The sequence below is a fragment of the Sciurus carolinensis genome, chromosome 7 (assembly GCF_902686445.1).
Source record: "Sciurus carolinensis chromosome 7, mSciCar1.2, whole genome shotgun sequence".
NCBI lineage: Eukaryota > Metazoa > Chordata > Mammalia > Rodentia > Sciuridae > Sciurus > Sciurus carolinensis.
Genome location: NC_062219.1, coordinates 126,065,713 through 126,137,801, shown reverse-complemented (window position 1 = coordinate 126,137,801; position 72,089 = coordinate 126,065,713). Strand labels below are relative to the sequence as shown.

Below are 72,089 nucleotides of genomic sequence, written 5' to 3'. Positions count from 1 at the left end.
CTGGAGTGGCATGGAAGTGTAGCTGGTCGAAAATGGGCTCATCTTCTCTGCTCACCAGTGCAAAGGAAATGGATCTGGAACTTTCAATTGGGTTTTCTTTGGACATCTTCAGTCACTTCTCTTCCTGGTTGGAAGTGGCACAGAGATATATTTGGGAAGTTCCAACTGCTGTGGTTGAGCTCTAAATGGAAATTTAAGCCTTTGTTTGGGGCATCTAGTCCTAAGCATTTAAATCCTTGCATACCAAGGGCTAAGGAGGTATTAATTGTGGCTGGGCATTTAGGTTTCTAGCATCACCCCAGAGTTCTATTTATAGGGAGGGGTAAGAGACCACTTAGGGTCCATGGTGTCCAACAGGTTTCCTATAGTGCCTCCCTTTCCCACCACTAAATATGAGGTTTCTGTCCTCGAATAGAATCATGCCCACCTGTACAATTTACCCCTTTTAGAAGATCTTTCACAGAACAGTGCTCAAAAAAAATAGTGGGTTACACTTTACTGTCCCTTATGTAATTACACCCAGCTGGCCAATTTCAGCCTTCTGTTTCAGCTGGCTGTTCACACCACAGAGCTCAAAGGGAGAGTGGGTTGCACTCTGTTCTGTATCTCTGTCTTGAATCCCCCTAGATCCATTTTTCTCTGTAACTATTTGGGATTGCGATTTGCCAGGTGAATGTTAGGCCATACAGTAAGTCCTTGCTGAGGCAGAGTGGAGGTATTTCCCAAGAACCCTTGGGTTCCCATAGGAATAAGATTAAGGATAAACCTCTGGAGCCGGCTCTCCACTTTCACCTCAGTCTTTCTCTTACAAGTTAAGAAAGGGAGCACATTTTAAACGTCAGTTCACTCTGCAGTATTCATATTAACTCAGGACAAACTGCTATCCACAGGAGTTTATGCATCAAATTTGTCCATTGTGTTTGTTTCTCTCTCCCTTTGTGTTGTCCCACCCTTTATGGTGGCAGCACCACTGTTGCTGCTGGTCTCAGGTGTTTTCCTTTGTATCCTCTGTTTACTACACCAGAATCCCTGGGTTTCTCTGAATCTCTGATTTATAGTAATTTTCTTCAGATACCTGCCTCCAAATGAAGCAGTATTCCTCTTGTTTCAATTCCAAACAGTTTGCAGAACAAGTGGGAAGTGCCTCTGTTATTATTGGATCCTAACTGACCCCCAAATCTCCTGTTAATGCAAAAATACTCAAAGGTGAAATGATTTGATCAGGACAGCTGTAAACTAAGCAGACCTATCAAGTCTGACTGGGTGGTAACTGAAGGCAGGTGGACCATGGCTGGAGGAGCTGGGTCACTGAGGGCTTGCTGTGTGGCCCTCCCTATTGTTTCTTTTTATCTTCCTGATCCTGCTGTGAAGAGATCAGCTTTGCTCTGTGCCAGGGTCCAGCCCTAGCAGGGGCCTGGGGTCCTTGGTGGATGGGAGATGTTGGCACGGTGGAGAAACAGCACACAGAGACACCAAGTGTTCTCAGGCTGAATCTGTCTTTATTTTTTCTGCCAGTCTTTTTATAGATATTTTTTCTTACTAATGATTATATCATTTTTGGTTAGTTTAAAACAAGAAAAACCTTCAAAAGTACAATCTATGCTTCTTCTCAAAGTACACTTTTTCTCTGTATGACAGTCCAGACCAAAACAACCTTATTTCCCAACTAGATTAAAGCAACCTTGTCTCCCAGCTAAACCGAGGGCACCATGATCTGCCAGCCTTCAACCTTCAGAACTAACACATCACTAGATTTTCTGAGAAACCACCCCCACCATGAACTCCAGTGTTTAACAGTGAAAAGTTTTTACTATTATTAAAGGGCAAAGAAATCAAATCATAGTTCATATTTAGTCTATTTTAATATCACACAATGACGAACTACAATTTTATTCTGATTCTTAAAGAATTAGATTAAACATAGGAAAAGCACAAATTATATTTATGACTAACCTAAATGTTTTTATTATTAAAGTATCTCTAGAATTCACTGTTGAGACTGAGAAAGCAACAAAGGCCAAACACCGCCTCCAAGTTCAGAGGAATGTCTCTTTATCCATCTATTATTATACTAAAGTAATCACAGGTTCCTTTTAACTTGAACACAGCTACAATTGTTTATTTTCATATATTTTATCTATGTACTACTGCCAAATTTTTATTATGCACTATTTTGTGTCCCAATACAGTAAAACCTTCCCAATGTTTTTCCAAAAAGTTTCTAAATGATATATTGATTACTAATATTAAAAAGCAACTACACAAGGAGACATGCCACACCTATGGCTCCCAAGAGAGAGGACAATCAACAGAACTGTGTCAAGTGTTGAGTCCTCTATTCCAACAGACCGTGTCAAGTGTCAGAGTGGCAGGAAATAGATGTGGCAGCTCTGCTGGGCCCTCCCCCCACATTATGGTACCTGATCTTGGGCTAGAGCAATGGAGTTAGTGGTCTATGGACTGAGTCCTCTGAAACACTGAGCCCCAAATAAACTTTTCCTCTTCTAAGTTCTTCTTGTTGAGTATTTTGGTCACATTAAGATGAGTATTTTGTTAAAAGGGCAATGAGTTTTCTCATGGTTAATTAATAATATTTATGTATTATACAATGATAAAATTTGGTTTTCATACATTTTTTGAAAATAGAGAAATGCCTCTTTACATATGCTTTATTTTTTATTTATATTGTTTAATATTAAATATGTATATATTGTAAAACATATGGACTCAATACCTTTATGAAAAATATTATAATTGTTTGGTTCTATATCCCTTTAAAGGATCAATAATCACAGATACACTGAAAGTCCTCATTTTATCACCCTCAAGTCACTTTTTTAACATTGTTTCCCAAAGCATCTATTATTCTGAAGTTGATATGTTCCTTTCCCAATCATTTTTATACTGTAATTGCACAATATGTGTTCACAGATGAGTATAAAATTTCCTATACATAAAAATGACTAATGGTTGAAGAGATGAAAATTCTTATTACCTGTATTTGATTAATGCTCATTGTATATATGGAATATCTCTAAAGATGCACAAATTAAAATAATTAAAATGATCTCAGAAAAAAATAAAATTCACAAGTATTATTTAGTAATACTTTACAGGTTGTTAAAATTTTATTCAGAGATGGTCACTGGAAATCATGCTGCTCCCCGCCCCCCATCAACATGGACTTGGCTCACCCACGATGCAACTCCCGAGCTTCTTTGGAGGCTGGTGCAGACATTTTAAATTACTCCTGAGGGTGTGGCCACCATTATTGGAGGGTTGGCTCCCTTTCTGAGACAGCTACAGGAGACTGGAGGCCTTTTGATAGGTACCAAAATCACATCAAGATACAGAGGACTGGGAGGTTTGAGTGGTGGATGACTGTGAACCAAAGATTTTTTTTTTAATTTTTAATTTTTTATTTCTTCTTTTTTTTCCTCTCACGCTATTTTCCTTTTATTTACCTATTCCTTTGGAGTCTCTTTCTCCCTTTTCACGTGCTCACTCTTCCCTTGAGGTACCTCTATTTACTCACTTCATTTCCCATTAACATTTACATCTACATCCCTCCCGATCCTCTTTGTCCACCACTAGAAATACTGTAGATAATAATCAAACTCAACCTGTTTATTACAATAATGTTAAAATCTTTATAGGGTCTATCTGGTTTAGGACTGCATGTTGTTTGTATTGGATGCTGCTAATATTGATCTTTCCCTCAAAGGAGAGGTACTGGAAACCTGCAGGGTCACAATAAGCCTACAGGAGAGAAACTGCGGTACCTCAGATCTTCACTGCTAGAGGGGAATATAAAGAAACAATATGGAAAAACAGGGGAAGAAAGTGTCCCTAGCAAACCAAGATGCTATTTTGATAAAACCCAATAATAGCATGGCAGTTGAAATGACAGAAAAAGAGTTTAAAATCTACATAATTAAAATGGTCTGAGAAGCAAAAGATTAGATAAGAGAGCAAATGCATGATCACTCCAATAAACAATTAAAAGATCAAATGCAGGAAGCAAAACAATACTTCTATAGAGATTCTGAAAAAAAAAAAAAACAGAAATACTTGAAATGAAAGAAACAATAAGCCAAATTAAATGGAAGCATCACCAACACAGTAGATCTCATGGAAGACAGAATCTCAGACAATGAAGACAAAATACTGAATCTTGAAAATAAAGCTGACCAAACTGAGAAGATGGTAAGAAATCACAAACAGAACCTCCAAGAATCGTGGGATATCATGAAAAGACCAAATTTAAGAATTATCAGGATTGAGTAAGACACAGAGATACAAACCAAAGGAATGAACAACCTATTCAATGAAATAATATCAGAAAATTTCCCAAACCTGAAAAATGAAATGGAAAATCAAATACGAGAGACTTACAGAACACCAAATGCACAAAATTTTAACAGATTCACACCAAGGCACATTATAATGAAAATATCTCACGTACAAAATAAAGATAGGATTTTAAAGGCTGCAAGAGAAAAGCATCAAAATATTTGTAAGGGAAAACCATTATGTATAACAGCAGATTTCTCAGCTCAGACCCAAAAAGCAAGAAAGGCCTGGAACAATATATTTCAAGCTCTTAAAGAACATGGTTGCCAACCAAGAATCCTATACCCAGCAAAACCAACCTTCAGATTTGATGATGAAATAAAATCTTTCCACAATAAACTAAAGTTAAAAGAATTCACAAATAGAGAGCCTGCAGTACAGGACATTCTCAGCAAAATATTTCATGAGGAGGAAGTGAAAAACAACAATACAAGACAGCAAAGAGAGGAACTACCCTAAAGGAAAAGCCAATCAAAGGAGAAACCAAGTCAAGTTAAAAACCAAAAATAAGCCAAAATGACCAGGAATAAAAATCATATCACAATAATAACCCTGAATGTCAATGGACTAAACACATTAATCAAAGACACAGACTGGCTGATTGGATTAAAAAGAAAGACCCAACAATATGCTGCCTTCATGAGACTCATCTCATAGAAAAAGACATCCACAGACTAAAGGTGAAAGGATGGGGAAAAGCATACCATGCACATGGACCCAGTAAAAAGCCAGGGGTCTCCATCCTCATATCAGATAATGTGGACTTCAGACCTAAGTTAATCAGGAGGGATAAAGAAGGACATTTCGTATTGCTCCAGAGAACCATAAACCAGCAAGACATAATGATTTTAAGTATTTATACCCCAAACAATGGAGCATCTATGTACATCAAACAAAGCCTCAATTTTAAGAATCAAATAAGTCAAAACATAATAATAGTGGGTGACTTTAACACACTGCTCTCACCACTGAATAGATCCTCCAAACAAAAACTAAACAAAGAAACTATAAAACTAAATAATACAATCAATGATATAGACTTAATGGACACACACAGAGTTTTTCATCCATCATTGAGCAAATATACTTTCTTCTCAGCATCTCATGGATCCTTCTCCAAAATAGACCATATGCTATGCCACAAAGAAGCTATTAGTAAATATTTTAAAAATAGAGAAACTACCTTGTATTCTAACAGACCTGTTATGCCCAGAGGCTCAAGACCCCACAAAGACCACCAGAGACCACGATCAATGCAAGCAACAAAGGGTCGTTTATTAGCAAGTTCCAGCCTGGTTCTCCGTGCACTCGGAAACCGGTGATGCTAAGAGGCCCCAAGCCCTCGTTTAGCGGGGTTTATATAATGAAAGGCAAGCAGTTATACAGTGTTCTTTCTAATTGGTTAGCACATTATCTTAAGTTCTGGGTCACCCTGACCTCCAAGAGGAGGGTTGTCGTTAGCAAGGTTTGCTCTTGGGTCAGCCCCCTGGCCTTCACAGATAAGATATGAGACAAAAATTCTTTGCCACTTTTACGAGGGGTTGAGGGCAGTTTGGGAAGAGCCTTGTGTTTACACAGAGCCCTGTGTTTACACAGGTGTGGGCTCCCTCTATCTTTACATTCCCCCTCCCCAAGAGATTTAGAGAACCAATCTTGGGTCTCTAATGTTTTACCCCTTGCTGTTGCTTCACAGGCTGATATTGAACCCTTAGCACCATTAGCTGTACAATATTTATTCTATCTTTAACAAAAGCAATTAACTTATTGATTATACAAGGTCCTATAGTTAAAGCTAATAGCAAGAATATTAGGGGTCCCTCTATAGCGGACACCAGAGTAGTTAACCAAGGGGAAATTTGAACCAGGATTCAAACCAGCTCTGACTAGCTTCCCGTTCTTTCTTTCTGTTTGCTAGTCCTTCTCTGAATTTTGCCATGTTATCCTTGATTATCCCAGAGTGATTTAAATAAAAACAACATTCTTCTCCTAGGGCAACACATAAGCCTACTTGTAAAAATATTAAGTCCAAACCTCTTCTGTTTTGTAAGAACACTTCAGCTAGGGAAGTTAAAGATTGTTCTAAATGAGAGATTGAATCTTCCAAACGCTCTATGTCCGCATCTATCACTGCTCTTAGATTGGAGTAATGTTGTTTCTGAGTGACTAAGGAAGCTACTCCAGTTTCTAACCCTCCGGCAAGTATAAGCACTGTTAAATTTCCTTGTTCTCCCACTAACTGTATCTGAAAGGGCCCGTTTACTTAGGTGTAATTCTTCATTAACACTAATAGTGCCTGTTCCCACAGAAAAAGCCCCATTTGCTAAGGTGCAAAGGTCTACTTGCAGTTCAGGCCACCATGTCCATAAAGGGTGGTATTCAGTCACAGTCAGGCTGGGAACTCTTGCCACTGGGTTGGTTACTTCCCAGGTGATTTCATAAGGCTGATATGGGCTGAGGTTGGTGGCTCCAAAAACTGGAGCTACAGCTGCAGTTGTGGTCAGGACAAAATAACAAAGCAAAAGTAAGAACATAGTCACAGTCTGTGGTGGCAAAGCTTGATCTTTAGCAGGTTGTCTTTGGACCTGTCCACTCTCCACGTAGAGTCATCTATGGCAGGTAAATTTGGTAATCAATGAGCTTAGGAGATCCTTAACATTTTATTCTCCCAGGGGCAGTCTCCAACTTCCAGAAGCAGATGGCCCCCATGGCCTTTATTTTCTCAATTTTACCCGATCCCATATTTCTATACTAACTGCCTGTCCCCAATTCTGACTTCATTTACCCATCTAATACTAGGAACTCCTTCACTGCTGTAAGGAAAATGGGTGACGACCGATCTGGCTTCTTCGAGTTGGAAGTGGGCAGAGTGGGGCAAGCAGTTTGGAGTTCCCTTTTTAGAAATCGGGTCAACTGAGGGGTCCAAGGTAGAAATCTGGTTGGGGAAGAGCAGGCTGTAAAGGCATCTGGGGAGGGGTGCTTCTATGAGAGAAGAACAAAAAGACATGAGTACTGAAATGAGATTGATACAATATAAATGTTGCAGAATCTGGAACATGCCAATGAATATCATAAAGATGACAAAAGTCAATAATCCCTCACCAGGGGTGGAAGAACTGAGAAGTTGTTACCATAACAAGACCTAGCAAAGGCTGGAGGGGACAAGGCCTTTATTTGGGGACTTTAACATTGTCCAGGTTATCAGGAATGTAAACACAATATTTAACTCTTAATGTCATTGATGTCCCCAGAAAATATAGTTAAGCTACTTAATGTCATCTGATTTTTGTACAATATCCCTTTATTGGTATAGCCTGTGTTAAGTAGAGATCTCTATATTTCTGTTACTTATGGCTAGATAATCATACTAGCAAACAAGATTAAGCCTACCTGTGACTACAGGCCTTAAACTGACTAAAATCTTCTGACTCTGGCAGTTTCCCTTGATAGTTATCTGGCACATTTGCCTAAGAATCTTTCTTTTGTAGCTTCCACTCTTAATTTTAGTGGGCTAACACAAGTGTACATCTTGAGTTACTTTTAACTATTATTTCTTTTAAGGCCCAAGAATGGCTATATTTTGGTTTTAACTGTTTTGCTAGGTGTCTAAGATCAATCTGGTCAATGTGACCTGTTCCTGTCTGTTAAAGAGTCAGCTGAGTTGCCACAGGGGTCACTTATAGAGAACTTAAGAGCAGCTTCTTAGCTCCACCAGAGCCACATGTTAGGCAGGGTCTCTTCGATGAGGTGGCTTCCTTTGGAAGCATCAAGGGATGTCTCCCTTTTCCAATGGCCCTCCTCTGCAGCAGATGCACTGAGTGATTTTTTATCCTCTAGTGGCCTCAACAAACTCCTTGGTCAGGAGGTTGTGTGACCCAGAGTTGCAAATCTCCTTAGAGAAGTTCTCTTGTTCCCTGGATTCAGGCTGACTGAGGGCAAGACCCAAATACTGACTTTTCTTGGCCACTGTATTTAATCCCAATCTCTAAGTTTGATCTGAACCATCCAGCAAGACAGTGTAACCAGTCATAAAGTAAGAGTACTGGGCTTTAGCATCAATGTTTATAATATCATTTACCCTTTTATTAAAGTACTACCATATACTATCTGTTTTGTAGCTTATGTCCTATTATCACGAGTTACCTAGGTTGTATGTTCTGGAAGCAGCTACTTCTGCAAAACAGTAACAGGCAACAGTTTTACAAAATGAGATTAGCAAGAATGAAAACATATTTAGCTTGTATAATAGTTATCTTGAATTTTGGCTGATTCCTACATTATATACCCTGTTTGAGATCACAGTAATCTTTACAACAAACATCAAACTTTTGAGCTCAACTTTAAATGAGTTAAAGCCTGGCTTACTTTGGAGCCATTCTAACATGTAGCAGGGTGAGGAAGAGCCTTATCTCAGGTAAGGGAGGGCTCTTCACAAATCTTAAGTAAAATGTTCTAATCCTAAAGCTAATTTTTGCCCCTTTTGCCATGACCAGCATGACCAAATTTTCAAGTTCAGTGAGGGTCAAAGGAGTATTAGAAAATAAAGGTTCATAAACACAGATTTTGAAGATTAAGCTGAGATCAGATGGAGCTTTGTTCTCTGATGGAAATGCAGATCTAAAGAGTTATGTTAGCAATCTTTATACATGTCTTATTATTAGGTTAAAGACTATGTAAGCATTATTCTTTGTTTTCAGGAAAGCTACTGAGACTAGAACACCTACGTAACTTTTTCCCACAACTGTAAAGTGCAATGTTAGGAACTCTGTGTAGCTCTCAAAGAAGTCCACTGTCCAAAGTTACTGTAAGGTGGGCAGGAACTGGAGAAGGGAACTGATGAAACACTGGTTATCTAGCAAAACAATTTCTTTCTGCCCAAGAACTGTGTGCCTGAGATCAATGTAAGAACTGATAGGACTCCTGTACAGAGCCTCCCCAGGGAGGGCACTGCTGCAGTAGTTAGGCATCTTGTGCTCCTACACAGGAACACTCCCAGGCACCAGGCATGCTACAGTCTTGAGGTCAGAGACCCCAATCTCAGTCACATTTGTCCCATTTTTGCTATTGCGCATTACACTCTTTCTTAAATGTCACTTTAAGAAGTTTACATATATTGATTTCTGAGTCCATATGAACATTAGTTAACACAGTCTAACATTATATCCGAAACAGGAATCAATCAAAGAAAGGTTGAGAGAGCTTTTAACTTTTCTTTTGTGTAGCAAAATGCTTTCACCTTCTATGATATGAACCTTTAAACAAATCAGGCTGTCACTAACTCTTAGAAATACATTTACATTTAAATTTTTATCTCAGTGAAATAAGTAACCAATTTTACATATACCTTACTGAAAATAGTCCCATAATAGAACATTAAATGATAGAAATAAACCCCCAATAAAATGTACTCTTTAAGTTTAAAATTACCATTACAGACAAGTTTATTCTGGAGAATAGCAGCTTGACAAATTTCCTGCTTTAAAAACTTGTATACCTGGAAAATATGAATACATTTAATATACAAAGAGTGACCATTTCACAATTAGCTTGACATTTTTATATTACCAAATTTAGTTTTTAAAGAAAAATTTAGACTCTGTAACATAGTACAATACTCTTAACAGTTGTTTAACCATAATTGTATAAACTCCAAATTTCAACACTAATTGTCCTAAAGAATAAAACTTAATAGACACAAAGTTAAGAGTAAATTAGTGTTTCTAAGAAATCCTTGCCATTTTGCCATGTCATTTTACCATATAGATTAAACTTTGGCTTATATCAGAACATTAGTATTTCACCTTAGGAAAAACCTTAAATAGCGTTAACTGTCTCATATACATACAACCAACTTAGTTACACATAAACTTGTTGAAACTTGCCCTTTACTTACACACAGACTTTCTTAGCACTTACTTAGACCCTCATGTATTTCATCACATAAACACTTTCTTACCCAGAAACATTTCCTTTTCCCTTTTACTAAATATATTTTCATACCCAGAACCTTTTATTTTTTTTCTTTCCTATTTGTTGACCCCTTTTTGTTCACATTCTGAAACAACTCTTATGAAATTTCTGAATTTAGATAAATCACTTTATTTTAACAAGATAAAATACTTTGTTGTTTATAGTACTCTAACTGAAACACAGTGAGAGGGGAGATAGTAACTCTAAATCCAAATCTAAGAGTTCCTTGGAGCTTTTCAGAGCTGGAGGGGGAGCAGGGGGAAGTGGTAAGGGAGCAGATGGAATGCTCACCCTCTGGGTTGGGGTTTTACCTGTTAGAACATAAATTTTAATAACCTTGCTTTTAGTAATGACACAAAGCAATTTTAAACACTTTTAATTTACCAACCTATGAAAACAACAATAATGTTTGAGTATGTTACTCCATGGCATTTAAGGACTTAAGAGTACTTAATGTTATTTAACAATTAACAGTTTAACTTTGTAAATTAATCAGATGTCACCAACAAACACATTTAAGTAGTCCCATACATGTTAAATTTAATTTACTTATTTTGAAAAAAAAACCAAGATGTCAGACAAGTGTCCTGAACAGTATTTGCCATCTCTTTCCTGTTGAAGAAAAGTCCTAGAAACAATTGATATTAGACATTGTTTAACATCAACATTTCATTAGTTTGACCACCTAGAGACTTGCGAGTTATTTCTAAAGACATTTTACTTTTATTAGTTTACCCAATTTAAATCGAACCCTTTTAAATCACGTGAATAAAAGTATTTGGATCCATTTTTAAATTTTAATTTTAGGAGTGCTCAGTTTTGATACAGACGAAACATGACATCAGACAGCACGACATACAAATAACACAAAATTAAAGGCCTTATAACTTTATAGGTGAATCTCCATTGCAATGTAACAGATGTTCAAAAATAACTCTAGAGTTGGATAAAAATAGAACTGATCAAACAGAAAAAATCATTAACCTAGGTATGTAGGATCAAAATTATGAGCTCAAAAATACAGCATTAAATAAAAACAAAACAAAACAAGAATCCTAGGAAATGAGTTAGTTCTGTGTAGCAGCCCAGAAGTTTAAAACGGACACCTTTTTTTTTTTTTCTTCAGTTCACTGCCCCCTCCTCCCCACTCCTGCTGAAACCTGCTGCACTCTACATTCCAATGCAGGCTTCAGCAAGGCCAGGTAGGGGGGAGGAGGGGACTACCCAGGACTTCTTAACCTCTTTTTTTTTTCTGGTAGAGAAATCAGGTTAGGTTTGAATGCAGAAAATCACAAAACATTATTTCTCACTACTTTTGAGGAATGGAGCTGCTGAGCTCTCTGCCTAGGGGAATTGGAGTAAACAAATCTCTCAGGAACAAGGAGAAGGACTGTAAAGTACCCTGCAATGAGTATTCCTAAGCCTAAAATTGGATTAACACAATAAAGAATTTAATATGAGACAAGAGTAAAGACCATATGGTACAATACACAAACAGACAGACATACAGCGTGCTAAATCAAAATTGGCTAGTTGGTATTTTGTCGACAAGAACAAACAATTTCTGATGATGACAAAGAGGTGCCCAGATGCAACACAAAGGTTGCCAGATGCGACAAAAAGCCGCCCGACGGGTCGAGGGGACATCTCCCAAGACCCTGCTGGGGTCCTATAGCGGGTCCGCCAGGACTTTGCCAGCCCAGAACCAGAACCTGCAGGCGATCCAGACCACAAAAAATGCGGCAATGCCTTACTCACTGGCCGAAGGTGTCACTTATGACTCTATGATCAGGTGTCTGGGTGGCTTGGGGCATCCCGGGCAAGCCCCCATATGTTGTGCCCAGAGGCTCGAGACCCCACAAAGACCACCAGAGACCACGATCAATTCAAGCAACAAAGAGTGGTTTATTAGCAAGCTCGAGCCTGGTCCTCCGCGCACTCAGAAACCGGTGACATTAAGAGGCCCTGAGCCCTTGTTTAGCAGGGTTTATATAATGAAAGGCAAGCAGTTATACAGTGTTCTTTCTAATTGGTTAGCACATTATCTTAAGTTCTGGGTCACCCTGACCTCTGAGAGGAGAGTTGTCATTAGCAAGGTTTGCTCTTGGGTCAGCCCCCTGGCCTTCACAGATAAGATACGAGACAAAAATTCTTTGCCACTTTTACGAGGGGTTGAGGGCAGTTTGGGAAGTGCCTGTGTTTACACAGAGCCCTGTGTTTACACAGGTGTAGGCTCCCTCTATCTTTACAGACCATAATAGAATTCAATTAGAAATCAATAATAAAATAAAAAACCAAATTACTCCTATACCTGGATACTAAATAATATGCTATTGAATGATGCAATGATAACAGAAGACAGCAGGGAGGAAATAAACAACTTCTTAGAGGTAAATGAGAAAAACAACACAATATATCAAAATCTCTGGGACACTCTGAAAGCAATACTAAGAGAAAAGTTCATTGCATTGAGTGCATATAATAAAAAAAATAAAACGTCAACAACTAAATGACCTAACATTACATCTCAAAGCCCTAGAAGAAGAACAGATCAACACCAAAAATAGTAGGCGACAGTAAATAATTAAAATCAGAGCTGAAATCAAGAAATTGAAATAAGAGCATCAGTTCAAAAAATTGACAAAACAAAAAGTTAGTTCTTTGAAAAAGGAAACAAAATTGATAAACCATTAGCCACACTAATGAAGAAAAGGAGAGAGAAAACTCAAATTACTAGAATTCGTGATGAAAAAGGAAAGATCACAACAGACATCAGTGAAATACATAACATAATGAGACGCTACTTTAAAAATCTACACTCCAACAAAATATAAAATATCAAAGATATTGACAAATATTTAGAGACATATGATCCTCCAAAACTGAATCAGGAAGACATACACAATTTAAACAGATAAATTTCTAGCACCAAAATAGAAGAAGTCATCAAAAGTCTACCAACCAAGAAAAGTCCAGGACCAGATGGATTCTGAGCCTTAACAAAATTCTTGCAAATCACGTACAAAACATATTAAGAAGATAGTGCACCTGATCAAGTGGGGTTTATCCCAGGGATGCAAGTTTGGTTCAACATCTGGAAATCAATAAATGTAATTCATCACATCAATAGACTTAAAGTTAAGAATCATATGATCATTTCAATAGGTGCTAAGAAAGTGTTTGATAAAATACAGCACTAAAACTCTAGAAAAAATAGGGAGTGTAGGAACATTCCTCAACAATGTAAAGGCTATCTATACTAAGCCCATGGCCAACCATCATTCTTAATGGAGAAGAACTGAAAGCATTCCCTCTAAAAACTGGAACACGATAGGGTTGCCCTCTTTCACTGCTTCAATTCAACATCATCCTTGAAATACTAGCCAGAGCAATTAGACAGACCAAAGACATTAAATGGATATGAACAGGAAAAAGAAGAACTCAAACTATCACTATTTGCTGATGACATGATTCTCTACTTAGAGGATCCAAAAAACTCCACCAGAAAACTTCTAGACCTAATAAATGAATTCAGCAAAGTAGCAGGATATAAAATCAATATTCATAAACCTAATGCTATTCTATTCAAAAGTGATGAATACTCTGAAAGAGAAATTAGGAAAACCACTCCATTCACAATAGCCTCAAAAAAATAAAATACTTGGGAATCAATCTAACAAAAGAGGTGAAAGACCTCTACAATGAAAACTACAGAACACTAAAGAAATTGAGGAAAACCTTAGAAGATGGAAAAATCTTCTATGTTCTTGTATAGGCAGAATTAATCTTGTCGAAATGACCATTCTACCAAAGGCGCTATGCAGATTCAATGAAATTCCAATTAAAATTCCAATGACATTCCTCATAGAAATAGAGAAAGCAATCACGAACTTCATCTGGAAGAATAAGAGACCTCGAATAGCCAAAGCAATCCTGAGCAGAAAGTGTCAAGCAGGAGGTATCACAATACCAGACCTTAAACTATACTACAGAGCAATAACAACAAAAATGGCATAGTATTGACACCAAAATAAACAGGAAGACCAATGGTACAGAAGAGACAGATGAACCCACATAAATACAGTTTTCTTATACTAGACAAAGGAGCCAAAACAATACAATGGAGAAAAGATAGCCTGTTGAACAAAAGGTGCTGGGAAAACCTGAAATCCATATTCAGTAAAATGAAATTAAACCTCTACCTCTCACCATGCACGAAACTCAACTCAAAATGAATCAAGAACTTAGGAATTAGACCAGAGACCCTACATCTAATAGAAGACAAAGTAGAACCAAATCTTCATATGTTGGCTTAGGATCAGACTTCCTTAACAAGACTCCAAAAGAACAAGAAATCAAAGCAAGAATCAATAAATGGGATGGACTCAGAATAAAAAGCTTTTTCTCAGCAAAGGATATAATCAATAATGTGAAAAGTGAACTTACAGAGTGGGAGAAAATCTTTTCCACACACACTTCAGATACAGCATTAATCTCCAAAATTTATAAAAGACTTACCGAACTTTATACCAAAAATACAAAGAACCCAATCAATAAATGGGCCAAGGAACTGGACAGACACTTTACAGGCAATTAATAAATATATGAAAAAGTGTTCAACATCTCTAGTAATTAGAGAAATGCAAATTAAAACCACCCTAGGACTTCATCTTACTCTAATTAGAATGGTTGTTACAAACAGTAATAGATGTTGGCGTGGATGTGGGGGAAAAGGCACACTTTTACACTGCTGGTGGAGTTGCAAATTAGTGCAGCCACTCTGGAATACAGTGTGGAGAATCCTCAGAAACCTTGGAGTGGATCCACCTTTTGACCCAGTTTTACCACTCCTCGGTTTATACCCAAAAGACTTAAAATTAGCATACTACAGTAATGCAGTCACATCAATCTTTACAGCAGCTCAATTCACAATATCTAGATTGTGGAACCAACCTAGATGCCCTTCAACAGATGAATGGATAAAGACACTGTGGTATATAAACACAATGGAATATTATTCAGTCATAAAGTAGAACAATATTATGGCATTTACAAATAAATGGATGGAATTGAGGACTATCATGCTAGGTAAAATAAATCAATCCCAAAAAAACCGAAGGCTGAATGTTTTCTCTGATATTTGGATGATGATAAATAATGGAGTTGGAGGGGTAGGGGTGAGAGAAGAATGGAGGAACTTTAGATTTTGTTGAGGGAAATGAGAGGGAGGTGGAGTTGGGGTATGAAAGATGGTGGAATGAAACAGACATCATTAACCTATGTATATGTCTAATTACAGGATGTGCACAGTCATAGAAACAAAAAGTTGTACCCCATTTGTGTACAATTAATCAAAATAAAGTCTGTAAAAATTTTAAAAATTAAAAATGATTGCATTGGGAAGAAATAGAAAACTTGATTAGACCAATAACAAATAAAGAAAATGAAAATGTAATTTTAAAAACTTCCAACCAAAAAAATCAGGACCAGATGCTTTGTGGCTGAATTCTACAAAGTAATCAAAGAATTGTCCCCAAAACTTCTTAAACTCCTCTAAAAAATAGAGATAGGGAGAATAATTCTAAAAACATTGTATGAATCCAGCATCACCTTAATATCACACAAATACAAAAAAGGAAACAATTACAATTTATGTAGTTTTATTTATTTATTTATTTCTGCATAATAGTCATTTATTCCTTTAGTTGAACAACTTTACACACAATCAAAATGTATGGATTTTTTTCTTTTGTTGGGTAGAAAGGAATTTAATTCTCAAGTTTTTATGAGCCTGCTGGATTTTTTCCTGGAAATCAATTAACTGACTATAGAAATTGCTGGAGAAAAAAAAACAGTTCAGGGAGGATATCAATTAAGACTTTAAATTTGAAACACCTGTTAAGTCAGTAAACCCAGAATTTAAAGAGTAAGGGCAATTCCTCCTCCATGTTCAACTTCACTATGCCAAACAGCAGCCTAGTCTACTGGATAATATTAATAGAAATGAAACAATGTGGTAACATACTTAATTGATGACCAACTCCATGGAATGTTAATATTTGGAGGGTTGACCAAGGATGAGAAAAATAGCCACACAACATAAAGTTGATATCAACTCACGTCTTTAGTAGTCTTATGGGAGTTGCCCAAGGTAACTTGACTGAGCAAGTACTTTTAAATGACCAATCATACATTTGCCCATGTGGCTTGAGGATTCATAGTGGTTGCAAACTGGCATTAAGTACTTTAAAATCTTGATCAGGACTCAGAACTTTTTCTAATCTTGTAAATACTTAGCAAAAAGCCACTGGTTCACCAGCTACACACCCTAGCATGTTATTAACTTACACATCTTGAGGTAAAGAATGAACACTCAATCCCATCAGTTTCAAAAATACACTGGCATACCTGCCACAGGTTACTGTTGCAACAAATTCAAAATGCTGGATTCCTTGGAGCCACATGGTTAAAACAGTATTCACACTTGATGTGAACGTATAGGATACTGTGGAGACTTTAGCAATTTTGTTAAGCCTAGACTTTTAATTTGTAAGAGAAACCTCTTCCAACAAGTTTGTTCTTCTGAAAATAGGCAGCATTTGGGGATTTTTTTTCCCCTTTCAGAAGCAGCAATTTTACAAATCAAACACTGGGTTAAATTTTAAAATGTGTGCTTTAAAGTTGAATGCATATGACCATGTGAGTTAGGATTTCCTCCCTGCAACTTAAGCAAAATCCAATCTTTAAAAGTTTATACTGCCACACTCCAACAAACCCCAACCACTTTTACGTAAGCTACTGGAACATTACATTATCCCAATGAAGTTGTAGGTTTTGTCACATGCACCAAAACAAATTTACCAAGCTGTTTCCAGCACTCCTCTTTTAAAGAATTTATTTGACACATTTTATACCACATAACATATTTTAAACACTAATTGGATAAAGCGAGACAGAAAGTTTATCTTATTAGAAATAAGATACACCATCACTTATTATCTTAAAACATTATTGCACTTTAACTTCCATAATTTGACAAAGCATTTATGAAATAATCTGCAGACTAGTTTTAACAGACAAATAACACCCTTAAGCAGGCATGACTGTCCTAAATTGTTCATTAGGTATGAACTTTACAAACATCATACTTGCATTAGTGGTAATGGTGGAGCTAGAGAGTGTTGTGCCTTCTCCAAGCTGCAGGGCGAGAACTACCCACGGTGTGGTGGAACGTGTGGCCCTTTCCAAGGCCACGACTCTCATGCAGATGTTAGGCCACGCATCTCCCTGTGCTTGTGAACTGGTCTGGTGATCCACTGGGTGTAAGGATTTCTTCTGTGAGCTTTATGGAATGGATCAATGAGGATAAACTCAAAGAATTTGTGTGTGGAATCTTCACCAACCCTGTAAGAATTCAGGACTCTCAAAGCCCCACAATGGCGTCCAGCTCGCTCCTCCGCAACAGACTGAAGGCTTCGAGCAAACTTTAGCTGGTTAAAAACCATGATGGACAGGCTTGCCATATGTCGCACCCTGAGGAACTGCGCGTGTGGGGTCACCACAGCGCACACGAATCCTGTTTATGACATAACCTCCCTTGGCCTTGCACTCGTCTGCGGGTGGGAGGCGGAGCCCTGTGGAGTTCAGAGAGCTGGCGGTGCTGCCAGCAGTGGACTCTCAAAAAAAAGCGCATCACATCCCATAGCTTCTTCCTCCACAGCTCCTGGATGTACAGTGTGCACCCTTCCTGGCTCACCTGATGGCTGCCGCCGGATGGAAAGGCTTTATAGTTCTCAAAAAAAGTTTCATGTTAGGTTACTACTTTGTGAGTATATCAAAAAGGAATAAATGTACATGGATATATAAAGCTGGTTCCTCAAATAAGGGTAAATTTCAAAAAATAGATTACTTCTAAAGGCACTTTAAAATAGTGAAAGTGTTCAACAGTAAATGAGTGTTACCACCATTAATGTATTGAGAAGTTCTGAAATATTAATAATTTGCTTTTAATTTCCCTGGGTAATAAAATCTGTTATAAATTGTTTTAAAAACCCACAATAGTATTTAAAATATTCTAGCTTTAAAATGGTTGTGACTTTATGGCATGAACATTTTCTTCCACATCAGTTCCTGTGCTACTCCTCTCCTTGAAATCTTTTCCTGACTGACATTTAATTCCAGAGAAAATTATACAATTATGTGACATTATAGAAAATTTTGTTGGTGTTTTGAAACTTCATATAAAAAACTTTTTCATGCACTCAAATTTTCAATAATTAAGTTGAATAATTACCATAGTCAACCTAAATATTTGTTATATTCATTTCTATGTTTTTATCTTTTAATTGCTATTTTAAATGAAATTCCTTTCTAAACATTTTTATTAGTGCATTATAGTTATACCTAATAGTGAGGTTCATTTTAATCATGTTAATAGATTCCTAATTTTCATTCGGAAGTTTTAAGACCTTGAAGGGAGAAATACAAATCATACTTTAATGTGTGTGACACATAAAAATAATGAATGCAAAGATATTCTCTTACTTTATGTTGTCTTATCATATTTTTATTCTTGATCAACCTCTCATACTCCTTTTTAAAATTTAATTCCCCCATATAACAAAGTGTCAGGATACAAGATCAACATAAAAAAATGATAGCTTTCTTATAACCTCAAAAAGAAAAAAAATTCAAAGAAAGAAATTGAGGAAGCTCTTAGATGATTTTGGAAAGACCACCTATGTTCTTAGATGGGCAAAATTAATATTGTCAAATGGTTGTATGACCACTATCATTACACAGATTCAATGCAATCCCCATCAAAATACCAATGAAATTCTTCCAAGTAGTTTTAAAACAGTAAAGAATACTGAAAAGCGGACTTATATATATGTTAGAAGTCATGTGAAATTAAATCATAATGCTGGGCATGGTGGCAGCCTGTGATCCCAGCATCTGAGGCAGGAGGAGCTTGAGTTCAAAGCCAACCTCAGTAACGTAGAAAGGCCCTAAGCAACTCAGCAAGACCCTGAGTTTAAATAAAATATTTTAAAAGGCTGGGAATGTGACCCAGTGATTAAGGGCCCCTGAGTTTAATCCCAATTACCTTCCCCCAAAAGAATCAAATCATAAAAAGGCAATAGTAACAAAACTAATATAAAATTTGTATGAATAGATGTAATCAATGGATATATCCATGGAAAATATATACTGAAAACTTTCATAAGCTTTGTAATAAAAATACAAATATCTGAAATAACATGCCATACAACTAGCATTTTAAATTAGTGAGGAAATATATTATTTAGTGGATCAAATTATGATCCACCAAAATAATGACAATATTAGGTTTCTTACTTTCCAGTGTAACAAAAATATACATGAGAGAATTAAAGATTTCACTTTGAACAAAAAGTATCAATGAATAGGTATAAAATTAAGACAAATAATACTGCATAAACAATTGCATAAAGTTGGGATTTGCAAAGTTTTCTTAAGGCAGATAACACATGAATTTCCTTATTAAATATACAATGATTTCTTATAATTAAGTATAAGAAATTTCCTTATTAAATATACAATGATTTCTTATAATTAAGTGTAAGAAATATTTTATTTCAACAATTTATAATGTGCAGTAAAAATAAACAAATCTAATGACTATAAATGTGGAATTTAGTCAAATAATTTGGTATACCCTTATAATGGAATGTTATTGAGGCACTGATGTTATGGTTAATATTTTCTGATACTGAATACACTTGTTAATGAAAGTAACTGGCTACAAAGGAGATCAGGCTCATTTACCCAATTATGTAGTTAACTTCCGATAGCAATGACATGGACTTTGCCCACAGCACCCATAGCAATGAACTGAAGAGCTTATACAATTGTGAGGTCTGAATATGGGTAAGAGAATATGATATGGTCTGTCAGGAAAACCAAAAAATGTTCTGTTGAGAAATGCCTTCCTTTATGTGTCTCTCTTGAGAGAGCAAAGTTCTGGACACTAATCAACTCCATGATAATTAGAAATTTGGAAATACAGAACCCCAAGGTCTTGAGAGAATCCATATCCCATGTATTTTTCTTTTATTTTACTCTGAGTTTCTCCAGGGAACATTACTCAAGCCATATTTAGTCTCACCTGGGTATTGGGCAGTGATATTCACTCCAGGACTCCAGGAGAGAAACCCTGTTATTCCAAAGTCATATCACCAGTGATATTCTCTACATGCCGATAAATGTGAAAGGGAGACAGAGAGAGAAGAACTAAAGGACGTAAGTAACCCTCTAATATCTCGTATGGCCTTGTCTTTCTCACTCTGAGCTGCCTCCAGTCACACTAATCAGCACCAAGAATTGAGCCAGTGTTGCTCCTTCTGCATATTCACTAAAAATAATTGTGTTCATTCAATAAGAATAATCAGAAAAGGCTTGCAAAGAATAAAGTTCTTGATCTTTTTGCCAAAGAGATAGGATTTTTCTCTGGACAATTGTTTTCCAAATGGTACTTGATAGTGTTTATTCATATGTAAGATGTGAAAAGATAGGGTTTTACAATTATGTTTTGGTTTGAAAACACACACACACACACACATACATGCACACACACACATACATGCACACACACACACTCACACACACTCTTCTGATCCCTCCTCTTCCTAGGTCCTGTTCAATGACTCCATTAAAGTTTCAAGTCAGACTTGAACTGTGGAGAAAGCAAATTCTTACTTCATTTTCAGAGGTATGAGCAAGTTCTCAAGAGATTGGATAGAATATTTATTCTTCAACCTAATCAGAATAAATATCAGAGTAAGTGATGGGTAGAAGTGGAAAATTCTTCTTGAAATATTACTTAAAATCCAAATGTTTTAACAATATTTTTGAGTATTGTAATAGGAAGGTGTGAGATGAATAAATAGATGATTTTTATTTTACTTAATATTCTTGTAGACGCATAAGCACATAACCTAATATTTCCCTATGTAAAATTAAAATTAAATTGCTGCTTGGTGGTAATTATATCACAATGTATACATGTATCAAACATCATGTACATTTTGAGTATATTCAATTTTTATTTCTCAATAGTACTTCAGTAAAGCTGTAAAAACAAATTTACTGTAAATAATGTGGGATATGAATTACACAAACAAACATGATCTTTAATATTTACATAATGTAGTTGTAAATTCAATGGATGTTAGCATCACTTTTGAATTCCTGTATTAATTTCAACAGATGTTTTACATGCTGGATTCTGCATTTGAATTTTTACAAAAGGAAACAAATCAAAATTTTATTTCTAAAGATGTTTCTAAACCTAACATCCTATCAAATTATGTGATTTTAGAATATTAGAAAATTGGTAATTCCTTGATTTATGATACTAAAGATGATACTAAAGTTTTAAAAGTATGTACATTGTGTTTTCTCAAGGAAATGGGAATAATTTATGCCTGCATTAGATCTATTTGTTTAGACTATTTTAGTTACTTTAGTGACTAAAACTAAAAGCACACCAGTCTGAGAAAAACTACCATTTTATGTTAAGCAGTATTAGCAATATACAGAATGTGGGAATCTCTATAGCATAATATTCAGGCTTTCTGAGTAGAATTCATTATTAGCTATCCATATGCAATCATTTAGCTCCAGAATTTAAACCATTAAGACATTATTTCCCCCTATTCCTGAAACAATTTTACTGTTTGAATATAAACATGTCTGAATAAAACAAAAAAGCAAAGCTTTATTATTGCTGAAAGTAAATGATTCAAGAAGACACTATCACCAGAGCAGAAAATTTGGGAGCACAGGTGATAACATCACAAAAATAGTAAGTGAGGAGGCAGGGGGAATGTACTATGATCCAATCTCCTTTTATTTTCTTAAACAGAGCAATGTAAACTGAGATAAAAAAGATATGATTTGCCTTCTTATGATTTTTTAAATGCTGACATCTTGCCTTTAAACGAATTGGTTACAGTTTTCCCCTTATTTTTATCACAAACATCTCAAGGTTATCTATCTCAACAAATGTGTGCACATCTGAGATTGTGTACCTGTGTATTTTCATTTGTGTGTGTGTGTGTGTGTGTGTGTGTGTGTGTATATATATATATATATATATATCCTATGTTTTTTCCATAACATTAAGAGATAAATGATTTTATGTAAGTACTCCTAAGCATGTTGTTAAAGAAAACACAGCATTACTTGGTTTCCCTCTATATTGGAACTTACCTGGGTCTAACCCCATATCATTCTGATCAGATAATTAAATGTAAGAAACATCATCATAATTTACCTTGTCTGTGAGCCAAAAAAGACACAAAATACATTCCATTTATTTTCCTGACCAAATTCTCTACTGTTAATCCTATTTTTTGCAGTTTAATTTCTATTACTGTGAACAATGATCACTAAAAATCCATTCAATGGTCATTTTAGATTAGTTTCAGCATCCACGTGCTACTTTCCTCCCACATAATAACCACTGTTATGGTTTGGATATGAAGAGTCTCCCAAAATCTCCTATGACAAGGCAGGAATGTTCAAAGGTGATATGATTAGATTGTGAGAACTGTAGCCTGATCCATTTGATGAATTAATCAGTCGAAAGGTCTACTGTACTGTGTGGTAACTGTGGGCAGGTGGAGTGTGGCTGGAGGTGGATCATTGGGGATATACCCTTGAGGATTATGTCTGGTTCCCCTGGCTCCTCTCTGTCTTCCTGCACCATAAGGTAGCAACTCTCCTCTGTCATTGACCTTCTACCATGATGCTCCACCTGCCCTCAAGCCTAGAACCATGGAGTCAGCTGACCATGAACTGAACTTCTGAAACTGTAAGCTCAAAGTAAATTTTTCTTCCTTTAAGTTGTTGTTATCAGGTTTGAGTAGTGTGTTAGTCAGATTTTTGTCACTGTGACCAAATGGAAGCTTTTCCTAAGTAGATCGTCTTTAAATAATAGCTTTTAACAATTAGGGTGAAGGAAGAGACAGTTCATGAAAAAAAGAGGAGTTGTCAAATATTCATTGTGACAAAAAATGATACAAAAATGACTTTGCATTTATGAATGTCTTTGTAATAATCATATGGTTTCTTCTTTGAGTAATTGCACTGGTTAAAAACCTTATCTAAGAGTTTATTTCAAATATAGTAGGTAAATAGTAATAAGGATACTTCCCTAGATTGAATTCCTAATACCCAGTTTTCTCTTTTACCTTAGAAGACGGATGGAAGAAAACAATGAAACCTCTGGAGGAGGTTTTATCTTGCTTGGATTCTCAGACCAGCCCCAGTTGGAAATCATCCTTTTTGTGGTAGTTTTGATATCCTATCTTCTGACCCTAGTGGGCAACACAACCATCATCCTGGTCTCCTGCCTGGACTCCAAACTCCGCACACCTATGTACTTCTTCCTCACTAATCTCTCCTTTCTTGACCTTGCCTTCACCACCAGCATCGTGCCCCAGCTGTTGTGGAACCTGAGGGGACCAGCCAAGACCATCACGTCCACCGGCTGTGCCCTACAACTCTACGTGTCCCTCTCCTTAGGTTCCACTGAGTGTGTCCTCCTTACTGTCATGGCATTTGACCGCTACATAGCTGTCTGCAGGCCTCTCAACTACACTACTGTCATGCCATCATTCTGCAAGGCCTTGGCAGGAATAGCCTGGCTAAGCGGAGTGGGAAACACTCTCATCCAAAGTACCATCACCCTGAGGCTTCCTCGATGTGGGCACCGTCGCCTCCACCACTTCCTGTGTGAGGTGCCTGCCATGATCAAGCTAGCATGCGTTGACATCCATGCAAACCAAGTCCAACTTTTTGTGGCTACATTAGTTCTCCTCCTCCTTCCCATGGCATTGATATCCATCTCCTATGGATTCATCGCACATGCTGTGATAAAAATCAAGTCGGCCCATGCTTGGCGCAAGGCTCTAGGGACCTGTGGCTCTCATCTCCTAGTGGTGTCCCTTTATTTTGGGACCAGCTCAGTCATATACATCCAACCTCAGAGATCCTATGGCCACAGTCAGGGCATGTTCCTCACACTCTTTTATACAGTTGTGACTCCCACCCTCAACCCCCTCATATACACCTTGAGGAACAAGGATGTGAAAGGAGCCCTGAGGAGACTGCTGAGGAGAGAACAAAATTTCTAATGGAAAAAGCTAGGAGCAGTGACTTTCTGTGCTGGAAACTTATTCAAGAGACATACATAATATTAAATAACCACTCCCTAATGTGTAGTGCATGTGTGGCTGACTTCTCTCTCTAGCTGCATTCACATACAGTGTGGCCCACATTGTCTCACACAAGAACATTTAGATTCAACTTCTGTAGCTCATGGAACCTCGTATGTGTGTGTCATAAATATTTTCATAAACTCCCTTATTAAATGTATTTGAAAGGCTAAAGTATATAGTAAGAATTGAAGATTTTGTAGATTTTTCACCACATATATATATATATATATATATATACACATACATATATGTATACACATACATATATGCCTGCAAACATGATCAGGGTATTAAAATAATATTTACTGTTTGAAAAGTTCATAAGTATATATTAGCATGAATAAATTATTGTAGTATTCCCTTTGTAGAAGAATTGTCTTGTAGTATTATTGCAAACATTTTGTAGATATTGTATCAGTTCTTTCAAGAAAAAATACAACAAAACCAAACTTCAAAAAGTGTTGTTTTTTGACATCAGTGACCAGAACTGTGAATCTACTTAAACTACTATGGATGAAAAAGAAACTACTGGCTTTTACCAAATAATAATTAAAATAATTGTTGAATATTTATAAATAATTACTAAGTAATTTAATGAATACTTAACATTCATGTAATGCAGTTTCAGTTTGATCGAGGTCCTTGGCAAAATCTTGCATTCAATTCTAACAGACTCTTGTTTTCCCCAGTGTCCTTGTGGTTGTTGAATCTGTGGACTCTGGAGCAACACTGCCTTGGTTTGAAGGTATGTTTTACTCACTTGCCATTCATGTCCTTCTGCTCTTTACTTTGCCTTTGTGTTTCTCAATCAGTTGTGACATGTTCAGTGAGGATTAAACAAACTTAACTCATGCAAAGTGTCAAAAAGACATGGTACTGGGAAATACTGAGTAAATTTAACAATTATTTAAAATATTTTCAAAAATAGAATGGTACTCAGAATTCTCCAGTCTTCCCACACAATCTCCATCACTCCCAACAAGTGCTTCATTATGTTTGTTTTGTATTTTATATTGAATGATCTTTAAATTTTTAAATTTATTCATTTGTTTTTTACTGGCAACACTAAAATCAATCAAAATCTCTCTTTACACCTCTTTGTATCCACACCAATTTGTAGTCAAGTACCAATTTTGACTATGGAATCTTTGCTCAAAGAATATTGTTGAAAATTATTATTAGTGAAGCTTATTCAGAGCGCTTGGGTTCAAAGTCCAGTCCTATGAAACTAATCAACTATAATAGTGTTTAATTAATATCTATGCTATACCAATTCACTATTTCCTCAATTGTACAGAGTGGTAACAATTGTTCCTAACTTACTTGGCTACTGTGATAAGTAAATCTGATTGGGATAGAGTTTAGCTCAGAGCTATCTTTTATGTATTAGTAACAACCACCCAATAATTATTTACTTCTACATCACTTATACTGTTCCAAACTTCACAACTTCATTGACCTTACCCATTTAATGATCTCTCTATATCTTGAGTCACTTTCGAGTATTATTTCAACAATCTTTGACTATGCTCAACTATTCCCTTTTTGGTAGCTCCTTAACTCAGCATAAAGTTGGAACGCAGATCCTCATTATATTTAAATTTCTCTTATCATCACGGACAGAGGAAACTCTTCTCCAAACTATCCCTAGTGTTGTCTTACTTAACCCATTTCATCCATCACATGCACATTGCCACTGCCCTAGTTCAGATCCTCTATCTTGCTCCAAAAAAAAAAAAAAAAAAACAAAAAAACTGAAAAGCTCTGAGCAGAAATGGGTTTACAAGAAGAAATGGGTTTGGAGGACAGAGTTTAAAGACTATGGATGCTCCCAGACGTGTAATAGATTTTCTGCCTTACAGCCTTCCACACCTGGCTCATGGACTCCATGTGGGTCACCTTCTAGCTTTCAAGGCACTTAAAAGTGTTGGCACCTGTGACCAAATTTTTTAAGTTTCCAAACTGTTCTCTTCATGACATTTTTATTGACAACATTGATTATTCCAGAATAATTACATTCTATTTATGACTATGCTATTGTAATGTTAAGTGCCCCTTAAGTGCTATAGAATTAATTCTAAGGTAGCACAAAATCTCAGGTTCTCCATTATCTTCATTGAATTTATCTATTATCCTCACCATGTGTGATTCATATTTAAGCAGCAGTTTCTGAATATGTTTTTTATTAACCTTAGCATTTTTACTATATCAACATCTCAAAACTAAATTTGAATCTCACTTATTCCACAGATATGCCCTCATTCAATAATAACTTCTTTCTTCTCTGTATTGCCATATCACTTTTCATGTAATATTCATTAATAAATATATGAGAATAAAGGGTTCTTTCTTGGAATTCAAGTACTCTGTTATAGTTAAGGGAATAAGAATATCATCCGAAATCATAGGAGCTAGTCTTAGAGGAGTGAAATAAACCAAATTACTTAGGGATGTGTATATTATATGAAGAAAGCTGGACATTCCTACAATTTCTAGAAAAATATCTTGTTTTGTATAAGGTCTTGGACACCAGAATCATACCAACCTAGTTCCAGTTCCTGGAGTGAGTTCCTTAATCTGCAAATCTAAAGAGTGGAGTAATAGTGCCAATTTCATGATACCAAGGTGAGGAGCAAGTGAGACCCTGCATGTAATGAGCCTGACATCTAGCAAATTTCAACACTCGCCTATTAACAGCAAGATTCCTCACAGAGCTCTATCAAATCAGAAGAAGCATTACTTCATTCTCTCATCTCTCCTGCACACACCAGGGGTGTGGCTCTTTCCACACTCCTGGAGAAGAGCTTTAGAATGCCACCTGATTTTTCTGGTTATTTACAAATGATAAAAGATGTCACTTTTCCCAATAAAATATCAGTAGTTCAAATGTCTGCTTTCAGGTCACAAATAAAAGAATATAAAAAAATAGTAAAGAGTTTACAACTGAGAACATTGAAATGTACTTTTTGGTACATTTTTATAAAAGTTTAGCAAAATTGATAAACTGCTAGCAAGATTATGCAAGAAAGTAAAGAACAAGAAACCATCATCGTTAAACAAAATATTATAGCCAGTATTAAATAAATTCTAAATAGAATGAAGATAATCAATGAGCATTATAAACCACTGCATACTTCAGAACAGGAATATATTTCCCTACACTTTGGGACTGAATTGGAACAGGAAAGCATTTTAGCCTGGCAGGTGTTTTAAGTGTGGGGAGGTTAACAGAAACCCAGGAAGTTGTGCAAACCTGAGAGAGTGAGAGAGAGAGAGAGACAGAGACAGAGACACAGAGACAAAGAGAGAGAGAGATTAGAGAAAGAAGCTAGAGGAAAGGGAAAGGATGTACAACAGTATGGGTACAGATATACATAGTAGGAAGATTTTCTAAAGAAGAAATATACTATGCCAGGAAACAGCAGGGTCTTTCTAGGAACTCAACCCCAGGGCAGTGACAAAGCTTTAAAGTAACTTCAATATAGTCAAATTAATAGAACTTTTCCTTCATGGTTTGATATTTCAATAATTTACTGGTTCATTAAGAAAGAATTCCTGTGAGGATGTCATGAATATATATAGTATTTTCTTTAATCATTGGATGTAAATCATCTGGAAAGAATATTTGTGAATGGTATGATAGCGATCACATCCCCTTTTCCATGAGTGATTAATTATTACAGTAGCTTTTAGTGAAAAAAATTACTCCTTCTAGTGACCTGAAAAGTCAAATTTGTTTAAAAGTTTAGAGTGTCTTATTCTATTTATAGTTTACAAGTTTTTTTTATTACTTTTGTGAACCTTGAATTTTATCAAAACCTGATTTTGGATGTAATGTAATTTTTTCTTCCTTAATTCTAATATTTTGGTGAATTATAATTATTCATGATTTGACTCTGGAATAAATTCAATTTGGACAATGAGTATAATATTTTAAAATAATGGACTTGATCATATTTCAAACCCATTTTAGTTTGTGAGACTGTCTTTTGGTTTTCTGTCTTGTTGTCAAAGTTACACTTGACTTAAAAATGGATTTGAATTTTTCCAAACCTCTGACATATATAAAGATTTTCTAGAAATCAATTTGAAAAACAGCACCTAGAGACTTGGACAGGTATGATACAATGAACTATAAACATAAAGTAATCTGGTAAATTTTATTAGTCATCAGGGAAGTACAAAATTTAAACTGGAATGAGATATCCATCACATATTACCAGATGGTTAAAATTTAAAAAGTCCAAAGTACTGAGTATAGGCACAGATGTGGGGCAATTGGGATTCCCAACCCCTATGAGGTATACACCAATTTACTGAGTTAATAGTGTCTACTAAAGCTAAATATATGTGTACTTATTTTATGGCTAAGCAATTCATCAGATGATCAGAATTTTCACCTAGAGATATATGCAAAACAATTCACAGCAGCATTGCTCATAAAAGATGAACCTGGAAACACTTAAATATCTATCAATACTACAATGGATAAACATGATGTGGCATATTCACACAATGAAATAAATATAATGCAGCAATCAAAATTGTAATTTATAAGCATCACAATGATTAAATCTCACAAAGATGAATGAATGAAAGCGTAGATTATTTTGTTTGTATACCATTCAGAAATCATAATAATGCTTACATGGGATAAGTAAAATATTATATGGAAATGAATTGAGGGTTGTTCTAGAGTGTTCCTCATTTTATTTCTGGGTCAGGATGTGTTCACAATGTATAATTTGGCACCCTGCATCTTTATGAACTTTGGTATATGAAATAAATTTCTTTAAAGAATCAATAAGTTTTCATAAAATTCAGATTCTATTGAAGATTATGAATATTTTTCAGTCCTGGGACTCAATGCACAGAAAATTGATCAGGTGAGCTGAATAGTTGTTTCCCTCAGATTCTTTATGGGCTGTGAAGTTGGTCCAAGTTTCTGCTACTCTTTTAGTACTGAGTATGGGCCTTAGCTAAATGTGGTTGCCATTCATCGTTACATTACTGCACTTGTTTTCTTAGAACTGATTATCTCTGTCATTAATATCATCTGACTATAACCTGAATGCACATGAGTTTTTTCTCAGACTCTAAAATATTGAAGAGGAATCGATAGCCCCAGACAAAATGAAGTTCTCCTCCTCCACTGAGAAGTCTGTGGAGAACAGCATGAAGTATGAGATGAATGTGGGAATTTTATAGGCAGTTGGCAGGAAATTAATGGGATTTCCACTTGGGGCCTCTGTTTCATCTTAGGTGTTATCTTAGGTTTCATCTTAGCTGTGCAGGGATGGGAAGGAGAATTTAATAATTTGTCCCAGTTTTCTATGACAGTAAAAGAGAAGAACAACAGGACACACGTAGAATGATTTCTGGGCAGATCTAGGAGGCCATCTGAAGAGGGACCAGGAATTTTAAGGGTGTGATTCCACAGAGTCATATCTTTATCTCCATCAAAGTCAAGTGCCTGTAAGAAATGAGGGGGAAAGTCCTGTTGAAATGCTCCAGGCCTGCAGTTTTCAGGGTAGTCAAGAAAGGATAGGTGAGAGAAAATTTTAAAGTCACAATGCAGTTATCTGCCAGTAGGATATATATATTGTATTTATTGTGTGTGTAGAAAATACTAGATTATTGATGGAAATTCAATATGAATATATTTGAAATGGACTGACTCAATATTGGGAGGTTATTAAAGTAGAAGTTAAAAGTTTTTGTGGTTTTGTGTAGTTTAAACAGTACTAAAAGGTAAGGAAAGCAAAAGAATCTCTTTCAGAATGACCTCCTGGGATGGTTGACTTTGGATACTACAGAGCCTCAGATTAATTGCCATATTGGGAGAACTGTGTCCCTGGGAACTTTTTGGATTCAGTGGTCTGTGTCCTCTCCCAGCCTCTCTTCATTTGCTAATCTTCAGGGATCTCCAATCTCAAATAACTATCCCCACAACCAACACATGGGCCTCAGAAACTGATTTATCGCTTCAAGGTAAAATTTTTTGAGCTCTATGGCTTAAATCCTTTTCTTTTAAAAGGTGATTATCAGGATGAAAAAAAATAAGAAGAGCTTCCTCTCTTTTAATATATTTGCTATTTATGCCTTGATTTTATATCTTCCTCATTCCCGTGATTTTTGACTTTTAATAATAAATTGAGATTCTGGATTAAAGTGATGTCCATCTCGGGAGATAATACGGGGCACATGTGATTTCAGATTTTGTATCAGAGTTAAATATAATTCTTCTATGAGCCTCAAATGAACACGCTCTTATACGTAAGGAACTTGCTCATGACCAGAATTAATCTCTCATTTCATTCTTTTCAGATTGTGTATGTGTGAGAATGTGTTTTAAAAATACTACCAAAAGTCTCATTGGGTGAAGATGGGTAAAGAGGCTATAAGCAGGATTAGAATGAGTGACACACCTGAATTTATTTTATTGCATTGATAGAAGTAAAGTGAGAATTGAAAATCTTGCGTATATATATTTGTGGCTTTTGCATGGATACATATATGTATAAATGTCATTGAAATATAAAATATATGTATGTGTGTATATATATAGGTCCTCCTTCATATTCTTTTTACTATTGTGCTCCCCTTTCCATATTTTGTGTGATCCCTTAAGGAATTCATGTTGTTACTTGGTATCCCTCCCTTCCATTCCCTTGACTTCATTTTCACTGAATTCTGCTAGATATCATTTTTAAGGTATTGCTTTTGATAATTATTTCATATATCTTATTTCCATGATTAATTTTCACAAGTAATAACCAACCACAGGATGTGCAATTATTAGGGAAGAATTTCAAGGTCTGAAAGATTTTTTTCACACCCATGTAGAAAGTGTTTATTTTTCCTAAACAAGAGGTATGGTTATGGGCTGAGTATATTCACTGAATCAGTGAATATATTTTAAACTTTTGCATTTATAAATATTCAGAGTTTTAGAAAACTGACCTTTAGTCTTCTAGAAGGTAAAAATTCTATGTAGGTTTCATGCACATTGAGGCAGCTCTTTCATCCCTTTGAAGGGCCCTGGTAATGGTGATCCCCACTCATTCCATTGAGGTTTAACCACGTTTTTATTCCACATTCCCTTTCCTAGCACCACACACCAAAAAAAGAGTGTCGTTTTGAATGCACTGCATGAATCTGTATCCTCAGTACACTGGTGGAATAAGTGAATTAACTAATCCCTAAAGGAAACATGCTTCTGAAATTATGTGTCCACATGATTAAACATGTAATATAAACATTAATATTATGACTTTATTAGCCAAATGTTTACCACTTTACAGTAGAAAGAATCTCTATATTCTCCAAAACCTAACAGTCATTCATATAAAGAAAATCTTCAAAAAAGAATGCCCAACTCAAAGTTCATGCTTGAAGACTGGAATTTATATATATAATTTACTTATATTAAACATCTATTTTACTGAATTTTTCCATTTAATTTGAATGATTTGTCATAAGCTATCAGCAAATTTAATGTATTTTTTCTTTGACATTTTCTTTCTTTCTCTGTACTTTTTTCTCCTGTGGAAGATTTTATCTCAGCTTCTAATAGTTCTCTCTCAAAAAAAAAAAAAAAAAGACTTTGTTTCCATAGTAGGCTCCAGCTGTCTCTCTGTAGAAGATCTTTAGCATCATCCTCGGCAACTTTTGAAGGACAATGCACTGAAATTTATTCTGTGAGTCACTGTAATTTGTCTGAGTGAGGAATTCAAAGAGTTATTTATAAAGTTTGATGTTGTCACTAGTGACCAACACATTATACTCTCTTCTTAATTCTTGTAATGTTTTCCTTCTTGTCTGAACAAGGTAATGGGCATGACCAATAGCAGTACCAAAGGAGACTTCATTCTGGTGGGCTTCTCAGACCAGCCCCAGCTGGAAAAGATGCTGTTTGTGGCTGTTTTGATATCCTACCTCCTTACCTTGGTGGGAAATACACTAATTATTTTGGTCTCTTCCATAGACCCTAAACTCAAAACACCCATGTACTTTTTCCTTACTCACCTCTCCCTCGTTGACATCTGTTTTACCACCAGTATTGTTCCCCAGCTGCTGTGGAACCTAAAAGGACCAGCCAAGACCATCACACCCCTGGGTTGTGCCATCCAGCTCTATGTCTCCCTGGCACTGGGTTCCACTGAATGTGTTCTCCTGGCTGTGATGGCTTTTGACCGCTATGCAGCAGTTTGCAAACCTCTCCACTATACATCTGTGATGAACCCACACTTGTGTCAGGTTCTGGCAGGGGTTTCATGGCTGAGCGGAGCAGGAAATGCTCTCATCCAGGGCACTATCACCCTCTGGCTACCTCGCTGTGGACACCGGTGGCTCCATCATTTCTTTTGTGAGGTCCCCTCCATGATTAAGCTTGCATGTGTGGACATCCATGCCAATGAGATCCAGCTCTTCTTTGCTTCACTGGTCCTGCTCCTCTTGCCCTTGGCACTGATATTGATGTCCTATGGACACATAGCCAAGGCAGTTATAAGGATCAAGTCAGTCCAGGCATGGCACAAAGCCCTGGGGACGTGTGGATCCCACTTGACAGTAGTATCCCTCTTCTATGGGAGCATCACAGCCATCTACATCCAGCCCAACAGTTCCTATGCCCACAATTATGGGAAATTCATCTCCCTCTTCTATACAGTCATCACCCCAACCCTCAATCCTCTCATTTACACCTTGAGGAATAAAGAAGTGAAAGGTGCACTTGGAAGGTTATGCCACAGAGAACTGCATGCATAAAAAATGAAGCAAAGTACAGCTTGTCAATTTTTCATGACCAGTCTTCTAAATATCATCTCATATAATCCTTCACCACCTACAAAGCACAGCTGAAACCTCCACGGTCTGCATAATTGTACTTCACATGGCCTCACATCCACCTGTTCTCTCCAAACTCTTCACAGACTTCTTTGGGGGCCCTTTGAAGGGCATTATTTTCCCATACTCTGATGTTCACTTTCCAAATAATTTCCATGTCTTACCCTCTCTTCCTTCATTTCTTCTTATGTCATTCCCTTCCTTCCTTCCTTCCTTCTTGTTTCACCTTTTATTCCTTCTTTATATCCCACTTGGTTTTCAGTTTTTTGTAGTACCCAGGACCTTGTTCATGCCAGGCAAACACTCTTACCACTGAGTTACATCCCCATCCCTTTGTATTTCGTTTTGAGACAGGTCTTTCTAAGTTGCCCAGGCTGGCCTTGAACTTGTGACCCTTCTGAGTCAGCCTCCAAGTAGCTGTGAGTGTAGGTGTGCACCCCTGTGCCCAGCTTTTCTTCCCATTTGTATGATATGCTTTATAGCTGCTTTCCCTGATGCCTTGTGTTATATCTCTTCCCATTAATATTCTAACAATTCCTGAAAGGAACTGCCTCAAAAAAACAAAACTGTTCTCATTTGTTACAGTAAAAGCTATCATATAGCTTGGAGAGAACTGTGGAGAAATTCAAGAATTTGGAGTTTTTGAGCTTATGCAATTCCATTGAACTTTTTTGTATCCAAATTTACATATGAGTTAAAATAGTTTCACTATTATGTTAATTAAAGGATTTTAAATGCAGCATAAATGAAGTAACTGATAATAAACAATCTATATATATACATATATACATATATATACATATATACATATATACATATACACATACATGTATACATATATCAATTAGCATGTTTTCAGTAGTCTACTCTCCTGGGCATAATATTCCCTCTATGAGGAGTCTAATTCAGGCTTCTTTAAAATTTGATCAATAAAAATTGTTATCTAGTCTAAAATTATTTATCCACTTGTGTTTACATCTGCATAGGAAAATAATACCTTCAAAATCTAACAGAAAATAAGTTAATTCTTATTTTCTCTTTATAATATGGAAAAACATGATTCAATTCCTTCACTCACTTATAAAAAGCATGGTATATTTGTTTTCAATGGTGATAGTAAAGTTAAAGGTATCATTTTTAAAAAGACAGTTACTGTAAATATGGTAGGAAAGAACTGTGTTTGAACCAGGAGAGACCAGAGTCTCAGTAATTGTGTTTCTAACATTAGAACAGTCTCAGTTTGTGGCATTTCAGAGGTTAGAAAGCATTTGGTAAGAACTCAGTAAATATCATTTATCATTAATAAACTATTGATATCAGATTGAGTAGCCCTGATGGCAAATATACATGTTTTCCAGGCATAAATTAAAAAACAGTCACTAGTCACTATTAATTCTTTACTAAGTTCACTTGCAATAATCAGGTGAATTCTGCTTTTGACATCTAAAATGTGTTTGTTTGTTAATTATGTAAATGTGCCTTTTTTTAAAAGATCGGCCAAAAATAGTGTACACAGTTGTGAGCTAATGTTTGTGACATGATTATAACATGCTTTTTGCTTTGATTTCTATGATTTTCCATTTCCATAATATGGGGAAAAATTTCTCACATTAACATAAAACTGAAAGATATTCTTAACCAAACATTATGCAGCACATGTCATCTTTAGTTATCTACTTGACATCCCAATCTACAAGATGCATTTACCAATATACCATATCAGGTAAAATTCTCCTGAAAAGCTATACTAGCATGATCCAAGTCTTATCTAGATGATTATCCATATTTTTATTTTTATTATAGTTTTAATACCTATGAGTATCTATATTATACTCAGTTACCCTTCTTATTTTACAAAATACTTAATTCCTCTTATATAAAATCAATCAATAATACATTTATATGAAAGAAGGTGACCTGTGATCTCTGCCCTTTAAGAATTGTCTAAAAACATATGAGCAAAGCACTGATGGGTCAAATCATAGATCATCATATCAACAATAATTTCATTTTTCATTCAATGAGTAAGAACTCATGAATAACATATGTCTCTCACTGTGAGGAAGGTAGAAGATGCTAGCACTGCCAACAAGTAATATACAATATTCCTATAAAAGATACTTCATGATTTCTTTCAGAAGTTTATCCTAACTATGGATCTACAACTGACTACTGAGTATTATTTTATAGGGAGAGAGAGAAAACTACAAATATATGTAGAGGAAAGAAAATTGCATCTCAGATGAGAATGTTGAATGTGCTGAGGATCAGAGGGCAACATCTCTGAAGGATGGAAATCAGTTCATTGGCTTCTAATTATATACATTAGGAATAAAAATTATATGGCATCTTACATTTTTATAATTGTGACTATATAAATCTTTATTGAAATTTTTCATTTAATACTAAAAATTAGCAACCTCAATATTTTAAATCATAATGAATAGTTGTGATTACACACGGTAAGTTAAACAGAAGTGATTGTTCCTATTCCTTTACAAAAAGCATTAAAATTCCACTACGTTAAAAAGACTACAAATGTATAACGACAAATAGGACTGAAGAGAAGATGAGGTCAGAGACAAGATCAATAAGCTTTTGTCAGATGCAAAATTAATGGAAGATAGTAAATGGCTTCCAGAAGGAAATTGCTATGAAACATAACTGCTTTTAGAGGATTCTGACACAGAAAGGGGGAAGCCAGTGAGAATAAAGGAAATTTGTACTACAGAACCCCAGAGTAGCAATGGAGGCTAGGAAAGGTAAAAATTGTATGTCTTAGAATACAGACTGCAGAGTGACCCTAAAATAAGAACAATTTAAGTCTCTGACTAAAAAGACTTCTCCCCTAGCCCACACAACCAGATGAGGGCTGTCCTAAAATCAAAGCAGATAGAGGGGTAGTTAGCCCTCCTTAAAGAACCTCTAGACTTGGCTACACAGACACAACTGAGGTTTGACTGTCACACCAAAAGCAAAGAATTATATTAAATGCTGCATATGGCATCCTTCCTAAGTATTTTCCTCATCCTGCTCTCAGAACACGGGAAGCCAGTCTTATAATTCTATAGGTAGAGAAGTAAAAGTGCTACTTATGGAGAATCAAGACCTTTCAAATATACTAAAAGATTACTGATATTTGTCATACTCTAACTAAATGCTTTTATCATCCTGTTCTGAAAACCCACTCATAAAACTTATGTCAAGGCATTTCCTATCAGTTGTTTTGTGAATATGTCATCTCACTTCTGAGTAAAGCTTCTAACACAGAGATGATTATAACAAAAGCAGAGAAGAAATCAAGAAGAAAAGATTCATGACCCTTGACTTTTCTTGAGGAGAGACTTTTTGTTACTGATTCAATATGGCTACTAGTTGTTGGTTTGTTAAAAAGTTTTCTACTTTTTCATGATTCTGTCTTGGACACATGTATGTGTCCAATAATTTATCCTTTCCTTTTAGGTTACCAGATTTGTTGGCATGTATTTGTCCATGTTATGGTTTGGATGTGAGATGTGCCCTGAAAAGCTCATAAGAAAATATAAAAATGTTCCAAAGTAAAATGATTCACTTTTGAGAGCTGTGACCTAATAAGCATAGTAAGCCATTCGGTGGATTAAAAATCCAAATGGTTTATTGGGTGTTAACTGTAAGCAGGTGGGGCACAGCTGGAGAAAGTAGGTCACGAGGGTGTGCTCTTGAGGATTATATTTTGTTTCTGGCTCCTTGTTTCTTTCCCTCTCTGCTTCCTGGTTGTCATGAGCTGAGCACCTTTTCTCCACCACACTTCTGCCATGATGTTCTGCCTCACCTCAGGCCCACAGGAATGGGACTAATACAATCATAGACTGAACCTCTGAAACCATGAGCGCAAAATAAACCTTTTCTTCACTAAACTGTTGTCAGATACTTTTTTTTTTAACAACAATGAAAAGACTAACAGCACATAACAGTACATAACAGTATCTAATGATCCTTCAAATTTCTGTAGTTATCAATTGGAATGTATCCTTTGGTTTCTGACTTTAAGTCTTCTATTTTCCTTGTTAGTTTAAGGATTTATTAATTTTGTTTATCTTTTGAAAAAAGTTACTCAATTTATTGATCTTTTGGGTTTTTCTTTTTTTATTAGTACCTATTAATTATACAGAAGAATGGGTTTCCTTGTATATTGTTTTTTAGTCTTTTTCATTTATTTTTGCTATGATTTTCAATACTGTTTTTTTTCCTCCTAATTTTTTATTTGACTTAATTATTTTCTGATTCATTGAGATGCAATGATCAGTCTTTTACTTGAGGCCTTTCAGTATTTTTGATGCAGGAGTTTATGCTATAAACTTGCCTCTTATTAATTTTGCTGTATCCCATAGGTTTTGGTATATCATATTTCTTCAGTCACCTGAAGGGTTAAAATTACCTCTTGCAAAAGTTACTTTTTGCTCTCTTCCCCTATTTTGTGTCTTAATGATCAACTGCAAGGCTAGCTATTCCTGGAAAAATAAGAACTTTCTAATCACTAACTTTTCTTTAGAATTACAGAACCCAGAACATCTGGTGGCCTTCAGATAACAATAGTATGTGCATCAGAAAAGCAGGCCACCAGGAAATTTATGGTCATCTCTGCATCCATCCATTTGAGATTAAAGATAAACCTCCCCCAGATCCCCTCATAAGCCTTGTACATGCAACCCCTAAGCAAGATGGCTTTTTTTTTTTTTTTTTGGCTAGGGATAGTGGGGGTCAAAGGTCTCCATCTTCCAGTTTACCAGCTTATTGCCAGGTAAGATCTTTCTTCCACTGTCATTCTTTCTCTTGACTCATTGTCTTCATCAGGGAGTAGTAGTATTAGACCTCTCAAAGTTATATTATCTGTAGCTGTAATTGTTATTATTTGTTTCAAGAAATTCTAAATTTTCTTTCTTGATGTCATCGCTGTTCTGTTGATTGCCACTGAGATTACAGTTGTGTGCCATTGAACCTGGCCCTCCTTGTCTTTTTTTGCCAATTATGATTTAAAGTATATTTTACTGATCTAAATATATTTAGCTACTCCTCTTCTCTTTGATTCTACTGGCATAAACTATCTTTATCCATCCTTTCACTTTCAGTCTATGTATATCCTTACAGTTCCAGGCTTTTATAAGCAGTGTGTAGTTAGGTCTCACTTTTCTATCTGTTTAATCACTCTATGTCTTAATTGGGGAACTTAATTTAGTTAAGTTAAGGTAATTTCAATATGTAAGGTCTTACTACAGCAACTACTGTCTATTGTAGTTTTTTACTTTGAAATTAGAATGAGGCTTATAAAAATGCCTTTTATATTATAGCAAGTTATTTTGAACTGATAGTAACAGGTTACAAAGATAAGGAAATACATAGAAAAAGGAAAGAGTAATAATAAAAGTATTCTACACTTGCATTCCATCTTCTCCTCCATATTTTGAATTTTTGATGCTTCATTATACATCTTCATATATCACCTCTTAACAAATTAATGTAGTTATTAGCAGTTTTAATTGTTCTTTTTAGTGTTTATAATAAACACAAATATTTTATGTACTATGGTTATAATATAGCATATTCTGAATTTGTATAGTTACTCTTCAATGAGTTTTGTGCTTTCTGTTGTTTTCTTATTATTGATTAATTTCTCTTCTTTCTGTTTAAAGAACATCTTTTAGCATTTCTTGTAAGACAGGTCTGGGGGTATAAATTCTCTTAGCTATTGTTTGGGTTGTGTATCTCTTTTTCATATCTGAAGGATAGATTTACTGGGTACGATGTTCTTAGTTGGCAATTTTTTCTCTTTAGCACTTTGAATATGTTATTCCATTCTCTCCTGGCTTATAAGGTTTCTGCTGAGTAGTCTTCCTCAAGTGAATTGAAAACATCTATTTTATTTGTTTCTTATCTCTTGCTGTTTTCAGAACCCTTTCTCTGTCTTTTATCTTTGAGAGATTAATTACTGGTTGATTTGAATATGAGTGGTAAGATCGGACCTTCCTATACCTGGATATTTGTATCCTTCTCTGGCTTGTGAAAATTTTTGTTACTATCTCCTTTAAGCTTTCTGCCCATGAACCTTCTCAAGGGAATTCCAGTAACCCCAATATTTGTTCATTTGATGTTCTCCATAGTTCTTATAGCTTTCTTCATTCCTATTAATTTTTTTTTTTTTTTTTTTTTTACTCCACCTTGTATTTTCAATGAGTCTGATTTAAGATTACTGGTTCTTTCTTTTGTTTGATTCTGCTATTGATGCCTTCTTCTTCATTTTAATTTGATGTATTTTATTTCTCAGCTTCATTGTTCCAGCTTCTTACTTCAAGCTCCTGAAGGGAGATGAGAGTATGACAACCTGTATGTTGAACAAACACTAATCCCAGCATACCTTCTCTAAGAATAGTGGCTTTCAGAGCCTGTGAACTCCCCACTCAATACCAGGGAGGTTTCAGAATTGCCCCAGGCTGTCTGGGTGAGGGTACTTTGGAGTGTCAGGTCATAGAGTAATTCATTGGCAGCAATTGGGAGAAGGCCGTAAAAGAACACAGGTCTTCAAGAATATGTCTAAAAATTGAGCATCTGTATCTCCCTTAAATGACACAGACCAGCAACTTTGCTGTCCTTGCTACCTCGATAATACTTCAAAAATGTGACTGACTCAGATTGCTGGTTCCAATGGCCACTAACCATCTTCATCCCTGCAGTTTGCTTCAGTTTCTTGTGTCTTTTAGCAGTTCTTTGTCCTTCTGTGGCTCAGATTTTGATGTAAACTAGTTGACAACTTTCCTTCTTTTCTAAACTTTTGTAAAAGTTTAATCTTTTTTAAAAAATATTTTCACATTAAAAAAGAAAAATAAACTGATAGTACAGCAATTACAAAAACTTGAAATAATTCTATTTTGTCTTCTCATATGACCATTTAGAGTATTTGCTTTTAAAAATGGTAGAATGAGGCAAATATCATTACCCTACGTACGTGTATGATTGCACAAATGGTATGAAACTACATCGTACACAACCATAGAAATGAAATGGTGTACCCCATTTGTGTACAATGAATCAAAATATAGTCTGTAAAGATAAAAAAAATTTTAAAAATCTAAGTGCAGATTTTAATTTCTACCTAAAATATTTAACTGAATTTGACTACAATGCTTAAAACTGAGATTTGTTCTTTCTTTAGACTGTTGTTTTAGAACTGAAGAACAAATTTTAAAATGCTGTATTAGTGACACGATTGTATGTTTGCAGATCTTTTGGTGCTCATAATATAGTATTTGTTTTATTATTTGTTCTGCATTTTCCTAGTAGCACAATTATATATTCAAAGTTTAATAAAAGACAATTCTCTCTTACTGCACTTATTTTCTGATCATTATTATTATTTAATTTTATGATTACTTTTGAAAATAATATTTTCATATAGAAGGAGTGGTTAAAATTTATTACCTAAAAAAGGTATCAATTAGTGCATAACAAAATGAAAGAAAAGACTCACACAAAGATATAGCTAGTAAAATCATGAGCAATCAAGCAAAAAACTGAAAACTACCAGTGGTGGCAGAAAAGATTGAAAAGTCACATACTAAGGCTGAGTAATTAAAATGTCATTTCAGTTCGTAAGTGGTGTGGGGGGACTGGAAACTAAACTATCATGAAAAAACAATTTTAAAATGTTGTGAGATATTTATTTCTTCCTTAAAAGTCCATGCTTAGGCAAAATATCAATTAAGTAAATACTATGAGAGGATAAAGAAATCTTTTGACATGGATGCTCTCATTTTTCTTTTGCTTGGTCCAGTACTCTCAGGAAGGTCTTGGGCAACATGCTTCACTATAAAGAAATAAAAGTAAGAAAGTAAAAAGCATAGAATATAGGAAACAAGGGACTGAAAACAGGAAAGAAAGGGGAAAAAACCTTGGAAGGGTGTAAAAGTGAGGTTCAGGAAGACATGTAAAGAGAATCCAGAAAAACGAGTTTGGTTTTTGCTTCTAGCAAATACAGTCAAAAAAAAACATACTGATCACTTGATGTCTTTGATCATTCTGAAAGGAGCCTTATAATTTTATGGACTATATTAGGGAAAAGTACAGAGAAAAATCACACACACTCATACATAAACATGCATGCATTCACATTTTCTAATTTAATGAGCAACCAAAAGCTATGTGAGAAAGGAAAATGTATCATAGTGCACTATGCAACTTAGCTACTAAAACTCTATTATCAATATAAAATAAACACTGAATTATTTAAAATTAGTATCAGACACCTCTCTGAATCGCTATCATCTCTCATTTCTACAGCCTGAATATTTGTGGCCCCTTTCCCTTCATATGATGAAATCCTAATCACTAACATATTGGTATTATGAGGTGGGGCATTTGGAATGTGATTAGATGAGAATAGAATTAGTGCCCTAAAAGAAGTGACCCCAAAGAAGGTCAAAGAGCTGCCTTTCTTCATCTACTATATGAGGATACAGTGAGAAGTCTCCTTTTATAAACCAAAGCATGCCCTCTATTTGTAAACTGAAAAGCATAAATGCAAAATCTAAGGGTATCTTGATCTTGGACTTGCCAGCCTCCAGAACTATAAAGAATAAATTTCCATGGTTTATAAGCTTCCCAGTTTGTGAACAGCCTAAATACTCAGAATACTACTGTAGCTTTCTATTTGCTCCAATCACTTCCAGCATTCCAGAGAATTCTACACATCACAGACTAATTCTTCTGAAACTCAAGGTACATAATGTCTCTCCTCAGTCCTCTTTTTAGACTCCTCAGTCTCTAATTTCTTGCAATGGCCTGCAGAGTCCCACATGATGCCCTCCTATTTTGGCAGTGTCTCCTGTATTTCCCTCCCTGTTTCCCTCTGCTCAGTTCTGCTGGCCTCCCAATGGTTACTACAAATGCACTAAGGTATCTCCTGCCATAAAGATCTTTGCTGTTCTCTATCTGGAATTCTGTACATCAGATACATGCTTGGTTAACTTTCTTTACCTTCAGGTTTTTAGATCACATCTTTTCAAGGGCATCTCTCTGGACCACTTCATTTAACAGTTGCCTCACCCACCTGATATTTCTTATCCTAATCTGTGGTTTCTTTCATCTGCAGCACTGATCATCTTCTAACATACCACATAGCAAATCTTAGGCTCATTTCTTATTATCTTCTATCTTCCCTTAGAATTTTAACCTCTGAGAAGGAGGATCATTAGTTTGCTGATGCATCCAAGGAGCACAGGAACGGTACTGGCACTCAAAAGAACTATTTTTGGAAATGTTAAATCAACTTGAAAAATTCAAGAAACTGCCAAATAGAAATCAAAAAGGATCCCCAAATCATACTTTTTGAGAATAGGAAATTGAGGTGGAGAGGGAATGGAATACTGGTTGCGTGTGTGTGTGTGTGTGTGTGTGTGTGTGTTTAAAATCCATGTAGAACTGTTTAAAATCGAATTATGTATACATATTCCTTAGAGAAATAAATTTAAATATGAAACCATCAAGTATAAAAAGAGAAGAGATACATAGTAAAGGATATTGATTAAGATAATCAATATTTTTTACTTCAGATCTTATGCATATTTTTTCATAATTATAATTACACTGTACATAAACTCCTCAGAAAACCTCCCATGAAAGGTACTGTTAGTGTTGTTTTGTCCTCATTATATTTACAAATTTAAAAAGCATAAAAATTATCAGATAAGAAATACAATATAGATATTCATGGAATAATTAAATCACACCCCCCACTCCTCATTTCTCTACATTCTCCACCATTTCCAACACATCCTGGAATATATTAGCATACGTGGGGTGCTTAAATGGATGTACAAGTGTTTTATAAATATATTTCTTTATGTACGTATGTTGATAGGTTAATAGAAAACAAATGTGCTATAAATTCTGTCAAATAATTTTTTTCTCCTTAAATACATATCTTGGAAACAATTCCAATCTGTAACTATGAATGCCCATTGTTATTTTAATGAGTGCATAATATTACATTATAGAGGTGTATTTAACAACTTCAGAAATGGTGATAATCTATGGCTAACTCTTTGCTAATGCAAAAAAAAAAACACTACAATGAAGGTTTTGTGCATTCACTTCTTCACAAATATGTGAGAATCTTCATCAAGTGAATGTCTAGAAATGGAATTGCTGTTCCAGTAAGCAGGTTCAGTTTTACATATGATATATAATTCTAAGTTGCTTTACAAGAAGGCTAAAGCAAAATGGTATTCCAGCATGATATAAAATAAAATATTGATCTTTCCCAATTCCAGAGGTAAAAATGGTATCCCTGGTGGTTTTAATTTGTATTTCTTGTGCATGTAAGTATTACCTTTAAATTCCGCATGTGAAAGTCACATATAAGCCTCTCTCCTGGTCCTTTGCTGTTGTTTCAGGGAACTGTTGGTCCTTTACAACAAACCTACAGATATTGAGGAAGTTAGCCTTCTTTCTTTCACACACTTCACAGTTACTCTTTAGGAGTTTGTCACTTATGTTTTTCTTTCATTTTATAATATTTGTGTCTGCCAAAATATTACTTTAACATTTCAAATACATCAATCATTTTAAACCTTCTGAGTTTGTGATCTTATATCTTTTGAGTAACTGTAGACATTTCCCCTGATATTACTACGTTTCTATCTTAAACTTATATTTTGGAACTAATTTGAGGTAGAGATTTAATTTATGTATTTTTTCACAGTTTTAAAGTCAGCACAATCACATCCTATTGAAATTGTTACATAGTATGAAATTCCATCTTTATGGCTAAGGAAATCTCTATGAACATTTGGGTTATTTCTGAAGCCTGATATAAAATCTTTTTTAAAAACTTGTTTTGTACAATAAGTTGAAATCAAGCTGATTTGGGAGATTTAATAAGCAAATTTTGTGATAAATACAAAATCTGATATTCACTATAAACAGATTATTTGTAAACAATCTTAGCAGTTTATGTTCCTTATTTTTCTACTATTCCACAGATATTATGAAAGAAAAGCTAATAATGGAGATTATAACCAAAACATGCTGAGTTTTAATTTTAACTTTCAGTCTAAGGAGTCTAGATTAGTTATGCTCAATAACTTGAAGAGAAAATTTGGAATAGATCAAGTTTGGCAATATCAGTTTGGGTTCCTGGTTTTTGAGTGTGACTTTGGGCATATTATTACTTTTGTTGTTGTCGTTTTAGAATTGTGGCCAGCTAAATAATAATAATAAAAAGTATATTTTCTTAATTTATACAGTGGCAATGTTTATCAAATGAAAAAATATGTCTAATGATCATAAAATATCATATAATTAACATAAATGGAGAGTGAAACTAAAGAGCCATTACGAGAAGAAACGTGAAAGTGATATTTTATGTAGATTTTTCAAATCTTTTTGGATTTGTCCTATTTTTCTCAGAATAGCAATTATATATAAGGGAAAATTTTTACCTATTTTATAACCTATATTGTAAAAATCATCTTCACAACCTCTAAGAGCAGCAAGTCTTAACAGAATTGATTTAGTTTCTTCTTAAGTGACTCTCTAAATTTGCATGCCAAAAGTTTGTATTTTGCCAAAAACATTTTCTTGATTTCTTCCAAGGTTTTTTCACCTTGTAGAGTCCCTCTGGTTCTTCCCTCCTGGACATATTGGCGGAAGCAGGTACTAATTGTGCTGAACCTCAGAGGTTTAAGTAGAGGATGAGACTAAGACAGTAATGGCATGGAAACTCATGGGAAAGCTCCCTGTGGATCCATGGGTTTTACGGACAGCCATAAATTAGAACTGGTTTCTTAAAGTTGACCTTTCAGTAAGTGTAAATGCCTGGTTAGTGGACTGCGATGAAATTCAAACAACACTCTGGTCTGAGGATCATGTTTAAGCCACAGGGCAGTTTTCTGTCACTCTCCACATCACAACCCCAACAAACTGATGGATTGCATCACAGCCCCAGGTAAATGCAAAAGGGATTCAGAGAGAGAAGGTTAGTCAAAACCAGTCATATTACCTTGTCAGCCTTTGTGGTATGGACTAAGAAGATTATTCATGGTTATAACTATAAAGTAAAAATATTTGAAAAAATATTAAAAGGTTGATTCTATAAGTCACATGTACTTTTGTTTGAGATCATAATAGAATTATTAAAAGCATTCTGATATAAGATTCAAAATCTTATATCATTCAAATATTTATTTCTGATTTTACTACATCTATAAACTTGGGCAAATACTATAACCTCTTTGTGCCTAAATTTTCTCTCTTCAATTAAAAAACATTCTTACTTTGGAGGCTTATTAAGGGAACCAAATGGATGTACCTATAAAGAGTATATATGAAATTATACACAATTTAGGTTAGTGGAAAATTTGGCATAACATACTGGTATTTGCAAATCCTTCTTATAAGTATATAATAATTTTATTATGAGGGAGCTATGGGAAAATACATGTCACTATTTATATTATTTGCCTTTGCAAACTTGTACTTTCATTTACATATTTTAAGTGCATCTTTTGCCACTTTTAAAATTGAAACTGCTATTTGCATTATAAAGTTGTGGATATTATAATATTAATTTTGTGTGGAAACCAATTTAGCACTGAAAAAACTATTGTTCAGACAAACCAAAGATTGTTTAAATCTGTGACAATTTGGAATAAGGGAATCCAATAGACAAAGCATGGAATTAAAACCATAGCAAATATATAAGCTGGGTTAGGGGTGGAATGAACACCTAATTATTGTTCCTATTTTGTCTTATTAATACATTGTATCAGAATTATGCTTATGAAGTTAACAAAGACTGTATCAGAAATGTAAATGTCTAAAGTAATGAGCTCCATGATTTCTTAAACCATATGATCAGATACTTTTTCCCTCCTCCCCCTTCATTTCTTTGCACACCCCATTTGCTTAAGATTTATAAATACTTCTGCTTCCCAACTCATTTCTCATCCTCATGAGGATCAACAGCATATTTTTTACTTCCTATTTAGGTAAATTAAACTCTCCTAATCCCTGTAATTTTCTTATGCAGCCAGAAAGGCAAGAACTCCCTACAGTCCTTTCTAGGAAAATAAACTGAATTACCTAAATTAGTCTTTAATCTTTATTTCCCATTTTCTTCTGTTTCTTTCTATACTTACATGTTCAACAGATACTTACCTAAGTTTCTTCTATTGTTAGAATATTGCTGTATTTATGTTTTTATCTTTTTCTCTCAATGTTTTTCTTCTCCATTTTTCAGAGTTTATCTCTCCATTATTTTATCCTTGCTCAATTTACTCCTATGTGTCCATAAATCTCCACTATTTAGGCATGTATCCAACTATTCAGAAAGCCAAAAGAAATATGCTATATATTCCCCTCTAATACCTTAAGTGTTTCCCTTCAGGAAAGTATGTAATTTGATTTTATTCACAATAGTACAAACTTATCTCAAATACATAACAGTCTTTAATAACAGGAACAAATAGCTATGCCTTTTTAGACAGGAGTGACAGAGAAGCAAGAACATTAAAAATGATACAGCAATAATTTTTAAATGTAGAAGAAACTCAGCTTTCTTCAGGTTTAGAAAAACATTATTTGACAGCAGTTAACTGAATAATGATATTCTGAAATAGTTTATCAAGAAACAATCCAGATAAGACAAAGGTAACAATTCACAATTGTCTTTTTTAAAATTCTAATTAGATAAGGAATTACTTGAATGTTGATTAAAGGATATCCTTCTATAAGTAATTCTGCAACACAGGAGTCTTCCTATGACCATGAGAGATAAGACAAAACTCATTCTAAAATTATTTCACAACATCATATCAAAATCTATTTCTATAATAATTATCTAATACAGTGACAGAACTATCTGTCCCATTTCTTTAGGACTACAATATTATTATTTATTACACTTATTTTTATATTTCTAAAGGTAATATTTTTAAGACTTGCAGTCCCAGGATGAGAAATTGGGGGAGAAGAAAGGAATTGGATGAGACCAACTTGAAAGGAAGGGTGGCATAGGAAGAAATGATAGAATTAACAAAAGGAGAAATCTCAAGAAAACAATTTTCCACAGAGGATCACAGGAACCTGGAAATTTCTAAAGTCATTCCCATGTAATTTTACCATGCAGGTAGTTCTATTAATATTGCTGCTAGTGCTTATTCTCTTTGTATTATGTATCATACTGTATAGCTTTTTCTTTCACTTACAAAGCAAATTCACATCCTATTGTCATGAAAGTATGATGGAATTTATATGCAAGTATTTTAATTTTCATTATTTTATTGAACAAAGTCATATGTGAAAATAACATTCGAAGTCCATCAATTCTTAGCAAGTAAAATACATGTATTTTTGTTAATTATTTGAGAATTAGTGATAGAAACCTAAAAATGTCAAGAGTTAAACAGGGTATATTTTAACTCTGTTTTGGCTTCTTGGGCTTGGAATAAAAAAGTAAATGATATATTTGGGTTCAGTTCTAATAAAATATCAGTGAATCTGAGGGTATGGATGAAAAGAAATGATGATATCAAAATGCTGACACAATTTAAAATACCAGAACATCAAAGGCAAGAGTTTCATGATCGCTGGTTTGAACTAAACCCAAATGAATTAATATGTAGTCAATATCTATCATGTTTAACATATACTGTAGCTTTGATAAGTCACAAACTTACTCATAAAGAATGTATAATCAATATAGTCAGGGAAACAAGTCGAGTACAAAAAATAGAATCTCTTCCTCTCCCACTCCCTCTATTTCTCTCTCTCCCTCTCCCTCTCCTCACTGTCTCTGATTACATATTCATATATATATATATATGTAATAAAATGTGGAGTATCTCATAAGTGAATTAAAATTGCATTCTGAAGAGTCATAAATAGGGCAAAAATTATTTAGGAACACTTTGGTACTTGGAATAAGTCTTTCAGGGTAGATATCAACAATGGAGTTTCACATCACCATAGCCATGGTGGCAAGTAGGAAGCTCGACTGGCCCAGTGTACATGACTGCATGGTTCAAGTCACTATTACATAAGGCCTTAGGTCCAAGGCTGTGTTTTAATGCAATATGTTTGAACACAGAGCATCACTAAAGAATTTTGAGCTGAGATAAATGATCAAATTTGAATGAAGGAAAGATTGTTCTCCAAACAAGCTAGGATGCTGTGAGGATGAGAGAGCCATGTGAGGAGGGACACCAGTTTGAGACCTACAGGTCATGGGACATTAATACACTTTTCATGTGTCTTCTTAATGTTTCTAGGTGTACAGACTTGATAGATATGTGAGACAAGGCTACAGAAGAAGTGGTCTAGTTGACAAGTTAGGTGACACATGGGATTACAGTTCAAAGAGAATGATTAGGGTACTAAAATAATTGTGATGCTATAGATAAAATGAATAAATTTGAAGTTGAATGGGTGAATACTGGGCTCAGTTTTGGATTTAGTGATCCTGACATTTAGCTGTGAATCAATATTTCTCCCCATCACTTATGGCAGTGGCAGTGGCCACTCTGGCTGCCCACACTAATTCAATGACTCAAGATGACACAAACTAAGAAATAGACCTGGCCAACTAAGGCCATTAAACCTACCAATTCAAGATCATAATAACATGATCTAGGAACAAATATAAGGGTTGAAAAATAGTAAAAATATCCTGAGCTGATTTCTTAGCAGTCACATCATACTTACTACCACCAGCTTATATTTGCTCATATATTATTGTACCATTATGTACTTGTACAAACACACAAAACAAAACAAGTACATTATGTTTGGGAACTCACAAATGGGAAAATAAATAATAGTTATTTAATTATTAGCATATGACAAAAGCTGAGCTATGTTCGCAATTTACTTTATGTCACTTAATCTACATTAGTTCTATATGATGAATAATAATTATGCCCATTTTACAGATAAGAAAATTGAAGACCCAAAATTGGTGACATCTTCAAAGTCACACAGCTAGTAAACAGAACAACTGAAATGTGACAAATAAAAATGATGACTTTTGTAAAACAACTAGAAAAAATAAAAATTTACCAAACTACACAAGTCTAACTCAAAATAAATTCAGGATTATAGGGAACAGAAAAATCGGTCTTTGAGGGTTATTTTTTCAGAAATTATAAAGGAATTCCATGGTTTGGATGAGAAAATATCAGGACCCATGCAAGTCAGATAGTAGAAACAGTGGAGAAATTTTGAAATGTGTATGTGCTGGTCATAAACCTGAGCAATTGGAAATTCACATACAGTCCCAAATTTCAGGACTATAAATATTTTATTTCTGCTAATTATTCTAGGAGATTAAAGCTGCACACAAATTTTTCAGATAATATTAAAGTGGTATCTTCATAGCAAACAAATTTTTAAGTCCTGATTCTTCCTGTGTTACCTTGCCTGAATGTTTTGTTTTCTATCTCTATATTTTAAATTCCTAAATAGGAGCAGAAATAAACCTTGGAAAGGGTAAGAGTGTGCTGACACTCCATCCACTCATCATGCAGATTTTATGAAGGACTCAAGTTCCCATGATGTCTCTAACCAGGTTCAGTGCAATGAAGATGAACATGTCAGCTCTGCCTCAGCTACAGATTCATCTGCCTTCTTCTCACTGTCCTTTGTTCAACCTGTTTTGGGGAAGTTTCACCTTTTCTTAATTTGCTCTGTTGTCATCATGCTCTGTTGTCATCACTAAATATCCATGACACGTAGAGCTTATGGTAGTACTGTGCCAACTTTTTAGAAGGGAAGATATCAAAATTTCTAAAGGAGTGCGAGGTTAACCAGAAGATATTTATTAAATAAGAGACCTTTGCCAACTACATTGATGGTGTTTTATTTGTTCTTTTCTCAGCAATCTTTCAATATTACATTGACAATGTTGACTCAACATTTTACCTTAATCAGGATATAGGTGCATTTTTGTCACTGATGTATAGATGCAAATTAGAGCAAAAAATGAGAGCTTTATTTCAACATCTCTGGTCTCTAATTCATAGTAGCTTCCTCTTACCATTGATAACCATTCTTAACAGTGGATATGTAGAGACCTCATCTGGAATTTCACCTATCAATGCTAATATGTGGATAAATAATCAGAGCTCCCTAGATGATTTTATCTTATTGGGATTTTCTGACCGACCCTGGCTAGAGACACCACTCTTCATAATCTTTCTGGTGGCCTACATCTTTGCTCTATTTGGAAATATCTCCATTATCCTAGTTTCTCGCCTAGATCCACAGCTTGACAGTCCCATGTACTTTTTTGTCTCAAATCTATCACTTCTGGATCTCTGCTATACCACCAGCACTGTCCCACAGATGCTAGTCAACCTTAGGGGACCAGAAAAGACCATTAGCTATGGGGGTTGTATTGCCCAACTATATATTTTTTTGGCCTTAGGCTCCACTGAATGCATTCTTCTGGCCATAATGGCCTTCGACCGTTATGCTGCCATTTGCAAACCCCTTCACTATCCAATCATCATGAATCAGAGACGATGTGTCCATATGGCCGCTGGGACCTGGATTAGTGGTTTTGCTAACTCCCTCGTACAATCCACTCTCACAGTGGTGGCCCCAAGATGTGGACAGAGGGTGATGGATCATTTCTTCTGTGAAGTTCCTGCCCTTTTGAAACTAGCCTGTACTGATACTAGTGTGAATGAAGCTGAGCTGAATGTTCTAGGGGCTTTGTTACTCCTGGTACCACTTACCCTCATCCTGGGCACCTATGTGTTCATTGCTCGGGCAGTGATGAAAATCCGCTCGGCTGAAAGTCGCTGGAAGGCCTTTAATACCTGTGCTTCACATTTGCTTGTGGTTTCCATGTTCTACTTTACAGCCATCAGTATGTATGTCCAGCCTCCCTCTAGTTACTCTCGGGACAGGGGTAAGATCATGGCTCTCTTCTATGGCATTGTCACTCCAACCCTCAACCCTTTTATCTACACATTGAGGAACAAGGATGTGAAAGCTGCCCTAAGAAGAGCATTGACTAAGGAGTTTTGGGTCAAGAAAAGATGATCTCTGAAAAAAAACCTGAGAAGTAAGAATGGATTTATGTGCCTTTCAAAGAAGATGTTGGACATCAAATTGATGAGGGAAGCATGTATCAAGTGGCACAAAGTTCACAAGAGGAACAGGACCAAGAAAGGAATGATCAACTTTTGATTCAAGCTACACAGGCATTTTTCTTCTTTGAACAATATGCAGACACCTCCTCCACCCCAATCTGTGGAGAATATATTCCAAGCACCCTGGGGATGCCTGTAACTGACAATGATACTGAAACCTGTGATTTAACTGGGCTCACATACTGTGAACATAATGTTTGCAATTTTGAGGTGCAACAGCAAAACTTCTTCACAATTTCATGGATAGAAGATTCATTCTTACAAGAGATCTTAGCAGATTCATCCTTTTTTTCCCTCCTTATGAAGTAGAGAACTTTCATCTTTTAAGAGAAACACCTGTCAGCTTCTCTTTGGCATGCCTGAATTGTCAGCATCACTACTTTTGCACTTTGGGGCCATAGTAAAATAAGAGTTACTTGAACACAAGCACTGCTATATCATGACAGTTGATGTGGTAACCAAGAGGTTTACTAAGCAACAAATGGATGGGTAGCGCACACTGTGTGGACATACTGGATCAAGGTATGATTCATGTCTAGACAGCACAGAATAGAATAGCATGACATTTCATCATGCACTCAGATTGATGCCCAATTTAAAATGTATAAATTGTTGATTTCTGGAAATTTCCATTTAATATTGTTGGGTAATAGTTGACAATGGGAAACTAAAACCATGGATAAAAGGAGTCCATTGTATCTGTCTCACAATATTGAATTTTAAAAACAAGTAACTATTATCCAGAGTCAATTTTAATCATGTGATGATACTATTTGGTCATGTCCCAACATTCAATATGTAATTATATCACCCTAAAGGTTTTTTAATTCCCCAGAGGCAAATGAAATCAAGAGACAATTAGTCAAAACCTTATAACATTAAAATATGGAAAGAAAAATTCATTTTTAAAAATTAGGGATCATAAATTCAAATACAACTTATTTTGCCATAAACTTTAGTTAATCTTGTGCTCACATACACAATTCAGTGTTGTGTTAATATGCAAAAATGAGACTGTAGCCAAAACAAATAGAACATACTCAGGAGGCAAAGAGAAAATTGGGAGGCTTTGGGCAGTAAACAGTGGTCAAAAAACTTAAGATGGAAAATATTCCAACCAAAGAAAACTAAGTAACTTGAGATTTGTCTGCCTTTGATGGGACAGCTTCCTTCACAATTTCTCTGGGTAAATTCATTCTGTTTTTTCATGAGGGTTAAGAATACCATGTTGAATTCAAAAACTTTGGTTGATCTTTAGTTTTATATTTTTTAATATTTTATAACTTTTTGCTGAAAACTGACTCACAAATACATATTAGACAAAGATACCTAGGCAAAATAAAGTGATTACCATAAAAATCCAGCTGGGCACAGTGGCATATGCCTGTAATCCCAGCAGCTTAGTAGGCTGAGGCAGGAGGATCACAAATTCAAAGCCAGCCTCAGCAAAAGTAAGGTGCTAAGCAACTCAGTGAGACCTTATATCTAAATAAAATACAAAAAAATAGGAGTGGGGATGTGACTCAGTGGCCAAGTGCCCCAGAGATTAATCCCCAGTACCCCGCCCCACCAAAGAAAACCCCAACCAACTGCATTACCTGTAATGGAAGAGAAGTATATTCATCATAAATGTAGTCCTATCAACACAGTGATGTACAAGTTATAGGGAATAATAATTTGTTACCTTTAATTCTTGTTTCCTTGCCAACAAATGCCTATACAACCATTTGCCTTAATTAAAAGTTTCAAGAATGTGTGTGTGTGTGTGTGTGTGTGTGTGTGTGTGTGTAGAGAGAAGGAAAATAGATGATATTTGAAAGTGATTTAAATTACTTCTCAGAAGATACTGAGTTTCATACTTAAAACTTTAATTGTGTCCCATAAAGAAAATCTACATAATAAAAAAATAATTATAAATTTATTTAGTTCTTTATCATTCTCTATCTTCTATTTAATGACTTGCAAAATCATGAGTAGGCTCTGGAAAAATGGAAAAGAGAAATATGAAAAGAGAATGGAAGGGAGAAGAAAAGAAAGGACAAAAGCATTGTTTGTTTGTTTTGTTTTATTTACAAATTGCAGGTCCCAGACTCGGTGGCAGCCCTAGCTCTGTTCAGTTTATATTTAGAAGAGAAATCATCCAGTGTCACAGGTGCACTTCCTACCCAGCATCCTTGCCCTCTCTAGCTTCTGCCTCTCTAGGCACAGGAAGAATGGCTATGGTGTTATAAATGAAAATTAAAGACACAGGACTAACCAAGAAAGAGACAATATCAATAAATTCTATGCCCCTTGGGCTCTCTTTGCTGGGGTAGCAATGTTGGGGGACATGTTTTCTTCTCCACCTTGCAGTGTTAATCTCCCATGGCAGAGGTTGGAGCTCAGTGATAGAACCTTGACCAGGAATGTGTCATGCCTGGACTTGGATGGTCAGGCAGAAATGCAAATGAGAGAATGAATGAAGCAACACAAAGAGGTTGCCTAGATGCTAGCAGACAGAGGCACTTTTGTTGAACGAAGAAGTTAACTTTGTTGGTATCAAAAGAAATATCACAATGTGTGCTTTTTGATGCAAGTCAAAATTTCAAAGTCTCAGGTCTGATCAGTATGAAGGAATTCAAATGTCACTCAGAACTTTGACCATGGGGAGGGGTGAGTCTGGAAGCATTTTCCAGCAGCCATAAGAACAGCTGACTCTGATGGAGCTTAGAAGTGCCAGAAGAGGGGACAAGCACAGGGGATGACAGTCCAGACCTGAAGAAGAGGAAGAAGGTCCGAGAGGAAAGAAAAGGCCTGGAAGAAGTAGAGAAGGAAAACTCCAGTTTCTCTCTTTCCAGTTTCATTTCTTTCATCTTTCTTCATCAAGGTAGGAAGGAAGCCTGAGAGAAATAAGAAAAGAGAGAATGGAAGGGAGACGAAAGGGGAAGCCTAAATGATGTACATTTTGTAGAGTCCCAGGCATGCTGCAGGTACATTTCCAAGGAGGCTTCATTGTGAGAATGGGTCTCACCGGTGGCCCAGGAGCTCTTCCTACTTGACATCCTTGCACTGTCTAATCATCCTCCCTAATCACAGGGAAGAATTTCTATGCTGTTACCAATGAAAATGGAAAACACAGGACTAGTAAAAGGATGTGTGATCCAAATGGAAACAAAAGAAACAAATTCTGTGCTGCCTGCTGCTCTCTATCCTGAGATCAGCACTGTGAGGAACACATTTTCCTCTCCACACTGTGGTGTTCATCTCCAAGGGCAGAGTCTGGAGCTCAGTGACTTGAGTTTTTCCATGTTGTGGGTCATGCCTGGCGTTGGAGGGCCAGGACAACAATATATAAAGAGTGAATAAATGACTACATAGTAACCACCCTGTGTCAAGCCTGGTATTGGAAATAAAATAAAAAATTATTTCAGCCTCCCTTTCCTTCTCTGTTCCCAAAGGAGAGAAACTCGAATTTTCCTTTTCTGTGTCTTCCAGGACTTTTCTTTCCCCTTGGGGCTTCTTTGTCTCTGGGCTGCCCTCAACCAGGATTTTCTCCAATTCCTGTGCTCCAGTGATCCACCAAACTCTGCTGATCGTACTGCTGGTATAACACACTTCCACAGCCACCACATCTCATTGTGGAAGTTCTGAATGACCTTTGAATTTTTCATCCTGATCAAGCATGAAATTCCTTTTTGCAGTTCTCACTTGCATCAAAGTGAGCATGTTTTGATACTTCTGATATCATTGAATTACTCTCCCTAAAAAAAAAAAAAAAAAATGAAGAAGTGTATTTGGATGCCAGTGAAGCAGAATTAAGGACAGGTAGTTAGTGTAGAAATAGGGGATCGGGTCAAATGGAGGAAATGAAGCCATGAAGTCATTTGCCTCTGGAAGTTGGAGACTGCCCCTGGGAGAATGGAATGTCAAGGATCTCCAGAGTCCAGCCCATTGATTTCCAAATTTACCTGCCTTTATCAAGGAGTGCAAGCAAGGAGCTGCTAATTAATGCCCCCCTGGGCCCTTACCTGCCTGAATCACCTTGGCCCTCCCCCTGCCCATGGCTTCTCACTTAATGCAAAACTAGGCCTACTCACTAGGCAGGAAGGAGAGATAAGGGGGGAGAGAACTGGAGAACAAGAGAGACTTTAGCCTATAAAAGATGTAGGGTGCTCACTTCTTGGGACTTTAGAACATCACCCATGGCCCCCTTCTTCCTGCCGGGAGAAGTCTGTATTATTACCTTTAAATAAAACCTACTTAATATGCTTGCCTTGGCGTGCTTCTCTAGTGTTCAATCTTCAACATTAGAAGGAGCAGAGCTTGTCACCGTTAAACCACGGTATCATCAGCATCTCAAACACTTTTGTGTTGCTTCCTTTTGGTTACTACATAAGTCATACATTCACTCATTTGGATTGCTGTCTTGGCCATCCAATCCCAGGAATGACCCGATACATGGAAATGCTGTCATTGAGGTCTGAACTCTTCCCTGGGAGATAACTACTGCAGAGTGCAAAAGAAAATGTGTTCCCCAACAATGCTGATCCCAGGAGCAAAAGCCTGAGGTGGCACAGAATATGTTTATCTTACTTCTATTTGGAATTCCATTTCCCTTTGGTAATGGTTTGTCTTTAATTTTCTTTAGTAGCAGCATAGACATCCCTCCCTTTGCTTAGGGAGCTGAAACTAGAGAGTGCAAGGACCACAGCAAGGAAGCACTCCTGGGCCACTGGTTGAAACCTAAAGGGGGATAGGGCCTCCATACAGCATGCATCCTGTGTGAAACCTAGGATTTGCAAAAACTACAATTATTTTGTCTCCCTTTCCTTCTCCCGTACCTTCTGTCACAAGCAAGCTGTATCATTAATATAGACCAAATATTTGGGTCTTTCTATAATGTCAGAATTCATTGAATAATGATAAATTCACAGGCTACATCACTTTAATCAGTGCAAGTTTCACTGAATAACTTGTGGGTCACCTGGTAGCCAGCAGGGCAAACACTCATTCTTTTATTACAATCTTAATATTTTTTGATCTACGACACTTATGTCACACATCACTCCACACACAATGATATGTGACTGTCACCAAAAGACTAAGAAGGGACTTAGGAGACCATAGGTGTTTGGAGGCTGAACTGAGAGAAAAGGCAGAGAGCAGATATGAATGGAAATAGTCAACGCAGTTGGTCAGATAGAATTAGGAACCAGCCAAAGAACTTGTTCAGGGCACAGAGCTGTCAAAGTATAGGAACTTAGTCTAGGCCAAGTTCTGGAGGAACGGCAGTTTCACAATGTCACCTTGGGGTGTCAGCTTAGATGTCAGTTTGCAGTGAGCATCCACGGTCAACCTTGGGTAGGAGAAACCACACTGCTAAAACCCAAGAACAAAGATTTCAAGGTTCTTCACTGTGGTGATTTTCCTGGGCAAGTCTTATGACAAGTGATCAGGTGACAGGATCAGGGTCCTGCTGTGTCCAGTCTCAAGATACCCTTCTTTTATGGATCTCAAGTGAGGGGGTTGCATTACTGGTGGGCAGGTGTGTTGGATCAGCTTGTGGGTCTGGTTTTTCCAATAAGAATTTGATACACCTGTGCATCCATGTGCTCCGAATTAATTTGATAAGTTCACAGGTGGGCATTCTTGCTAGCATGATAATTTATCAGTTTGTGCTATATAGTTATGCCAGGCAGATGGTGGTTGTTCACTTGTACAAACAAGGATTAGTGTCATTCCACATCAGGATTTAAACTCGGAGTAACTTGTAGCAAACCATGGCTTTGCAAAAGGGAGTGAGTGACTCAAGTTTAGGCACAACCTGAAAATTGCCATTCTGTACGTCAAAGAGTAACTCAGAGCAGAGCACAGCCTGCTCCTCACTCATTCTCTTTTATTTCTCTCTTTCAGACTGCCTTTCTTACTTAAAAGGAAGTTTTATTTATGATTATACTTTCCAAAGTACAACCTGTCTGTAAACGAGTCTAATCATTTTTACTCATTTTAGTTCTTTGTAGTTAATTCAAAATAATGGGTTAGGATCCCTTAATAAGATGTTGTTTAAGGTCCTGATAAATATGAACTGAACAGTCTTATGAAAATCCTTCAGTGTATTTAAATAGACTTTTTTAATTTGGGCTAATGATGCACTGATTATATGTATCTTGGGATCTAAATTAAGTTAGCATGACTGGAAATATTAATGATTTCCCTGGGTTAAACACTCTCAGAAATTATGAAAACTTAGAAGTGCAAATATTTAAGCTAGGACCTATGCGAAACATGCACAAAAATCTCACCCAAAAGATAAGATACTTTAGCAATTGAGGTTACTGCTATGTCATAGGATATTTCATATGAACTTCTCCTTCCTCCCCACACATCAGCATGACTTTTGGGCTTCTACCAATTAACATATTCATTTGCATCTGAAAATTGCTTCTTTTTTAAAACACTGATTATCTCCTAACACATAAGCTGCCCTTTTCTCAAATGGGTCCAATTAAAACACCTTATCATGTAGCAATACCTTTTAACATAAGTCCTTCTCAAGTCCATTTAATATCCATGTTTGAATCCTTCTTCTCAATACCAGTCATTGAACATACGTGTAAATACACCCAACTTAATTGGATTCAGAACTGCCCGTTTTTTCTTAAGGATTACTGCAACTCTTCCCTTTCCTTTGTCTAAAAAGAACAGTGCAAATCTCCATTTACTTCCAATGAAGTTCAGGGAGCATGTCTGATTTTTGTGACTCCCAAGGATAAGGCAGATGAATCTGGAACATTGAAAACAAGTCTTCTGGAAATACTTTTGAAAGCCACAGACTATACAAGAAAATATCCTTTTCTTCAGTTCTGATATGATGGAGAAAAGGATCCTAACTATTACAATTTTTTTTTAATCACAATGTTTCTCACACAACTCCTCACATGGGACTCCTATCAATATGAAATATAATATAAAATGTATCCTAATATATATTAAGAAAATCATGTTTTGTGTTAATTCATGCATTTCTGCTAAAGCAGTATCATTCTCAGAAGTCTTATGTTACAAAGTATTTGAGGACATTAAATAAAAATGCTGCATCTTCTTGGATTTGTTAGTTTTATTTAAAGTCTAGATAAAATTCAAAGTAATTGAATATTGAAACTAATCTTTTTCATTTGAATAAACTTGTATACTTTATGATATAGAAATTTCATTAGATTAAGTAAAAATGTGAGTCTTCAAACTAATGTTTGGCTGCTGTGAGAAACTGTTCCAGGTATGTCTCCCAAGCTTTAGGAATATATTTTAACTCACCTTCAGAATCACAGTCATGTCAGAAGGAAAATCTGAGATTTAATCTAACAATTTTGAATTTTTAATTTTATAAAAGCAATGATAGGTGCTTTCTGAGATTTTATGTTTAAATACATAACTAAGTGAATTATTGTACATGTACTGTCAAACCAGCAAATAAAAATAGTACAACACTGAAAACAAGATTAATGAAGAAATATTTTAGTGTTCCTGAAAGCAATATTAAAGTATTATAAATGTTTAAAATATCACATTAGTAAGTTTTTCAAATATCCAACAACCCATTAAAGAGAAATAATGATTTTTGACATAGAAGGGACAGTAGGGAAATATAGTACATAAGTTAAAAATATTCGTATCAGAACAATTACTGTTGTCTTGTTTACTGCAGGAACACTAGACAATTTCAACAATTTTGGGAATGAATACAAGTTTCTTCTTCTCAACACATTCTTTTACTATTGTTTTGAACCAACTACCTAAGTTATTGAAACTATATTACTAGTAAATTATAGGATAAAGTTCAGTATTCTTCCTTATAAAAATGCTGAACAAATTAGGTATAGAATAAACATACTTCAACATAAAAAGATCAGTTACAATAAGACAATTGTTAGCATTATGCTGAATGGGAAAAAATTGAAAGCTTGATGTCTAAGATCTGGAACAACACAAAGATACCCGTTTTTATCACTTTTTCCAACATAGTGGTAGCAGTCAGAGTCAGACTAATCAGGGAAGGAAAAAAAATGAAATTAAAGGTCATACAAACTAGAAAAGAAGAAGTTAAATTGTCACTGTTTGCAAATGGCATGATCTTATATGTAGAAAACTGCAAAGACTCCACCAAAAATTGGTCACAAAAAACAAACGAATTGTGAAAAATTGCAGGATATAAAATCGACATACAAAGATCAGTATTGTTGCTACATGCCAATAGTAAATTATCTGAAATAAAAATCTAGAAAGCAATTTCATTTACAATAGCTACCAAAAAAATGCTAGGGATAAATTTAAACAAAGAGATGAAAGATCTCTCTAATAAAAATTTAAAACATTGATGAAAGAAATTGAAGGGGTCAGATTCATTCCACTGTCTTTTGCTGTCTGACCTCACATTCCTATGTACATATATGAATATACCACAGTGAATCTCACCATCAGGTACATACATCTACAAGACATCAATTTTTAAAAAATACTATAAGTAAAAAGCAGAAAGATCAGTAGAACGGAGCGAAGAAAATGAGAGGGAAATGGGAAAGGAGGGGAGGGAAAGAAGTACAGGGAACTGAATTAGAATAAACTATTTTCCATGCTTTTATAATTATGTCAACATTATGATCGCCCACCGCCCGAGGGGACAATCACAACGCGTACGCTCTTCTTCATCACAGGAACCAAAAAGACGCTTTATTCCACAAGTCTCAGACTTATATTGAGAACATCAGCCTATCAGAGAGTAGACTACCAGGAAAGTCAGCCTATCAAGGAACAGTCTCCAGGCAGATACCAGGATCGCCTCATATACAACAGCCAACCAGAGTTACTTCCTGAAACTTGTTTACGAGTGCAGCTATGTCTGGCAAGCTGCCAGGCGCCATCTTAGAGATCAGGCCATGGTGCGGCTCTGGGCCCTCAGAGCCCGCCCCTGACAAACATGAATCTGATTGTCACACAAGTGGAGTGTATAATGGGGATTACCAGAGACTGGGGAGAGCAGTGGTAAGGGAGGAATAGAGAAAGATTGATTAATGGATGCCAAATTACAGCTTAATAGGAGAACAAAGTTCTGGTGTGCTACTGCATTGTCAAGTAACTACAGGTAACAGTTATCTACTTTGTTCTGATTTGGATATAAAGTGTCCCTAAAAAGCTCATGTGTGAGAAAATGCAGGAATGTTCAGAGGTGCAATGATTAAATTCTAAGAGCTATAACCTAATCAGTTGATTGATTCATTGGTTGGATTAATAATTTCAATGGATTAATGAGTGTAAATGTAGGCAAATAGGGCGTGGTCACTGGGCTAAGCCCTTGGGGATCATATTTTCCCTGACTATCCTGAACTAAGCAGCTTTTCTGCACCTTGCCCTTCCACCGTGATGTTCTGCATCATCATCTGTCCAGAACTATGGAGTTAGACAACCGTAGACTGAACCTCTGAAACCATAAGCCAAAATGAAGTTTTTAGCCTCAAAATTTTTCTTGTTAGATATGCTGGTTGCAGCAATGCAAACTAATACATACTACGTATTTTAGTGTTTATTTTCCTGTTCATTGAATGCTTTTGGCACATATTGATTGGATTTACCTATTCTTTTAAGAAGAAAAAAATACATACTATGTTATCAGTTTTTGCATCACCTTAGCCAAAATGCCAACGAGAACAACTTAGAGAAGTAAAGTTCATTTTGGGGATCACAGTTTTTACAGTCCATGCTCAGCTGACTTCACTGCTCTAGGCCAAGATGAGGCAGAACATCATGTAGGAAGGGCATGGCAGAGGAAAGCTGCTCACCTCATGGCAGTCAGGGAGCAGGAGAGAGAGGAAGATCCAGAGACAAAATATAAAATCCTCAAGGCATGCCTCCAGTGACCCACCTCTCCAAGTCTGCCTTCCGTACCTACATTTATCTCTCAATTATTCCATTCAAATTATTAATCCATCAAATGATGGTTATTAGGTTACGGCTTTCATGATCTAATCATCTCACCTCTGAACATGCCTGCATTAACATTTCTATACTGAAACACACATCTTTCCAATTTTGATGTGACTTTATACATGAAATGTACTGTTTAATTTTCTCTTTTTTGAATTATACCATTACTTTGATATGCTGAGATCTTTAGATTGAGTTATTTTTAAATGATTGCCAAATAGAATACAAATTACATTTAATTTATTTTATTTTTAATTAATATGATAGTTGTACATGTTTACAGGGCATAGTGTTTTGATACATATATATACATATATATATATTTTATATATATATAAAATGTGCAATGATTAAGTTACAGCAATTAGCCTATACATCACCTCAAATATTTATTATTTTTTCATAGTAAGATCATTTCAAATCCCCTATTCTATCTATAACTCATATTGATGTGTTATAACACATTATTATATAACACTTTATTGATGACTATATTCACCTCATTGTGCAACAAAATACTAGAACATATTACTCCTATTTTGCTGTAACTATGTACCCATTGACCAACCTCCTCATTCCCTCCTCTTTCCTACCATTTTCAGCCGTTGGTAACCACTATTCTACTCTTTATTGCTACAACATCCACTTTCTAGATTCCACATATGAGAAAGATCATGTGATATTTGTCCTTCTGTGTCTGGCTTATTTCACTTAACAAGCCTCTAGGCTTATTTATGTTGTCAGAAATGACAGGACTTCATTCTTAAAGATGGCTGAATAGCATTCCACTGTGTATATATACCACATTTTCTTTATTCATTCATCTGTCATTGGGCACCTAAATTAATTTCATATCTGAATTACTGTGAATTATGCAGTAGGAAGCACGGGAGCACATCTCTGTCTTCAAAATGTGGATTTCATTTCCTTTGGATATATATAGACAGTGGTGGGATTTCTGGAACATATGGTAGTTTAAATTTTTTGAGAAATCTTTCATCTTGTTAGTGGAAATATAAATTAGCTGTACTAATTAGCAATATTAATTTATATTTCCATCAATAGTATGTAAAATAGTATGTCCCTTTCTCCATTTCATTGCCGATATTTACTAGTTTTTTTGTTTTAAATAGCCATTCTAACAGGGGTGGGATGAAGTTTTTTTTTTTTTTTTTTTGCTGTGCTGGGGATTTGAACCCAAGGCCTTAGGCTTTCGAGGCAAGCACCCTACCGACTGAGCTATATCCCCAGCCCCTGAAGTTTCATTTTTAATTAGATCATTATTGTTATATATATTGGGATTCATTTGGGCATAATTATTTAACCATGGACTATAATTTGCTACAATTCAGTTCCCATTACTTCCCTTTTCCCATCTTGCCTCCCTCCATCTTTTCCCTTCCCTTTACTCCACTGTTCTTTCTTCTCTTTACTTATAGTTTTTTTTCAATTAGTGCATTATAGGTAGACATAAAGATGAAATTCCCTGTGGTATATTAATACAGTCACATTTAATTCACAGTTCTTCCCATTTCCCATCCTTCCTCCCCATCCAATTCCATTTCTCTACTCCACTGATTTCTGTTTTCATGGGTTCCCCTTCCCCTTTTTCTTTCTTCTTATTTTGGTCTAGCTTCCACATATCAGAAAAAAAAAAAAAAAATTCAACATTGACTCTCTGGGTCTGTCTTATTTCACTTACCTTGGTGTTTTCTAGTTCCATTTATTTATCAGCAAATGCCATAATTTCATTTTTCTTTATGGCTGATCAGAACTCCACTGTGCATGTATACCCCATTTTCTTTTATCTATTCATCTGTTGACAGGTACCTAGGCTGGTTCCACAGCTTGGCTACTGTGAATCGTGCTACTATAAACATCAATGTGGCTGCATCCTGATGGTATACTGACTTGGAGTCTTTTGGACAAATACTGAGGAGTGGGACATGTGGAGTGGGTCATGTAGTGGTTCCATTCCTACTCTTTTGAGAAATCTCCATACTACTTTCTAGAGTACATTAATTTGCAATCCCATCAGCAATATATATGTGTACCTTCTTCTCCACATGCTCACAAACATTTATTATTATTTATGTTCTTATTTGCCATTCTGACTGGAGTAAGATAATATCTCACTGTAGTTTTAATTTTCATTTCCCTGATGCTGGAGGTGTTGAACTTTTTTTCATATGTTTATTGGTCATTTGAATTTCTTCTTTTGAGAAATATCTCTTTAGTTCTTTTGTTAATTTCTTGATAGGGTTATTTGTTTTTCTGATATTAAGCTTTTTGAGTTCTTTATATATTCTGGATGTTAAACCCCTAAGCAGCACATGATTAAGATCTTTTGTAGGCTCTCTCTTCATGCTCTTAATTGTTTCTTCTCATTGTGAGTTTGATTTGCATTTCCCTGTTTGATTAATTATTTTGAACATTTTTTGTACAACTCCTGGCCATTTGTATGACTTCTTCTGAGAAATGTCTATTCATATTCTTTGAACATCATTAATCATAAAATTTATTTGTTGAAACTAAATTGTTTTAAATTATTTTTATATATTCTACATACAAGTTCCTTATAAGATGCAAAGTTTAAAAATGTTTTTTCCCCCCACTCTGTAAGTTTTCTCTTTCCTTTTTGTTTCCTTTTGTTGCACAGACGTTTTTGCTTGATGTAATCCCATTTGTCTATTTTTGCTTCTCTTGCCTGTGCTCTGGGTGTTGTCCAAAACAATCCTTGCCTGAGTCAATGTCGTGAAGCATTTCCCCTATGTAAATGAGAAAACAAATGTATAGCATACATACATGTGACATGTGACAGTGTCAAATTATCCCTTTATATAGATGACATGATCTTATATATGGACAATCCAAGATACTGTTTGAAGTAATAAACAAATTCAACAAAGTTACAAAGTCAACATACAAAATTCAGTAGCATCCTATTATGCCATTAACTCTGAAAAATAAACCAAGAAATCAATCCCATTCACAATAATTTTAAGAAATAAATAAAATGCCTTAGAATAAATTGAACTGAACAGGTGAAAGAACTCCACAATGAAAACTAATAGTATTGTTGAACTAAATTGAACATGATACGAACAATGGGAATACACCTAATGTTCATTCCTTAGAAGAATTAATATTCTTAAAATGTCTATAGCAAAGCAACCTATAGATTCAATTCAATCCTTGTCAAAATACCAATGACATTTCTCAGGAATAGAAAGGTAATCTTAAAATTCATATAATACCATACAAGACCCTGAGTACCTAAAGCAATCCTCAGCAAAAAGAATAAAGCTGATGGCATAATACCACCAGATTTTAAAATATACCACAAAATTATAATAACAAAAACTGTGTGGTGTTGTCATAAAAACAACACACAGACCAATGGAACAGATTAGCAAATTCAGAAATAAATCCATGTGTTTACAGTCAACTGAATTTTTTTTTCAGCGCAGAGGATTGAATCCAGAGTCTACTTTATACTAAAATATCACTTTCTACCACTGAAGTACATCCTCCACCTTACTTGTTTTATTTTTATTTATTTACTTACTTACTTATTTACTATACTGGGATTGAATCCAAGGGCACTTAACCACTGAGCTGCATTCCCAGTCCTTTTTCATATTTTATTTAGAAATAGGGACTCACTGAGTGGCTTAGGGCCTTGCTAAGATGCTGAGGCTTGCTTTCAACTTGCAATACTCCTGCCTCAGCCTCCCAAGCTGCTGGTATTTTTTAATTTTTAAGTCACCCTTCCCATAAAAACATTTATCATTTATTTATGGTGAAAACAGTCAAAATCCTTTCTTCTAACTTTTTGAGATTATGCAATATAAAATAGTTATCTATGGTCACCCTACTATGGAATTGCCTGTCAGAACTACTTACCCCTATCTAACTAGAATTCCATACCCATAGTTCAACCTTTCCTCATTTGCTCTCCCCAGCCTCTGGTAACCACACTTCTGTCCTCACCATCCATGAAATACATTGTTTTAGATTGCACAAACAAGTAAGTTTATACTTATATTTCTGTACCTGGTTTACTCTACTTATAATGATCTCCAAAGATAATTTTCTACATCTCACCATTTATATGTATCAACTCAAAATGGGTGAAAAACTTAAATATAAAAACTGAAGTTACAAAACTACATTGATTTTTTGTATCTAAAAGTATTATGATGGCTTGTAAAATTTTTAATTGCTTTCATCAATAGGAGGGTAGATTTCATTTAAGGGTTTTTATTATAATAAAATAACTTTTAAAATATCCATGATTGTGGAAAAGACAATTTCCTTTGACTAAAAGTTACTCAGTGAGGGAATTGTTAAAATGAAGGATCATTATCAACTTTACTTTAGAAAAGACATGGCATTTGAATGAAGCTCCAATCTCTTGTGTTGCTTTAACTCTAAAGTCTTTGGTTCTGCAATTGTATGAGTTTTATGTCACCAAACATTTCCTTTTTAACATAAAACCTATACAAGCATGCATGATTCTTATTGATGACTAGTTTAAACTGAAATTGTTAATGAATGAAAAAAGTACTTTGAATAACAGAAATCTGTGAACTTATACTACAGAAAACAAGTAAGAACGATATTCATTTTTCCCAACTGGAATACATAGACTGTAAGGTTCAGTTAAACCAATGTGATAATTAATTACTTTCCACTGAGGCAATTCCTTGAGGAGAGATCCATAAAGTCCCATGCTTGGAAGTTATAATGTTTACTTGAAATACCAACCTCACCAAACAGGTGCTCCCTAGTGCCTGGGCAGCACTGGCTTCATTTCAGGTGTCATGGGCTTAATGCAAAGTTAAAATGTCCCTGGATCTAAGCTCCCTCTTCAATCTCATATACCTTAGTCCTTTTCTTACATGAAAATTTTACAGTTTGACACCAGAACAAAGATATTCAGTCTCAAGGATTAACCGAGATTTGTTCCTACTGATTTAAGGTGAACTCTGGTGAGTGAAACTTTTCCAATTTCATCTAACATTTAAATAGCACCTGCTAAAATGCCAGGTTCTATGTCAGTCACATAGATATAACTCCAGGTAAGATATAAAATCCCCTACCCCAAAATTAAGAAGAGTTTAAATAGGCTGCAAAGTATATGCAAACACATTATTATAATAAAGTTAAGTAAATTGTAAGGAGTCTCAGTGGACACAAAGATTTGCCAATGCGATGAGGAGGGAGTCTAGTAAGAGGAATTGCAGACAAAAGGAAGAGCATGATTAAAATTAAAAAACTGCATAATGATAAAATATGATTGGTTCAGTGAGAGTAAAGTAAGTGATTTAGCATTATTATACCTGGGTTTTAACATGGGGTTGGAGAAGTCACAAAGAGAGTAATCCTGAAAAGCCAGTCAGGGAACATATGGTAAAAGATATGATTTGTATCCTAGGTTTGGGGGGCATAATTTCATAATAAAAATAACAGTTAAAAACAAAATTTTAAATGCTACAAGATGTGATTTTCATCATAGATCATCCTAGCAATAGCACAGGAGTTGAATTGAAGTTACAAAAAACTGAACAATAAATTATTGCCAAAGATGAAGGTTTGAACTCATCTATGTGTATGAGGTAATAATTACAAGAGATAATAAGCAGATGAAATTTTGATACTTGATAAGATGTGCAGATGAAGAAGAAGTTGGACCTTCTATGAAACAGGTAAGAGATGAGTTATGATAGAAAAGACCCAGTTGGAGGGAGCCATGTACTAACCATGAAGTTAGGTATGAACATCTGCAACTCAGAAGACCTAGAGTAGTCCTTTAGACTCCCCTAAGAATAAGAATTGCAAACATGCAGAAAGGAGTTAAATGGCACTGACAAGAATATTTTGGGGTAAAATAAATGATAGGAGATATGAGGACAGGTATTTTTGTATACCATCAAGTTTCAATAGAGGTACAAAAGAAGAGATGGATAGAGAACAAGAAATATTCACCATGGGAGGAGAAAAAAACAGTTATGAGTGGCACAGAGTCGGCAGAAGAGAGATGTCTTAGAAGTAAAACTGAACAGCATGTCATATATTTGAGAAATGGAATCTAAAATTAAAGCAAAATAACATGAGCACATTGAATTTACCATTGGGTCAGTCAGCTGTGGACTTGCTAGAGCCAAGTGGGAGGGCTCATGATATAAACATGATAAACATGGTTCCAAATGTGAATGAAATGTGAGAAGGTACACAGAACTATGGACTATTATAGACTATAGTGTTCAGGAGCATAGCAATAAGGAGAAGAAAGACTAAGAAATGCATGTCTAGTGAGGATCTTTTCTATAGAATGGGTGAGATAAAATAATCATATCTACCTAAATTTGATATGTAAACATGTATTTGTGTGTGTATATAAACATTACATAGTGATGGATATAATTAGTTCACTAAAATAATCTCAGCAAATCAACATTATTTAACAGGGAGTTTGACATGGGATTTTATTTACACACATTCATACAGAGAGAGAAAGTGCATTATGGCAAACATTTGAGATACAGCAAGACTGAGCACAGGAGTAGTCATTGACTTGAAAGCAGAAAGGACAGAGGTAATTTCATTTGTATTTAGGTAATAAATTGAGGGACTTAATTCCCATACCTGAATTTTCTCAAAATGATTGGCAATGCCACCTCCAAGGAAATAACACAAGGTAGTGGAGAGGAGACTTGGATACTAAATTTGCAGAACAGTTCTTGTGATTAATCAGAAGGGTTGAGTTACTTAACGTAAAAGAACTATTTTCAGGAAAATATAAGGTTTTAACATTTTAAAATTCCTAAGCAGGTGGACAAAGTTTAGAAATGTTTTGTACAATAAAACACAAGTTGCCTATAAGTGCTTAGTGTTGGGGGGAAATATTTGTGGGGAAAATAATGTTGATAAAAACACAAAATTCACCAAAAATAGTTTTAGATCTGTTATAAATAAAGGATCAAATGCAACGTGACTTGAAAGAATTGAATGAAAATTTTATGTACTCTCATAATAACTTCCTTAATCCTAAGTGAATTTCCGTACATACATCTACCCTCCCATTTGAGAAGAGATGCACTAATCAATTGCAAATAATGAAATTGAAATAAAAATTGCAAATAGTAAAATTTTCAAATTATGAACCAAGATAAAAATTATTCTCTATTTTAATAAAGATGAGAAAAATTAAAATATATTGATAGAAGTTGTGGAAAATTGAATAGTGTGTCTGTGTGTGTGTGTGTATCTGTCTGTGTGAGATGTTCCAAGTTTTTCTTGTGGTTTTCCTCCCCCTTCCTCCTATGGAAAAACCCATAATGGAGTTATGATGGAGATTTTGCTTGGATTACATCAATAATACAGATTAGAAATGGGAAATGAATGATGTTTCAATTCTTAAATAGTGATGATAATTATTAAAGCATGAGTTCATTGCTTTCATACATTCATCTTTTATTTTTAAATCCAAAGCTACCATCCAATATTTGGAGTAGGGTAAGCCAGGAAGTAGAGTCAAAAGCAATGGAAATGGTCGTGGTTGGTACAGAAACAGGAAAATAGTAAGAGTAAGAAGGCTACCGAAACCCTTTGAAGAAGCACAACCCTGCCTCCTGCTAATCACATTGAGTGAGCTGGGACTGTTCCTTGTAGAAAACCATGTATACTAAATATTAGTTTCAGTGAGTTCTCAAAATAAATTATAGCAAAAACAGTTAAGATGCTAGTTCAAGGGATTTTTCACCTTTTGCTGTTGCTTGGGGAATAATAAGATTAAATCATAATGTCTAAAGGCATGACTCAAGTTATTTGATCACTAAGTTTTTGGCTGTACAGAATTGAAATCAGACATTTTAAACAATTACTTATTACTTTTGTATTAGGTATCAATTCTAAGGGTGGAGAAATGGAGGGAGGCAATGAAGGAATAATTTTTTTCTGGGGGAAAAACTAAGTGATAATGATACCAGTTAACTTTTCAGCAAATCCACAGATTTATACCAAAGAGAAAAGCAATACTGGGGATGTAACTCAGTGGTAAAGCATTTGCCTGCATGCATGATGCACTAGTTTAATCACCAGCACTGAAAAAAAAAATATAAACAGAAGCAAGGAAAAAAGTGAATATTACATCACAATGATTCCAAAACTCACAGGAGTTATTCTACTATACCACAATAATAACACAGAAAAAGTATCACCCAGCCCCTCTAATAATTATGCTATGTTGGTATCAAGATTTGGCTTATTTAATAGGTGGGGTATTTTAAGAAATTGGATTCCACTCTCTGATGTATATCAAATTCTAGGGGAAAAATAAAGCCTTTTTCTCATTAAGAAAGTCACAAGGAGAGATAATACTGAAAGGCATATACTCTCCCACCTAGCAGTCTGCCTATCCCGTAGAAGGAATTAAATATATTTTAGAAAATGTCGTTATTTGTTCAAATGAATTTAATTGAAAATGTCCAACCCCAAGTCCTCCAAAATTATGATTTTTGAAAGTAGAAAAGTACTGTCTGAGGACAAGCCATCATCACTCAGTTGCAAGATCTCTCCAGTTCCAAAGTTCAGGAATCAATGCATGGTATCAACAGCATCTGCATGTTACAATCTTTTTAATTAAATTTATTTTTAGTTGACAAGAAATAATTATACATATTTATGAAATAAAGTGTGATATCACAATTCTGAGACTTATTTCACTCTTAAAGATTGCTCTTGGAAGTTCATTCCAACCAAATACAATCTTCATAAAATGTTAAAAGTCTTTCAGGGGCAAGAAATATGGCTGTTCTTTGAATGAATACCTCTCCTCTGTTTACCTCTGGGATGTCCCTGGATCCACTTATGGGGTCACATTCATAACTTCATTTTAGACAGTTAACAAAAGAAGTTTCAATGTACCATCGTAAGACTTCCATGCCATGTATAAGATGAATGATACTAGTGCACCAGCGTTATTTTCGCTGACTACTAAAGATGAAGTTATTTTCACCAATTTTTTTTCAACTGTGACAATTAAACTCTGCCCCAGAAAATTCTCATGACTTGTTGAGCACATTTAAAGTTTCCACTTCTGAATAATTGCTAAATATTTTTCTTAATTGAATGTAATAATCACAATGATGATGAATTGATCTTGCTATCAGTAGCTCCATCTTCTGGGGACACTGAGATACGTGACATATGGTTAGTTTAAATAGCACACATTCTTTTCTTACAGTTCTCTAGCTTCTAAACAGAGTTAAACTTGGAATCATTGGAGTGAACATGGTGAACTTGACCTCAAAGAGTGGATTCCTCCTCATGGGGTTTTCTGATGACCGAAAGCTTCAGGTTTTACATGCAGTGCTCTTTTTGGTGATATACCTGCTGGCCTTAATGGGCAACCTCCTCATTATCACCATCATTACCCTGGACCACCGTCTGCATTCTCCCATGTATTACTTCCTGAAGCACCTCTCTCTTCTGGACCTCTGCTTCATTTCTGTCACAGTACCACAGTCCATTGCAAATTCACTCATGGACAATGGTTACATTTCCCTTGGTCAATGTATTCTTCAGGTTTTCTTCTTCATAGCTTTGGCCTCATCAGAAATAGCCATCCTCACAGTGATGTCTTATGACAGATATGTTGCCATCTGTCAACCACTGCACTATGAGACCATTATGAATCCCAGTGCTTGTAGGCATGCAGTGATAGCTGTGTGGATGGCAGGGGGCCTCTCTGGGCTCACACACACAACCGTTAACTTCTCCATTCCTCTGTGTGGGGAGAGAGTTATTCACCAATTTTTTTGCGATGTTCCTCAAATGTTGAAACTAACCTGTTCTTATGAATTCATTAATGAGATTGCAGTGGCCGCATTCACAACCTCAACAGCATTTATCTGTCTGATCTCTATCGTGCTCTCCTATGTTCGCATCTTCTCAACAGTGCTAAGAATCCCATCAGCAGAGGGTCGGACCAAGGTCTTCTCCACCTGCCTGCCGCATCTATTTGTAGTCTCCTTCTTCCTCTCAGCTGCAGGCTTTGAGTTTCTAAAACCTCCATCAGATTCCCCATCAGCTGTGGATCTTATGTTCTCCATATTCTATACTGTAATACCTCCAACACTCAATCCCATCATCTATAGTTTGAGAAATAAAGCCATGAAGGCAGCTCTGAAGAAGGTGCTATCAAAAGAGGAATTTTATCAGAGAAAGATGTATGTTAAAGCAATGTTTAAACTCTAAAGAGTTGTGCAAATTAAAAAGCATTGCTATTGTTTCTGACTGGAAGAGGTGAGAGTTTCATTTCTTCCCAGGGTTCCCTTTCAATGTTTCTACTCTTTATGTTCACCTCAACTCTAATTCTGAGAAATTAAAGATGTCTTGCTTCTAAGGACTTTGGCCTTCCTTCCTCCATTGTAAGGCAGTTTTTATGAAATCCTCTGAAATAAAAAATATATATGTTTAATTAACTGTGACATGATCAGCATATTTTAAA

General features: G+C 35.5%; 4 protein-coding genes and 2 pseudogenes across 4 annotated transcripts; 4 read left to right on the top strand and 2 right to left on the bottom strand.

Moving 5' to 3' along the window:
• LOC124989371 (olfactory receptor 2G3-like) overlaps positions 1-6,884 on the bottom strand; it is an 11,962-nt pseudogene extending 5,078 nt beyond the window's left edge.
• Positions 6,885-17,462: 10,578 nt separating this feature from the next.
• On the bottom strand, positions 17,463-22,588 carry LOC124989370 (60S ribosomal protein L15-like; annotated as a pseudogene).
• Positions 22,589-23,567: 979 nt separating this feature from the next.
• Positions 23,568-24,500, top strand: LOC124989369 (olfactory receptor 2G3-like). Its single transcript, XM_047559248.1, has one exon. It carries the CDS (start codon positions 23,568-23,570, stop codon positions 24,498-24,500), a length of 933 nt encoding a protein of 310 aa, XP_047415204.1.
• Positions 24,501-32,417: 7,917 nt separating this feature from the next.
• LOC124989368 (olfactory receptor 2G3-like) lies at positions 32,418-39,811 on the top strand. Its single transcript, XM_047559247.1, has 2 exons — positions 32,418-33,312; positions 39,747-39,811. The coding sequence occupies exons 1-2, from the start codon at positions 32,418-32,420 to the stop codon at positions 39,809-39,811; spliced, it is 960 nt and encodes a 319-aa protein (XP_047415203.1).
• Positions 39,812-50,561: 10,750 nt separating this feature from the next.
• Positions 50,562-51,506, top strand: LOC124989102 (olfactory receptor 2B6-like). The gene has a single exon (XM_047559041.1). The coding sequence runs from the start codon at positions 50,562-50,564 to the stop codon at positions 51,504-51,506; it is 945 nt and encodes a 314-aa protein (XP_047414997.1).
• Positions 51,507-70,870: 19,364 nt separating this feature from the next.
• Positions 70,871-71,836, top strand: LOC124989011 (olfactory receptor 14J1). The gene has a single exon (XM_047558914.1). The coding sequence runs from the start codon at positions 70,871-70,873 to the stop codon at positions 71,834-71,836; it is 966 nt and encodes a 321-aa protein (XP_047414870.1).
• Positions 71,837-72,089: the final 253 nt, after the last annotated feature.

What these genes read in the sequence shown, in the direction of transcription:
- LOC124989369 (XM_047559248.1), top strand. Translation starts at nt 23,568, where the DNA reads ATGGAAGAAAACAATGAAACCTCTGGAGGAGGTTTTATCTTGCTTGGA.
- LOC124989368 (XM_047559247.1), top strand. Translation starts at nt 32,418, where the DNA reads ATGGGCATGACCAATAGCAGTACCAAAGGAGACTTCATTCTGGTGGGC. An exon ending in GAGGAATAAAGAAGTGAAAG is followed by an intron (nt 33,313 to 39,746) that starts GTGCACTTGGAA and finishes TCATTGTTCCAG; the next exon opens with CTTCTTACTTCAAGCTCCTG.
- LOC124989102 (XM_047559041.1), top strand. Translation starts at nt 50,562, where the DNA reads ATGTGGATAAATAATCAGAGCTCCCTAGATGATTTTATCTTATTGGGA.
- LOC124989011 (XM_047558914.1), top strand. Translation starts at nt 70,871, where the DNA reads ATGGTGAACTTGACCTCAAAGAGTGGATTCCTCCTCATGGGGTTTTCT.